At 38.7% G+C, this 64,116-nt stretch overlaps 1 protein-coding gene across 6 annotated transcripts; it reads left to right on the plus strand.

The window, feature by feature from the left end:
* Nucleotides 1–18,058: 18,058 nt before the first annotated feature.
* Nucleotides 18,059–51,279, plus strand: gabra1 (gamma-aminobutyric acid type A receptor subunit alpha1). Of its 6 annotated transcripts, none has more exons than XM_051877816.1 (10): nt 18,059–18,635; nt 20,581–20,681; nt 23,594–23,700; nt 30,993–31,060; nt 34,795–35,015; nt 36,026–36,108; nt 36,571–36,714; nt 39,510–39,662; nt 42,528–42,730; nt 47,614–51,279. In XM_051877816.1, exons 2-10 carry the CDS (start codon nt 20,602–20,604, stop codon nt 47,929–47,931), a joined length of 1,377 nt encoding a protein of 458 aa, XP_051733776.1. In that variant the 5' UTR covers nt 18,059–18,635; nt 20,581–20,601; the 3' UTR covers nt 47,932–51,279. The 6 variants fall into 6 exon arrangements, with proteins under 6 accessions (XP_051733776.1, XP_051733777.1, XP_051733778.1 ...); XM_051877817.1 differs by lacking the exon at nt 18,059–18,635 and adding an exon at nt 18,761–19,419; XM_051877818.1 differs by lacking the exon at nt 18,059–18,635 and adding an exon at nt 18,761–19,283.
* Nucleotides 51,280–64,116: the final 12,837 nt, after the last annotated feature.

Consider the following 64,116-nt stretch of genomic DNA (forward strand, 5'->3'; position numbering starts at 1 on the left):
GTACAGAGATATTTATACTGTATGCACAACAGTTTACAACAGTCTCGGTTATCTCTTATCTGTGCATATCTGTCTAAAATGATGGATATGGACATCATAAAGAATCACACTTTTTTACTATGCCAAATTGTTGAAGATATAAAACTGATAACAAACTCTTTGCTGTTATAATCTGAATTACAATATTTATATCGAGCGCAGCGTTAGTTCAGTCAGGCCACGTAGGCATAGTGCTGCCACCAGCTGTCGCAGTCAGCTCCAATCACTACCATTCTCCTATTAGACCGGGGACATACAGTTGCAAGAAAAAGTATGTGAACCATTTGCAGAATCTGTGAAAATGTTAATAATTTTAACAAAATAAGGGAGATAATACAAAATGCATGTTATTTTTTATTTAGTACTGTCCTAAGTAAGATATTTTACATAAAAGATGTTTACATATAATCCACAAGACAAAAAAAATAGCTGAATTTATTAAAATAACCCCATTCATGAGTATGTGAACCATTGAGTCTTAATACTGTGTGTGGTTACCTGGATGATCTACGACTGTTTGTTTGTTTTGTGATGGTTGTTCATGAGTCTCTTGTTTGTTCTGAGCAGTTAAACTGAGCTCTGTTCTTCAGAAAAATCTCCAGGTCCCAAAAATTCTTCAGTTTTCCAGCATTTTTTGCATATTTGAACCCTTTACAGCAGTGACTGGATGATTTTGAGATCCGTCTTTTCACACTGAGGACAACTGAGGGACTCAAACACAACTATTAAAAAAGGTTCAAACATTCACTGATGCTCCAGAAGGAAACACAATGCATTAATAGATGGGGGGTGAAAACATTTGGAATTTGAAGATCAAGGTAAATTGTATTTAATTTGTCTTCTGGGAAACATGCAAGTATTTTCTGTTGCTTCCGAAGTACTAAATGAAAAAAAAAAAAGTGATATTCAAGCAAAATAAGAAAAATTTGGACCTCTTCATCCTGTTCAAAAGTTTTCACCCCCCGACTCTTAATGCATCGTATTTCCTTCTGAAGCATCAGTGAATGTTTGAACCTTTTTTAATAGTTGTGTTTGAGTCCCTCAGTTGTCCTCCATGTGAAAAGACGGATCTCAAAATCATTTAGTCACTGCTGTAAAGGGTTCAAATATGCAAAACATGCTGGAAAACTGAAGAATTTTTGGAACCTGGAGATTTTTTCTGAAGAACAGAGCTCAGTTTAACTGCTCAGAACAAACAAGAGACTCATGAACAACCATCACACAACAAAAAAAAAAAACAGTCGTAGATCATCCAGGTAACCACACACAGTATTAAGAATCAATGGTTCACAAACTTTTGAACTGGGTCCTTTTAATAAATTCAGCTATTTTTTTTGTCATATGGATTATATGTAAACATCTTTTATGTAAAATATCTTACTCAGGACAGTACTAAATAAAAATAACATGCATTTTGTATGATCTCTCTTATTTTGTTAAAATTTTGCACATTTTCACAGATTCTGCAAGTGGTTCACATACTTTTTCTTGCAACTGTACGTGGCATTACTGCTCGGTAAGTATGCTCAAACTGCTCGCAACCCTCCCTCCCTCCCCATTATAAGCATGAGCATATTACTGTGCACTTTCTGGTTGTCGTCTTCTTTTGTTTCAGATTACTAAGGCTTTCAAGTCCTTGCTGGCATGGACCTCTCTGCTGAGAGACATTCATCCTCATAACCAAGCTACAGTATAGACATCCCACTGCCACATCTACACGATTACCACTGTTCGCTTTTAAAGACATTGCTAAAGTGTCTTAATTGTCTATGTAAAGAACCATACCGCCCAAGGTAACTTGCGTTTCAATAAACTCAAAGTAACTTGCCAAAGTGGTCCTGTCTGAACTATCTATAACTACCCATAGATCAAAGGTAGCCACTGCCTCTGATGTTCCTTATTTTCCCTATATGCAAACATTTCCATATTTCTGATTGGTGATTGAAGGCACCTTGAGTATGCTGGACAGAAGCTATGCTAATGTAGATGAACATACCCTTGGGTTATTTGTGTAAGTGTGACACAAAGACACATTTAGCTCAAGCCTGTGAGAGCAAGTGTGATTTGTTTGTGTTGCGAAGGAAATGAGAAACATTACACGAAAACAAGGTTAATTTCACATTACCATGGAAACACACTGGTGCCGAGCTGGTTCCATGTGCACAAGCTAACTTTCTGTAAAATCTCTACCACCTGTCACCAGCTGTTATCTCTATATAAACCTCTGCTAGAGCCACAGGGAAAATTAAGTATGGTCAAATGTTTATTAAAATAAAACAGTATATTACTATATTTTCATTAATTCAGACATTATTGCATGCATCACGGAATGTGAAATGGTAATGAAAAATCTTTAATCTATTGTGAAACAGCCTCCAGTCGTTATATGCTGTTGATGGTAATGACCTAGACAGTGATCCCATGGGTGATTGCCAGTTTGGCAGAAGAAACTTACTGTAGTACATGTTGCACTCAACCCTGTTGCTGCATAATTTTCCCAATTATAAAAAAGTAACATTCCTTGAATTTGTGACACCCAGGATGTGACAACTCTTTCTACGTCGTTGTAGAATGAGTAAATTAAAAGTCTCATTTTTTACACACATTGAAGAATTGACTGTATTCTTCAAATTCACCAAACTGAAGATTCAACCAAACTTTTGTTGTTGTTTTGTTTGTTTGTTTGTTTCCTCATTTGTGGGAATACATTTTAATTGTGTGTGTGTACAGGTACATTGTGGGGACCAGCCAGAAGTTCCCATGAGGGAAATGGATTAATAAACATATTCTAATAAATTATGTCTAATCTTAAAATGTAAAAATGCAAAAATAAATTAAAATGTTTCTGTGAGGGTTACAGGTTTAGGGTTAGGGGGTGGAAAATATTGTTAGAAACAATAAATGTAAAATGTTGTAAAAAACAATAGAAGTATATGGCAAGTCTCCACAAAGATACAAACATGAAGTGTGTTTAATTTTAATGTTTACTACTAGAAAAATTAAACTTTAATACATATTAATGTTTTAAGAGTTTCAAGCCCTATTATATACCCTTTCTATAAAGGCACTTACACTGCTATCATCTTACAACAGATTTTGATCAATTAGTGATTATAGGTTCGGCAAATGATGGTGTTAATGCTCTCTCTGGTTGATATAGTTGGGCTCCTTGCTTTTCAGTCTGAATGAGCCTTTGTCTAACCTGCTAAACTTTTGGCCTTCATCAATTTCCTCCCTCTGAAGACTTAGCCTATAGTGGCAGACTGGCAGAGGAGGCTTAAACTTGATTATAGTCCTTGTTTGAGAGGGTAGCAATTACTATGTCTTTAAAGCATCTTTTCCCATTGAAAGCTGTTTTTTTTTTTTCTTTGCTTCATAATGTTGTTCTTGTATTAAACATATTTTGTATTTTTTCCCAATGTAATCTATCCATCTACGGTATGTATCTATAAATCAGTGTTATATGCATTAAAAAAACTTTTTTTTTCTTTAAAAAAGAAAAATATATTTAAAAAAAAAAAAAATAATAATAATAATTATAAGATCTTTGCATAGTGAAAATGAAAAAAAAAAAAGCCAGGCAAAGAGTACAACCACATAACACTGACGGTACTGGACAAATGAGGATTCAAACACAGGAACTTAAATACACAGGTTAACAAGGTGAAGACAGCTGAACAGGATAATACAATCAAATCAGAAACCATAGCAACAGTAACACTTTATTTTAGGGTCTTTTAACTAGTTGCTTATTAGCATGCATATTACTAGAATATTGGCTATTTATTAGTACTTATTAAGCACATATTAATGACTTATTCTGCATGACCTTATTCTACATTCCAAATCCTACCCAATATCTAAACTTAACAAGTACCTTACTAACTATTAATAAGCAGTAAATTAGGAGTTTATTGAGGGAAAAGTCATAGTTAGTAGTTAATATGTGTTCCCTATACTAAAGTGTTACCATAGCAACAAATCAAACATGCAGACAGGAAATCACAGAAAGGAAAGAAAACCAAACTAAACTGAATATAATTGTGACAGTACACCGCAGTGACAGTACGGAGCCACAGTGATGACTCACCGAGGTGGAAGCAGGGTACCTGAGGGCTAAGGTGGAATCGGAGCGACTGAGGACTGAGGTGGAGTCTGAGGGAGGATGGAGCCAGACAGAGACGTAGGGGTGGAGGAGCAAAGCGCAGCAGACAGCCTGCAAGTCCGTGGCGATGGAATGGTGACATCTGACCCAGGCGGAGCCGATGTTCCAAGGGAGCTTGGTGGAGCCGAAAGCCCAATGGTCCCTGGTGGAGCCGAGGGAGGGAGGAGCGAAGGTGGAGGAGTCAGGGCGACGGACCGAGGTGGAGTAACGGGATCAGTGGAGTCAGAGTCAGGGGATCGCCAATCCACGCCACAGAGAGGATGCTGTGGATGAACAGAGGGACAGACAGGAGACATTGGAGACTGGGTTGAACTTGGAAGAGGAGGAGGGAGAGGGAGTCTGGGTGGGACCAGTGGAACTGACGATGAGACGGGTGATATTAACAGAGGCAGGGAATTATCCTCTTCAAGTCCCAGTATATAGTCTATGGAATTCAACATTGTTTCACTCACTGCGGAAAAGGTGTGTGCAGGGAACTCCTCCATCCCATAGCAACATATCAGACATGCAGACAGGAAATGAACATAAGGACAGAAAACCAAACTAAGCTGAATATAATTGTGACAGTCACAACATTCAAGGGGAGGCCAGTCAAGGTTCATGTTGATTAACAGCCAGGTAGGAGACCACTGTCTGTCTATCATGAGAAATTATTTTTTGTGTACTTTCATCCTATTCAAAACACAATTAGTATAATGTGAAAATTATTAGAGATGCAGGACTTTGTTGAATTCAACCAATTCCCTTTAAAAAAAATATTTTACTAAAAATTATAATTATATACAACTAGTACACTTGTTAATGTGTTTATTCTTGCTTGCCATTTTTAATAATATTTAATAATTATGAACATAAATTAAGCTTGACAAACCAAAATAATATTTATTATATTAATATATACAATTGATTAAACCACAATGCTGGCACAGAAGGATGTATAATTACAATATAAAGCCATTATGATTGTTATTGTTAATAATATTATTTTCTGAAGTAAGTTACATCTAAGATAAAAATAGTTTCTGCGACAGCTCCAGCTTTCTGACTCACAGTGTATACATCTGCATCCGAATTCACTCACTTCATTTTGTTCACTCCTTGCTGATATAGTGCACTCAAAGGTCATTGGGATTAGTGAATGAGTGAACGAGTGAGCAATTTCAGACAGTTTTCACAGCAACAGTGTTCTCCCTTACCCGATTACTGAATCACCTGCCCCTGCCCCTCATCAGCACCGCAATCACCACTCTCCATATAAGCACACACCAAGGCTGCATCCGAAAACTTAAAAATGCTGCCCTCTGAGGATGCATTCCAAGGTAGGAAGGCATCATGGCACATCCGAATCCAATGTTAGCTTCACTTCCTGTCTCCTGAGATACCTTCATCTAATCGATACTTGAAGGCAGCATGTATCCTTCGCTGCTGTCACAGATCAGCCAGGCTCTCACTTCCACCACACAGCAATCATTGTCACCGGACTACTAATCACCAGCACCTGTTATCAATAACACCCTTATCAGCACACTATATAAAACACACACCTCAGCCTTAATTAAACATCTGGCCTTAAACAAAGAAAGACTTAAAGACTCTGCCTGTTCTCTGCGTTTTCCCAGAGTGTGTTTTTGGCAGTCTAGTGGGGGATTCATCTGTCTGCAAGCAGCTCTATCATCTCCTGCAAGGTACCAGCTCAATTACAGATTACTCCCTGAGATTTAGAATGCTGACGGCTGTGAGTGGATGGAATGTTACTTACCACCTATCGTCAAGGGTTAAATCCAGCTCTTCGCTTGCAACTCGCAATCTATGATGATACTATCGGACTGGAAAAATTTATCCAACACTCCATCCGTGTTGCGCGTTGTGCACAGAATTGTTGATGATGATGATCCAACGTTGCAGTCCTCCTTCCATCAATTCCAACCAGAGAGATCGCCCACTCCAGAGCCAGAGGCTATGCAAGTGGATAACAAATTCCTATAGTCTACGTAAAGAATCTGCTGGCTGACCCACAACCTGTGTTTGTATTGTAGGGTTTGTAGCAGTCATTATATTGGCACGTGTCCCATTCACCCTCCACGCCTCTTGGTGAGTTCTGTGTCTAGTAATTCCTTAACTTCTACTCCACTGTCCACCACTGTGACATTGATTGCTGCTGAATTTTACAGTCACTGCCCTCATCGACTCCAGGTCAGCCGGCAACTTTATCTCTGGCGACCTCTGCAGGCAGCTCAAGCTCCAGAAGACTCGCACCACGACCCCGTACAAGGTCTAATCAGTGACAGGGAAAGCATTGAACCAAGGATGTGTGAAATTTCAAGTAAAACCTGAAAAAAAGCCTCTAGATTACCACCACACCGACCATGGGACTGTGCCATTGACCTGGACCTACAGCATCCTGACCTCTCCATTCACCTCACTATTGAAAGGCAGGCCCAAGTCTCTGTCCTGGACCCCGAAGCCAACAAAGCTATGCAAGCCCTGAAAACTGCATTGATCACTGCACCACTCCTATGCCATCCCGACCCTGACAAAGCCTTCCTGGTGGAGGTCGATGAGTTGGTGCAGTTCTATCTCAGCACCAGGAGAAGTCAGCCAAACCTCTTCCATGTGCCTTCTTTTCCAAGAAGCTGTCCCCTGCAGAGTAAATTGCGACATAGGTAACCGTGAGCTACTGGCCATCAAGCTTGTGCTAGAGGAGTGGAGGCACTGGCTAGAGGGAGCTCGACACCTTTTTGTGGTATTTACCAACCATAAAAACCTGCAATATCTGAAAGAAGCAAAGAGATGAAACCCCCGACAAACTCGGTCGGCTTTGTTTTTCACTCCAATTTCACGAGTTCACACTTACAAATAATCAGAGCGTCAGACGTGTAATAGTATTTGGCGTGCTGTCCGAGGAGAGGGCTCCGAGCTTGGTATTTGGCCCAAACCCACGTATTTCTGGTTAGGAAGTAACCAGGCAAGTGTGAGGAGATGGGATGGCGGAGGGATGCTGAAAAAACTGTCGAGGAATATGGGTGAGTTGACTGTGTTTATATATAGGCCTTCACTCATGCTGATTGGGTAGATATGTTGATTACTGATTGTTGACAGCTGGCTGAAATGACGTGATGATTAGTCCGATTATTTGAACATTGCTCCTCCCAAACTTTGTTAATCAAATCATCATTGAGTATTTCCTATCATCCTAGTTCAAAGAATACTCATGCTGATGCCCTGTCTAGAGTCCATGCTCCTTCTGAGTTGACTGAAGATCCGGAGCTGTCTGCACCTGCCCTGCCAGAAATTAAGCCCCAGATGCATCAGAGACACCCACCTGTCTCTGCTTCCTCCACAGAGCCTTGCCCTAATGTCGTGCCCCCCCATACCTCAAATCGATGAAGATCCCATCTACACTGTCCGTGAAATCCTGGACTCCCAACGTCGAGGTGGCCGTTTGGAATATCTAGTCGACTGGGAGGGTTACAGCCCAAGACCAGGTCTTGGGTACCCAGGGATGACATCCTCGACCCTGCCCTTCTCACAGAATTCCCTCAACAACATCCATAGCACCCAGCTCCTCGACCCTGTGGCAGGCCACCACAACGTTGGGGTATTCTGTCCGCTGTAGCGGACCATGGAGAGGGGGGTAATGTCACAGTGATCACACAGTGATCACAGTGATCATTGTCATCGGACTACTAATCACCAGCACCTGTTATCAATAACACCTTTATCAGCACACTATATAAACACACACCTCAGCCTCAGTTGTCTGGCCTTGAACGAGGAAAGACTCATTTACCTGTTCGCTGCGTTTTGTGCATTTGAGCCACTGAAGGCACGGTGGATTAATTTAATTTATGAAGGAATTGTGCCCAGGGAATTAGATAAAGTCCTATATGTTTGTGCAAATCATTTTACACAGGACTGCTTCGCAAATGAGGGTCAGTTCAATGCTGGATTTGCACAAAAGTTGATACCAAAATATTACTACAACATGCTAATCGATAAGTGGAATAAAGTTAACTCCACAAGAACTTTACAAATTCATCAACTAACCATTCAGAAATGTCCTGTTGCATTCTAAAAGCTGTAACTTTTTTTAACAGCTATAAAGTCTCTCCATCTGTTTCCGACTCTGGTTTGAACATATAAGGCTGAGCATGCCACTATTGACAATTTCTAACATTTTGGCTGCATGAGATCCTCTAGTTTTGTTGTTGCAAAGGCTCTGCTCTTATCTGGAAAGGGGGCCGGGAGCAGCCGCTCATATGCACACATGAAAACGGTTTTTACTCACAACCAAATAGGGGCAAATTGGACATGCTATAATAAATTATAAATTATATTTTGAGCTGAAACTTTACAGACATATTCTGGGGACACCAGAGACTTATATTACATTTTGTGAAAAAGAGCATTATAGATGCCCTTTAACTTGATTATAATGTGATTATTGTAATTATAATGTCTTTGCAGATTTGTCAGCATCTGGCAACTAAGGAGCACACAAGAAATATAGTGAGAAAGACACAACAATAGACATACAGCGTAGGAGACATAATTAAGTACTCACAGGTAAATTCATTACTTACACCAATACAACAGTAAGTAATGAAGAGAGACCACAGTGTGCTGCGTGCCTCAGAATATTAGCTTCTGACAGTCTGAAGCCAAAGAAGTTAAGACACTTAGAGATTCACATTACAAACACAAAGAGAAGCCCGTTGAAGTTAAGAAGTTGTGGTGCTGTATTGATTATAAATTTCAAATAAATCCAATAGGATTTTGAAAGCAAGGTCATATCTGAGAGTGTCTTTATGTGGGTGCAAGAAAATATCTTTCTCTCTACAAAAGGGGGGCCCAGTAGAAAGTAGCCTGGGAACCACTGAATTGGACTATATTTAATATAATACGTAAAATATAGATAAATATAGATGTAGTGATTTTTACTTTTGCCCATCCAAGGATGCGAAGTAAAATAGGGATTGGTACTCACGTCACCACTGACGTTGTAATTTTTGGATCACACGTCTCTTAAGGTGTGGTTATGAGTACATCAGATGACCACTTCCCCCCTTTTCCTAGTTCAGGGCACCAGTCAAGGTCTTTTACCTTGGCAGTATGAGAAACAGGGGCTTTTCATTCATTTAGAATTAATGTAAAGTGGTCAGCTGATTTATCTGAAAGATTGGTGAGATTGCTAACTTGTAGAGCCCTTTCTGTATTGTCAGCACAAGGAAGACACAAGTGTAATAAAATACATTTTATTAACAAAAGATAAACAAGAATAAATAACACAACTACTAAATGAATACCATGAATGATAAAGGAATAAAGTGCATAAGATACATAAAATACAAGTGGAATTATGGAAAGATAAACTGTTTCTCTGAAAAATAATAAGGTGGAGAACCTTATTATGCACTAAACAAATAAACGAAAGATTATTTGTTATTAACTAACATCAGCTATATTACATCTAATGGGAATTAGGAAATTATATACTGATAATATACAACAATGCCAAGGTCTCTGGAAAGAGGTTTGGTTAAGTGATATTTACGTTCCACGTGGTTGAGTCCGATGACGGTGACGTCTTCCACTGGTTGTGCTGGGTGACAATGCAGTGGGGAGAGGAGCCAGAATCTGTTTCAACAGTCTTGAACACAAAGCTCTGCGGGATGCTGATCTCCGGAAGCACCAAAGGGTCCTAAAATCTGGAACACGCAGATGAGGCCCTGGCGTAGGTGCAGAAGGTCCTTAACAATCTGGAACACGCAGACGAAGGTACCTTGGAAGTGAAGGTTTGCTCTCCTGAGCTTGACCTTGTTGCAGATGTCGTTACTGTCTCGCTGGACGGAAACTCTGAACGTAGTGTTTGTTAATGTCTCTTTCCTCACAGGCTGGAGGCTCAGAACGTGGTCGTCTCTGTTGCTGCCTCGCCAGCTGCAGACTCAGATCATGGGATCTGTTGTTGTCTCTCTGGATGAACCAGAGGCTCAGAACGAGAATGTATCTGTCAATGTCTATCCCCGTGCAGGACAGACTCAGAACGGTGTATCTGTTAATGTCTATCCCCATGCAGGACAGACTCAGAACAAGGAATGTCTGTTGAAAGGGTACCTTTATCCCTTTCTGATGAGGAGGAGATTGCAATTTGGCGCTTCTCCATTCGAGTGCTGTGATTGGCTGCTGGCATCAGAGGGGACACACACAGTGTGGTCCACCCTTCTTTCCCCTGTGGAACTCATTTGCATAAAGCACAAAGTTGGAAGTCTTTACAGTTTCTTTAAAGTTTACCAATGCATTTCTCACTTTCCAAACCACCACCAGAATACCTTTGGCAATATTCTAAACAAATAGAGACTAAACATGATGGAAGAAGATTGAACCGTCATGCTTTCATTCAATTGTACATTAACAGCTGAATCTGTGTCAGATGTTGCACTACAAATAGCCTGTCACTGAGAATACTTATTCCTGTGAATAAGTATGAAATGGATGTGTAGTTTGCATCAGTTCTAAGGTTTTCAAACATAGTTTTGAATGGCTTTGGATGGATCTTTGTGATCTCTCTTTGCTTCACTCATTGCTGCTGAGGTCCCAAGGAATTTTTATGGCAGTCTCTGGCCAACCTTAGGAAGTAGTCTCTAGTTGGGTGAAGGGCAGAAACTGCATGTGGACCAATGAGAAGTCCTGTCCTTCCCAGGCTTGGTACAAGAGGTCTTCTTCTTGCCCTCTAAGAGAGGTCTGGATGTTGTCCTTACATCTTTATCTGATGGCGTTGGACAGTATGTTTGTGTTAGTCCACCAAGATCCGATCAAAATGTAGCAAACCTTTGTCCGCTGTTACGGACAGAGAGGGGCCTGGCCATAAACTGGGCCCCTGGAATGTGCTGTTCACTACATAGATAAATATGTTTAATATCTTGTGAAATACGTAAACTAATAGCATATGCTTTGTGGTGAAGGAAATCCCTCAAAATAATTATGCTACCTATTTTATTTATTTATTTAATTTTTTAGCAGATTTTTAAGAGCTCCAAACCAGTATTATCTCTATCTAGTAGGGATTGCAAAACATTTCAGCGCTGAAGCTCTTCACACTTTCCACTGTAACTTTCTCATTATAATGATTATTACTCATTATAATGATTATACAATAGCATCACAGTCATAGAATAACGTTCATTGCCAAATATGTATAATATAGGGGCTGTCAGCCTATCAATTGAATTTCATTGTCCATATATCTTCTTTGGAAAGTAAAAAAAAAAAAAAAAAAAACAATAGTGCAAGAAAGACTCTATAGATTCTATATTTTCTTCTTTTTCTCTATCTTGTCTCAGAATAAATTCCATGTGTTGGTCCTGACTGATGACATTCACACATGGTTCGGCAGGCAAATCTTATGAGTACCTGCTGACGCTTTTTCAACCTGTCATGTGATTAACTGCACAGCTCATTGTATCTCGCGCTTCAAAAACCAGGAAGCCTAGTGGCTGGTTCTCCCAAAATAGTGACAAATCTGGCAGCCTTGAACGGTTGAAGCGCATAGGTGTTGATTATGTCACCTCTTCCAGCGTTTCATTTACAGGCGTGAATAATCTGATATTCGCCCTTCTCTACCCATTTTAAGCGTGGGTTGACAGTTACTGTCATAACCTCAGGCCAGTACTGATGACACAATCATAACTCAGAATTGGAAATCAGTGATTACTTTTTTTACTGAAACATTTTGAAACTTTGCTATTCCGTGATAAATAGTGTTATTTTAACTTAATAGTAAGTTTACCTATTTAGAACAATGCTGAAAACTGTTTAATGTATATTAAAGAATACTAAACATTAAAGAAGGCAAGCAAGAGGCGAAACAGATGGCCAGAGATGTATTAATATGTGCAGTGGTTTACTAAATCCCGAGCTTGTAATCACTGTTACATAAACTGCTCACTGTCTGCTCCCCCATAGATGCACAGCCTGACAGTTAAGAGTTAGCGTCACCCCTGCACCAAGGGTTTCCCAGCCTTCTTTATGTTTTCCTCATTCTTCATAGGTCTTTAAAGACAAAGGTGGTTATGGTGGTTGTAAGAAGGAAGAATGTGTTAAAATGTATGGAAATATGTTGATTTTGATCATATGCACATTATGCATATTGTTAAAATAGCACTTAGGAGGCACATTGCTTTTCATTTGTGAGACATTCATTAGAAATATTTCAAAACTTTAGCTTCAACAGTGATTTGAAGCCATTAAGACCATGTAAAAGAAGAAGATTATAATGCATCCAGTCAAAGATCATGTAGAATGAGATCTCAAGAATGCATGTTTCAGAATATGACACTGACAGGTATGATCAGTGACATTAGGCACAGGTCAACAGCTTTTTTTCTTAATATCCACTTCAGCTGAAGATTAGTTTTTATCTTAAATTGCCCAAACAATGGTTATTCTGGATAATATTATGTACAGATGTCTGCAAAATGTCAAAATATTGAAAATGTGTTAAAGACATGAATGAGATTATTAAATTACTGTCCAAAATTACTAAAATTAATTGTAATTAAGAAAAAGTGCATTTGTCAGAATATTTATACACTTTTATACACTGAACAAAATTATAAACGCAACACTTTTGTTTCTGCCCCCATTTTTCATGTGCTGAACTCAAAGATCTAAGACTTTTTCTATGTACACAAAAGGCCTATTTCTCTCAAATATTGTTCACAAATCTGTCTAAATCTGTGTTAGTGAGCACTTCTCCTTTGCCGAGATAATCCATCCACCTCACAGGTGTGGCATATCAAGATGCTGATTAGACAGCATGATTATTGCACAGGTGTGCCTGAGGCTGGCCACAATAAAAGGCCACTCTAAAATGTGCAGTTTTACTGTATTGGGGGGGTCCGAAAACCAGTCAGTCAAAACCAGAGGCAAATGGTTTGTGTGAGTCAAACCATTTGCCTCATGCAGTGCAACACATCTCCTTCGCATAGAGTTGATCAGGTCGGTGATTGTGGCCTGTGGAATGCTGGTCCACTCCTCTTCAATGGCTGTGCGAAGTTGCTGGTATTTGGCAGGAACTGGAACACGCTGTCATATACGCCGATCCAGAGCATCCCAAACATGCTCAGTGGGTGACATGTCCGGTGATTATGCTGGCCATGCAAGAACTGGGATGTTTTCAGCTTCCAGGAATTGTGTACAGATCCTTGCAACATGGGGCCGTGCATTATCATGCTGCAACATGAGGTGATGGTCGTGGATGAATGGCACAACAATGGGCCTCAGGATCTCATCACGGTATCTCCGTGCATTCAAAATGCCATCAATAAAATGCGCCTGTGCCACTCGATCCACAATGTTGACATTAGCAAACCGCTCACCCACACGACACCATACACGCTGTCTGCCATCTGCCCTGTACAGTGAAAACCGGGATTCATCCATGAAGAGAACACCTCACCAAAATGCCAGACGCCATCGAATGTGAGCATTTGCCCACTCAAGTCGGTTACGATGACGAACTGCAGTCAGGTCGAGACCCCGATGAGGATGACGAGCATGCAGATGAGCTTCCCTGAGATGGTTTCTGCAGAAATTCTTTGGCAAACCGATTGTTGCAGCAGCTGTCCGGGTGGCTGGTCTCAGACGATCTTGGAGGTGAAGATGCTGAATGTGGAGGTCCTGGGCTGGTGTGGTTACACGTGGTCTGCGGTTGTAAGGCCAGTTGGATGTACTGCTAAAATTCCAAACGCCTTTGGAGACGGCTTATGGTAGAGAAATGAACATTCAATTCATGGGCAACAGCTCTGGTGGACATTCCTGCAGTCAGCATGCCAATTGCACGCTCCCTCAAAACTTGCGACATCTGCGGCATTGTGCTGTGTGATAAAATTACACATTTTAGAGTGGCCTTTTATTGTGGCCAGCCTAAGGCACACCTGTGCAATAATCACGCTGTCTAATCAGCATCTTGATATGCCACACCTGTGAGGTGGATGGATTATCTCGGCAAAGGAGAAGTGCTCACTAACACAGATTTAGTCAGATTTGTGAACAATATTTGAGAGAAATAGGCCTTTTGTGTACATAGAAAAAGTCTTAGATCTTTGAGTTCAGCTCATGAAAAATGGGGGCAAAAACAAAAGTGTTGCATTTATAATTTTGTTCAGTGTGTATCTTAGTTGGGGACACTTAATATTTAACAATATTATTGATCTGACTGCACCGACATGGTCACTGTGATTTTGTCATGTCAAGTAAGACATGTTCCTGGATCAACATATTTTGTTGATCCTGGAACAACATTCCTATCCGAAAATTTAGTCCTAACATTTTCCCAACCCCAAAACCTAACCGTACCCATAACTTATCCCTACATTCAGAGGGAAATGATAGTTGAATAACACTGTTGTGGAAGTACCTAACACAGGTTGTAAGCCTAAACTTGACATAAATGGTAAACTTGTCCCTCAAATCTGATTGGTTGATTGGAATGTTGTTCCAGGATCAACAAAGATGTTGATCCAGGAACATGTTGTACTTGGTGAAATCACGCTCACCGTACTGTACTGACACCACTGTATGAGAACTGAACTGAGCTGGACAATGACATCACTATTTTCTCTAGAGCTGCAATAGATATATGAACTAAGTTAATAACATTTTTTTACAACAGACATGAATCAGCACTGAACATACTATTTCATGTATTCTGACTTATTTACATTGTTAAAGAGTTGGATTCTCATGCTAAACATGGCCAAAGTTTCAAAACACGAGTTGGACGAATGATGGAGCATTTCTGTGCCAAAAATACTTTTCCAAATCCTCATAAACTTTGCTGTCTTTTTTCGAGTATGGGGCTGTGTGACGTCATAATGGTTGGAATTCCTTGTACGGCCACTTCTCCCGGAAGAGCGCGCGCACACACGTCGACCGGAGCGAGAGAGCAAGAGCACGCCCAACAACGCGTGTTCAGGCTTACAGAAGTCGTCGGCAGTGCTGCACAGGTCACAGGACTTCACGAAATCAACAATGTCACGAAATAAGTGTGTTTTTAGCTGTGAGGGAAAGATAACCTTGCTTCCCAATGAACCCAGCGTTCAGTGGAGCTGAGAGTTTTGTGCTCACGCATTACATTGATGCGCTCTCGATATTTGTTATTAAAATAACCATAGAAACTGATAGTTGCAATCACCTTTTTATAGGTTAAAATGAATGAAGAATATCTCGTGGCTGCTTGAGCCCTCAGGATCTGCGTTTATGGTTTCATAAACAAGGCCCAGTTCTACGCTGGATTTACAGATCGTTTGAAACTGAAAGATGGAGCGGTCACAGCGATAATGATCCCGGTCATGAGTCGGAACCACAGGTGGTCAGTAAAACTGCATCAAATGTCTGTTTTGTTGGCATTAAGTGGATATAATGTAAACAACACGAGCGTAGTGAATTCATAAATTCATTATTCATCATTCACTATACGCTATATTCATTATAGTGATCCAAAAGTTATCCAGGGATAATGCGATGGTGTATTGTGTGTGTTTAAATACAGTTGTTTAGCTGACCATTGATAGCTTGCAGACGATCTCTACGCAAAAGCTGCGTGTGCTATTGACTCTTTAGCTCCGCTCACACAGCACGCCTCCAGGAGCTCGGCTGTTTTCGGAAAGACTCAGTACAGCGTATGTATCTTTTATAAATATGATAAAACTAAAGACGTTTTGGAGATATGAAGGATGCACTACTACTCTATAGGTACTCAAGATTAATATGAGATTGGCAGAAACTGTGTGTGATTTTAATCACTATGTTAATAGAATAGCAATTATGTCAATATATTTTACTTATGGTGAATACCGTATCTGTGGAGCATTTTTACCAAAATATTGACCTTGCACAGAAAATGAAGCACATGCAACTAGTGTTATAGTACTCGAGACCGGTCTAGTCAAGTCAAGTCAAGTCAGTTACGTCACCTTTATTTATATAGCGCTTTTTACAATGCAGATTGTGTCAAAGCAGCTTTACAGTGATAACTGGTATATAATTTTGGCTGCACAGCAGCTCTTAAAGAGGTCTCGAGACCATTTTTTGAAAATCTTGGTCTTGTCTCGGCCTCAACCGCATTTGTACTCAGTCTTGACTCTGGACTTGGGATTTTATTTCAAAGACCGGTCAAGACCACAACTGTGGGATATCATTAAATTGCCAGTGCATTGTCTGATCTATTTGTTAGCATTATTAATGTGACTGGATATAAATCTTCCTGTTCCAAACGCAATCAATAATTTATTTCTAGTTTGGTTTCTTTTGTGCAGGTTCAGAAATTAATGGGGGATTGTGTCAAAAATGTCACCAAAATTAATACAAATGGCCACAAAATTCAAGATATGATTGCAAAAAAGTATTTGTACGAGATCTTGTTTTTTATATAACTGTATAACATATGATATAATTAAAGGATTAGTTCACTTTAAAATGAAAATTACCCCAAGCTTTACTCACCCTCAAGCCATCCTAGGTGTATATGACTTTCTTCTTTCTGATGAACACAATCAGAGATATATTAATAAATATCCTGATGCATCCGAGCTTTATAATGGCAGTGAACAGGGATCAACGAGTATGAAGCTGAAGAAAGTGCATCCATCCAATCCATCCAGACCGCATTCCGTATTCAACTTATGAAGAAAGTGTAATACCTCTCACAGTTCAAAACACTTACGCTACGTTCTATGCCTTCCGTATTCAACTTACGAAAAAACGTAACTGACGCAACGTCATTTACGCTTTCTTCTTAAGTTGAATATGGAAGGCGGTCTGGCGGAATCTAGATATTTTACTTCATAACGTGTTACACAAACGCATCGTTTCACTTCAGAAGGCCTTTATTAACCCCCCGGAGCCGTGTGGAGTATGTTAATGATGGAAGGATGCACTTTCTTCAGCTCATACTCGTTGATCCCTGTTCACTGCCATTATAAAGCTCGGATGTGTCAGGATATTTATTAATATATCTCTGATTGTGTTCATCAGAAAGAAGAAAGTCATATACACCTAGGATGGCTTGAAGGTGAGTAAAGCTTGGGCTTTTTTATTTTAAAGTGAACTAATCCTTTAAGCAATATCAAGAGCAAGAGAGCTGTTTTAAATGAGCAAGAATGCAAACATGATTGATTTTATACAAACTTTCAATAAAACAAAAATTTTATTTTTAAAACATTAATCTGAACATTATTTATGCGGTTGTAATTTTACCAATTCAAATGCAACTTCTGTGCGGCAGGCAAAACTGGATTTTGTCATCTGAAAGATGAATTTGAGGAGTGCTGGTCTGGTCTTGGTCTTGACTTGGTCTCGCCCTGCCTTGGACGTGGTCTTGTCTTGTTCTGAACACACTGTTTAGGTGGTCTTGACTACAACATTACATGCAACCATGGTCAGTAATATTAATAAAGTTATTAAAATGTTTATTTTTATTTATTTGCAAACAACATGATGACTTCTGTCTAATATCATGCTTAATCATGCAGAGGTTTCATCAAATAGACCTCTGCTGTACGTAACCCTCCAGTGCACGTGCTTGCTGTAAGAAAGCTCAGCTGGAGAGCTTTTTAAAGCTGTCTGCAGTCTCGTGGCTGTCCGTGGTGCTGAAGCGAAACGGGCAAAGTCATACGGATCGTGCATTAGAATTAATGTCACTCTCTAAATGTGAATCATTTATGAGTTCCTGATTAGATGAAGGGTACGCTCGGCAAATAAAAACTTTCCTGATGCACATGACGCCGTCTGCACAGTCACGTGCGAAACGTGCAGTGATACGCGAGATCCCACTCCTTTGCTCAGGTAGTCCCCAGGATGGAAACACGGTGAATTTAAGATACAAGACATTACAGACTAACATTGTCTTTAAAACTTTAAAACTAGAAGTATTTGTGTTGCGGCTGTTGCTCGCATTGCATCAGGTTAAAGTTGAACTAGTAATGACAGCGAGCGCGAGAGACAAATAGGCTACAACTCATCATCGTTTATTGAGATAAATCCTGTCTCGTGCACATGTACATAAACGTCAAGACGCTGTGGAGTTTGTATGAATGCTTTCTTAATGTTTCATTTCGTACCATCAGCGCTCTCTAACACTCAGCAGACTGAAATCGAAGCTCGCGACGTGGCCTCTAATAAGATGCGCTATTTTCCTCGTTAATGTCACGTTTAAAACACCCTCCGGCTTTTAGTTTGTGTCCTCACTACGCAAATTATCAGAAAAGCTCCTCTGCAGATGCGCTGTAAGGACTGCGGATCTTCCTTAAGCATTTGTTTGAAAATATTTGTGCAATATCTCAGGCGGCGGGTGAGTCAGTGAGAAGAGGGTTTGTAGAGACTGCTTCAAGGTGCTTTTTTGGGAAAAGATTCGAGTCATCGGGATTTTTCGGTGAGAAATGCATGCATTCCACTTTATTCGGGGTGTATGCATGTGCATGCACTGCGGTTTGGCATGCATGTTTTTGCATGCATGTCTGACATGCCTTTTACGTGGCAGTGCTCAGTATCGTTGGTGTAATAATTAATAGCATGCTAATTGTGATGGAGATGATGCGCTTTGTCTTATTGTTCCAACGCAATGGAAGAGAGCGAGAAAGCGGCGAAATCCGGGTAAAATGTAAGAGGATTTGATTCCCGACCACTGAAAGAGATTAAGTCGACAGCAGTGCAAGTGAAATTGTGCTGCATATAAAAATAGGACGGATTGGTCTTTCGATGTGAGATTGGTACCACCTTCTATTCTGTAACACAATCGCCATGTACTCAAGTGATCTCATTTTTTAGGAACATAGCACAATTATTCTGCTATAGTAAAGCTTTATTCTTGTGGATTTGGGCTGGTAGATGACTAATTTGCTGTAAACCGGGAAGAGTTTCGATGAAGAGTGCGCGAGAGCTGCGCGCGCTCAGCAGCAGCATCATCATCATCAGCAGTAGCAGCAGCAGCCTCGAGCTCAAATTCAGCACAGCTCACATCTCAGAGCATCATCTCCTCGCATCCAGACATAAAAGACGTTTGCAAAAGTTTGACGATAAGGTGCGATCGATTTAACGTAAGTGCATAAGACTTGATGGTTGTGTCTTGCTGGAAATTGTAAAAACCGATGGTTGGGGGATCACAACGGCATTGAAAGGTAGTGCCATATTCCTGGAAATCTAAAATTGATTATGAGGTACTTTTATATGTATGATGTTTGTCGTGTGCATGTTTGATGTGAACTTGGCTATAGTCTGAAATGATAGTGCACTGTTTGCTTAATTACTCCGATTTAATTACTACGCGTTTAGGAACAACCCCGTGGCGCACTCCCAATACTAATTCAAGAGACATGCTTCTGATGATGCGCTCTCGCGACAGAACTCAAAAAGTGTGAATGTTATGGACTGTGTACGCATTATAATCCATGTGAAGTCAGGGAATTTTGCCCAGATAGATCACGTACGATTTGGATGTGGGCATCACGGAGAGTGATCAAGGTTTTTGCATAAAGCTGTAAATCGTTTCGTATGATGTTTATGAAGGATTAGAGCACCGATTGTGCGTGTAATGTTTTGCGTTAATGCGTAGCGCCAACCATCGGAATGAAAGCACACTGCTCTAGCCTATATTTATATATGTGTAGAACTCTGTTCATATGATGCACAGCCTTATATGTGTATGAGCACAAAATAATATTCGAAAAGGGGTAAGTGCGTTTAAAAACATTTCGTATTTACACGAGGGCTTTTTCGTAAACGGAATGACTGCCGTATTTTGCCATGCACAACTGTGGTATTTATTTCATCTTAATCCTGATAATGCACAGAATCGCTGTAGTATTAATCTACACTATACATAAGCTATAAAGGGGCTTGGACCACCACAGAGCTCCAATTCACATGAACGCGCAGTATTCATGAATATGCTCAGGCTTTAAATTAGATCTTGAGGGTTCAAAAGAGGAAATATGAACATTTTGTTCAGTACTTGTTAAACTACCATGGGGTATTGTGCATTTTAATGATTTGTATTTAAATAATCAAATGTTGTATGCAGCATCACAAATTACTTTATTGTGAATCAACAAATCACATAACAAAATTGCGTATCCCACAGGCTGACTTTGATTGTTAACTGTGAGTTTGATTATGGAAAAAAAAAAAAAAAAAAAAAAACGTTTTTGTTTGTCTCAAACAATAATAAAAAAAAAATTAAAAAAACAACCTTCAAGTTCTATCAGATTTTTCAATTATGTTCCAAATGAAAATTGATGCATATACTCCATATAATCGCAAAGCTATGCTTTTCATTAAGCAGATTATTGCCTTAACCTTTGTATTTTCTCTTCTTTTAGTGAGGATTCATCCTTTGGAGAATGATGTGGGGTGGAAGAGGAGCAGCTTGGCTTTGGATTTGGGCCTGTTTACTGGTGACCAGTGTTCTGGCTGGAAAAAGGTATGTTTATGCACCTGATTTTTACTTATATCTTGGAATGATTAACACATTCTCTACTTTTGATGAACACTCTCTTCGCTGTAGTTACAGTAATGTCTTATTTTTAATATGTAAGGACTTTGATCTAAACCTAGGTCTTTGATCTAAACATACGATGTTAACTTAGACCAAGATCAGAACCTCAGACTTCAAAGAGGATGTTATGCAAATGAGGCTTTCATTAATATTTTCATTCAGCTGTATCTTGCTTTTACTCTTGCTTTTATGCATGGTTTATGGTGTGTTATTCATTTATACGTGATTTTTTTCTGACACACATTGTGAAGTAAGAAAACAAAAAAATTATGCGTGTGTCCATCGTCCATAAACAACATCAGTTTCTTTAGTTGGAACGAGACAAAAAAAAAAAACATTTAATAAGATATTTCTATAAAGCTAGGCAAGTGCTACTTTAAATCTTGAGGATAAAAGCAGAGGTTTGTAACCAAACAGTTTTTTCCCCCTCTGGAAAGATGTGTCCTGCTCAATCTGAGTTTTTATTTTGAATTTAATATTTGAAGTGTGATATTAACTGATGACTGTTACATTTTTATTTGTAACACTTTAGTATGGGGAACACTTATTCACTATTAACTATGACTTTTGCCTCAATAAACTCTTAATTTACTGCTTATTAGTAGTTAGTAAGGTAGTTGTTGTAGCGTTTAAGTTTAGGTATTGGGTAGGATTTAGGGATGTAGAATAAGGTCATGCAGAATAAGGCATTAATATGTGCTTTATAAGTACTAATAAACAGCCAATATGCAAGCTAATAAGCAACTGTGAGAATTGTTCCCATATACTAAAGTGTTACCGTTTTATTAATGCAGCTTGGATTTATGTGTGCTATTAGCAGAGAATTATGCTGCTGTTTTAATGGTGCATATAATTCCATTTTCAAACTGATTGGTAGTCATGGTTGCAAAATAATCACTGTAAAGTGATTACAAATGTCATGCCACGTTTTGCTTGCTTTAGACGTATTTCATACGTTAAGACAGGTGAGAGTCACAGTAATGTTTTCATTCCTATGAATATTTTATAACATGGCTTTAAAATGCCATAGGCATACAATGTCTTATTTGTAAGCTGTGCTGTGTGAGAGCAGACACCCCATAGCACCGTGGCACTGGGCAGCATGCATTCTACACTGTTGCTGTCTATATGACCTGTAGATGGGGTTGCTGTACAATGTTTAATGGGGATCTGTATTCTGCTCATAAGCACATGGATTTTCCAATGTGTTATTCATCTCTGTATGGTTTCTCATTCACCTTATTACCACCAAATGTACCAATACATATATATTAGTCTGCTGCGATTTTTCTCTAACTCTGAATTTGTGTGCATTCTATTATTATTATTATTATTATCTGAGATAACAGCGAATATGTAATTTTGGGTCAGGCTGACATTACCAGCATGCTGTGAGTGTTGTACTGGCATGCATGCGTAAAATATGAGACTACATTTTCCTCTCATGACCCCTTTTCAGTGTCGCTCATAGGGTCTGTGTGCATGTGCGTGTATATCTCTCTGCGCCGATGGGGGAAGGGTGGAAGTATTCTCGTTTTATTTTTCTCGTTGTATTTGTGGCAGTCTGTTGTTGAATCCAGCGAGGTCCAAAGGTGTGAGACCACTTGTGAAAATGTCTCTATTTTGCATTTTTATAATGCAATAAAATGAAAACATGAAAAAAGATTCAGAATTTCCATTCAGAAAATGGAAAGAATACTGCTCATGATTTTGAAATGTTCGCTGTGACTGAAGCAGTATATATGACCTTTTGTAGAAAGTAATTAAAATGGTCAGTATCGACCAGTCATAACCAGTCATACCTTTTTTTTTTTTCTTTTTTTTTTGGGGGGGTTTCAGACTTTTGGACCCCATAAACCTCATTACATATGTTTTTTCTGATAAAGGAAATTCTGCCAGGATACACTAAGACTAAGTTTGAAATGAGTACATAAAATAAGTACACAATATGTGCACTCTTCTTCTCAGCTAATTTGATTTAACTGCTTTGAATCAATAATTGTCATGTTGATTTGGTGAAATATTAATAAATTCTTAATGGAATTACATGCAATAACAGATATGAAACAACGGGATACAAGCATAACTTGCATTTCAGTGTGTTTGAAGTCTCTCTTTTTGGGGGTCTCTGTTTCTTTCTTTTTATCGTGCTCTATCTCTTTCTATCTTTGCCATTTCAAAACACTCCATCCGTGGTCTTTGCTAACTAATCATGATGACCTTCCATGCCAAGCGTATTTCTGAAAAACCAAACAGTGTGATTGAGTCTGCAGCCGCACTTATCGTCCAGTACCTTTTAGGTGGAAAATAATGTCAATGCTTACCAAAAAAAGCAAGCAATTATGTACAAACAGCCACCGGTGATGGTTTTTAGAGAAGGACAAATTAGTCACCATCCTCACAAGCTCTTAATCATAAAATACTATTTTACACTATATGATTAAACTGCATTTTGCTCATAATCATTTGTCTGAAATACTTATTAACACAGTTCGTTATTTTTGCACTCATAAGTGTGTATTTTAACATTTGGCTTCATGTTGCCAGAACTCAGAATATCCACATGGTTATTTGCATATAAAAGAGTATTTTAGCTAATTAATAATGCATTGTTCCTCTGCTTATACCCTTTTGCTCCTAAGATGGAAAGAGACTTGTTGTTTGTCTTCAGGCAAATACATTGCAAATTCTCTTTAAACAGGCTGAATGTTTCAGAATTACTCCGAGGAGGGTGTTGCATTGATTTTACACATCAGGGTGTGTTCTAGCCACCCTTTGCTGTTGATTATTGCTTTTGTTGGGTTTTGAATAAAACATCTGCTGTTTTGCATTGTCAGCTCCAATCAGAATACAGATGAGCAGAAAGACAACACCACAGTTTTCACCAGGATTCTGGACAGCCTCCTCGATGGCTATGACAACCGTCTTAGGCCTGGTCTTGGAGGTAGGTGCACAAGTTTCACTAATGATTTGCTTTATACATTTGTGTCCCGGTTTTCAGCCTTGTGGGAGTTATTTGGTTTTAACGGTAAAAAGAAAATGGCTTTCCAGATAAACTCCTGGTGGTAAATGTAGTCCAGAGGAAAAAGTTTCCACAAACACATCCCATTCACCTTTTATGTCTATGCTGTTTGTATCTCTCTGATTTGATGCACTCATGTCAGCGAGGGTGTCGTAATCTTGTCTTGTTTAGTTTAATAGTTTCATTAGCCAAGTTTCCATCTAGTTTTTGTTATCGACAAAGCAAATATGCACAAAAAAATATTTGCGAAATTTGCTGTCTCGAGGCTGTTTCCATCCAGTTGGCCTTTTAATGATAAAATGGTGTGCGTGATGACGTCATCCCTAAAAAACTGCATTGTCGCATAAGTTTTGCTCTATCGCTAAAAAATCTGCCCTTGAGCCATTTCCATACATAATTTTGCATATATCACGAATTCTTATCATTTGCATCCCAAATATTTGTAAAAAGTAATGAGACAATTGAAATTCGCCAGTAGGCTACTGCTTATTTTCACATATAATGTTATTAAATAGGAAACAGAAGAAGATGACGGTAAAGTAGAGCAGCTCATCTGACAGGACTTAACTGCCTTTATTTGAAGAAGTGCAGAGTTGGACACAGAGCAGCTCATTTGTCCTGTATGCAAACATTTTTTAGGCTCCATAAAAAGACTGATGCAGTGAAATATTCAGTCTTTGCATATTGCAACAATCTTTAACGCATTGAACATGCAGTCAAGCCAGTCACGGAAACGCATGCAAAGCAAAAGAGTTATTCGTTCTGGTTTCAGAGTTCAACAACATCAAATCGATTAAAAACATTAAATCGTTGTTGATTTTTTTTTTTTTTTTTTTTTTCAGAGACAGATGCAGCTGTGACCTAAAACATTTTATTTGTGTATTTAACCTTTTTTTTTTTTTTTAAATGGTCTGCATTAGCTAAACTGAGGCTTTTTGTCACATAACAGTTCTAAAATTCTACTACAGCTTTAGAAGTCAACCACTTTATTTTCCTAATTTCCTAATAAATTGCACATCTAAAAATATTTCATTTACAAGTGTCATGTTTGTTATTTTCATTTGTCATGTAGCCTATAACCGCTTCTGATCATGAAATCGAAACAGAATCATGATTTTATGACAGTAAGCTACTTTTATATACTCAGATACAGAAGTAACATTTCTGTATTTTATTTTACCTTTCATTTTTCTGAGTTGCAGACTCCAACAGTCCTCCTTAATTCGACAGACACCCGCTTATTTTCTCGAGCTGCAGAGATTTTCAAGATACTACTCATCCTTGTGATGCACCTTTGAACTACAGAGAAACGGTGCTTTAACTGGAGCAACACCACGAGCGTGGACGCTGCATGTAGTCTATAGGCTAATTCTGTCATGTGAAATCACATTTATTTGCATTAAAGCCCTTTTTCTCGACAAAAAGTGTTTCCAAAACAATGTTTCAATTATCGACATAGAATTTATGCACTAAAGATAAACAGAAAAAGATTGTGTCGACATTTGAGAAATCTTATCGTCAGCTATACCGCTGAACATTTTGAAGCGATAAACCTTTTTTTTTTTGCAAAAGAATCCTTGGATGGAAACCTGGCTATTGTCATGTTCTGTTTAATTTCATTTTCATGGTTTTCCCTGTTCCTGTTTGCCTGAGTTCTCATTTCTAGTTTTTTTCCATAGTTTCTAATTAGTTACACACCTGTTCCCTGTTTCTTTAATGATCTATTCTAGTGTATTTAAGCCTTCTGTTTTCTTTGATCTCTGCTCCAGAGTTGATGTTAGATGTGTAGTGTGCTACTATTCTCCGCGTTTATTAAAGTTTCTTGTTTCATTGTCATTCTCATTCATCATCTCATCTCAGTATTTAGCTACATGCTAACCATGACAAAAAGTTCAGGCTGTTATTATATTAATGGGATTTAAACTATGTAAGTTGTTCTAAGTTATCTATAGTTATTTATTTACTTGCCAAATGTTTTTTTTTTAAATCATGGAAATATAAAACACTTTTAAAGTTGGGAAATATTTCCTTTATGCTAGGGGTTTGCAGCAGAACCAATATCAGTAACAATCTCAAAATTATTTGTATCTATATCTATATTAGAATAAAACCTGGACGTAGGCTTGGCTTTAACCAGATGTTAGTAAAATTGCTTGAGAAGACCATTTAAAAAAAAAAAAAAAAAAACACAACCTCTAATAAGAGAATTTGGACTCTATATAAAATACCTTATTGAAGAACACGAAAGTTGAAAGAAAATATTCAGTAGTTGAATATTGCTAAAACAAATTTTACTCTTCATACAAAATGCAAATCTGAACAAATTATAGGCCTTAAGAATACATAAATGCTTGCTGTTTCTAGTAGAGAGTGAGACAAGGAAACATTTAAAATGTTTAAATAGACATATCGAGTAGTAGAAAATGTGTATGATGTAGTATTTTAGTTGATATTACTAAAGGCTATTATCTTCGATCGTGCTGTGCAGTTTACACTCATTCACTTCACACACTCATTATTGTGTAGTGATGTTAGATGTTTATGTAGTATCGTGCTATCCCCTGACTCAGCTGTTATCCAGCAAAAATGAGGACTTACTGTGTCTGCCGAATATTTTTCCTATTATTTGGTAGAATTCTTTATATGTTTTGAAGCCATTATCCATGCCTTTCCGAATAAGGTATTCGGCTTCGGTCACATCCGTACATCATACTATGGTCATTTTCAAATGGTACATTTTCAAAACTCGTAGTATTAATCTTACAAAATATCATCAATAATGCAGTTTTTTCCAAGCATTTCAATATATTTTCAGTTATATTAGTATGATATACAAAATCACAAAGTATCCTTTTCATTACACATAAGTGTTTCATCCATGTAAACTTTTCATTTACAGTAACTGCCTGTCATAAGGCCATTACTACCAAATGTTTAATTTGCATGTCTTCTTGTTTAGTTTAATACTGTTATAATACTGTTATTGTACTATTAACAAATTATCAAAAGATTTCTATAGATATACATTCTGGTAACTGGTAATCTTCTGATAACTGGTTTGAAATTTCTGAAACAGAAAACCAAATATAATGAATTATAAATATAAATGGTATGAGCAATTTATCTCAGATGATAACCACAAAGTTCCCTTTGGAAGAGGAACTTTGACGCTGCATCATGGTGTTGACAATATGGGAACGCTCCATGTGAACCGGTGTCTGAAGCATGTGTGAATACATGCCAATTTTGATTGATTACAGCAGTTTGGTGACATCAAATGCACGCCAACAGGCTATAAGAGGGCGCCTGAAGAAAACTTCATCGGCTCTTTTGTCTTCAGGAAGCCGTTTATGAGTGCGTACATGTGAAATCTAAACCCGAGTGTCTATCTGTGTTTGAAAAGTATCATGCAGCATGGAAAGAAAAAATGGGTTAGAAAATGTATCACGCCCTGACCTCGTTTTATTACGAGTATTGATACACACAAGCTCTCAAAGGGGGCTGGCTGTGTTCACTGTGACTGTTTTACAGTGATGAAACTCTACTTCCACCTGGATTTCTTTAAGGGCGATGGGAGCCAGGTGTCTGTTCCCCGTGGTTCCGGTTCTGTGGCTGTCAAGATGGCACAGAGACTTAGAACATGGGGTTCGCAGATGAAGCTGGTGGAGGAGTTAGGGACGGGTCTATCATTTTCTCACCTGCTGATCCGGAAGCTCTCTCGGCAGCCTCTTCCGATCTGGCAGAGAGCATGTTATTGGCCCGGTCTAGTTCTGAGGAGTTGACGGGAGTTGAGATGGATGTTTTAAGTGAGCCCGTTGTCTACCTTGCCTACACAGAAAAAAGGAATCTGCTCCAGGCAGACTAGAAGAGAGATTCTTCACAGGTTACAAATGCACCCCTCCCATGAGCCTTCTGTTTCTTTGCAATCTTTATGATGAGGTATTGAGATTGTGGGAGAAACCCCCCCACACACACCCCCCAGTCGACTTACTGAAATGTGAAGTGGACAGCTAAACACGAGTATGTGAGGATGCCCCAGGTTGAGGTAGATGATTGCAAACTATCTTTCTCCTGGTGTGGCATCCTCCTGGAATGCTTGTGCCTTGCCATCTAAGCCCTAACAAACAATGCTGCGACTCATAAGCAAGCATATGAGGCGGTGGGCCAGGCTGGTGTCACTTTGCACACCATGGTGGGTGTTGCAAGCCTACCAAGTCAACTTACTGAAGGACATCAATTAAGGTGAAGGGGTGTCTCCAGATGCAGCGCTGGAGATCGGCCGCACCACAGACCTTGCCTTCTGGGCTTTCTTGTATTGCCCCACTTTTGTCATTTGTTGCCCTCCTCAGGAGTACATCAATAGAGATTATGTTCCTCCTTTTTAATCACATCTCATAACAATATACCATAGGCTTTTAATGAAAAGAAAGTGCCTGCATTTGCATCAGTGCCCCACTTTTCTTATCTGTTGACTTCTCCATTCATATGATGGAAATAGTATAAATGTGTTCACAGATGACAAAATGGATTTTATCACTATGAGTGTTCCGTTCCCTCATCTCTCCAGTACTAGAAATATGGAGTTGTTATAGTGCTTCCCTTCAACCACATATTTATGCCAGGTACAGATGAAAAGGGTGGGCAGTGCCACAACTTGCGTCCCACTTTTTTATTTGTCACGCTCTCCAGTACACAAGGTATGGAGGCAGTATCAGTATACTCCCTAATTTTCTATAGTGAATAGGTGGGCAAAAACAAAGAAGGAGAGTGGGCAGTTCCGCCACTCCTTTCCTTCTCTTTTGTCTGTCGCCCTCTCCGGTATTGGGAGTATGGAGGTAATAGTGATGTGCTCCCTCTGTAAACACATATAAATGGCTGATACTGAAGAGGAGAGTGGGCAATACCACCACTCGTGTCTCACTCCCTCCTTGGTTGCCCCCTTCAGTACTTGCAGTTCAGAGGTGGTAGCTTTATGGGAATACATTGGCTCATTTCCTTAGGAGACCTGACAAACAGGTAGAGTGCTTCCCAAAGGGTTTGGTGGGGACAGTCTTTCGGTAATAGGGCACTTCAGAGAAAGAAGTGGTTCTTATTGTAATGGGTGTCTCTCTTTCTGTGTGGCCCTCTCTAGCTGCGGAGGTAGCAGGTGTCGACTAGCTTTGTCAACACACTTCTTTGATGATTAGCAATGGAGAGCATGAAAGTGTAGAGCTGGTGAAGGTGTTCCACTCTCTGTGCTCTCTCACCAGATCTTCCAAAAGTACTTTTGCTATTTCTCCTTGAGGAGACTTAAGGTAGAGCAAACAGTTGAGATAAGATAACAGTTGAGCCTCTTCTAATCCTTAAGGACGAGATGCTTAATTATATGTTCCCTTCGGTAAGGTTGCCCTTTAGAGCTTATAGCCGAGGTATAGCGGAGTATGGTCGGAGTAGCAGTACTTTACTCTGCCCTCTTCCAATTAGGAGTTGCTGGTGGACGCAGTGAAGCTGCGGCCTCCCTAGCTAGCTCAGCTCCCGGGACAGTTATACAGGTAAGTAGGGAAGGGAGAATATTGAGCAGTGGACCACAGACCTAAGCTCTTGGTAACTCAATGCGCTGTATGGTAGCCTTTGGCCTCAGCCTAGTTCGTATATATATATATATATATATATATATATATATATATATATATATAGTCCATTTAAAAAGAAATGTAAATAAAGGTTTATGTATAAAGTGAAATGACAAACATTTACATTTAATGTATTAATAAACACTTTAAGAACACTTACTATTAATGTCTAATAAAGATAAAGCACTTAATTAATGGCAATTTAGTTTACATTATCTAATCTAAAGTAAGGACTATGTACTCTTAATAATCATCAACAAATCTTTTACTACAGGTGTAAAATATAACTGTACATCAGATAAGAATGATTAACAAGTTGTAGGATTAAAAAAGGGATTTAAAAAACATGATGAACTCTATACATATGAGCTAATTAAACAAAAATACTTTGTTAATTACAGTGACAATCAATGAAGAACTCACTATTTTAATATAGGCTGTTATTATAATAGCAATGTAGAGACTACAATTTAAAACTATCAATTAACTATAAAAAAATTGTTTCCAAATTATTTATAAGTGCTTTGTTACTGTATTTTTATTGTAAAGTGTCGCCAAACCTTTTGATAACACACTGGATAGATAATTTAACAAACATTATAGATTTTATGTCAGTCATGACACTTATTAAATGAATGTAAGTGTATTGTCTAATGTGACAACTGTAGGCTCTAGTACTGTAACATCCTTAATTCACAAACAAGGTCATTTGAAACATGTATCTTGCATTGTTTGCAATTGAATGAACTGATTGTTAAAGGTACTAAATTGAAAGAAGATCATACTGTTGTGTTTTGGTGATTAAATGAAATGTTCTCATTGCATATTACAATAATATTGGTTTGAAACAATGATTATATGTAGCAAAGATATGTATAACTGTAATGAAAGCATGGAATCAGGTTTTGAAAGAATGACTAGCTGTGTTATAGCTGTGATCAGCTTAGATATTTGTACTAAAAGTTTTGAAAATGTACAACTTGTGAAAACAGATTAAAGACATTAGATATTGAATGCAGGCAAATGCACATCAAGTGAACATGGTTTATATATCATTTATCACCTGAGAAAAATTATCTTTGAACTGAACTGATTAATTCATTGAGTTGGTAAGAAACTCTTCACACGTGGCGTATAATTTTTAATTTTCAATGTGTTTGTTTGACCTTATTCACATTACCTGTGTGATGTTGACTAACACCTTCCATCAACATCAGTCATCATTCCATGACACATAGACACTGTGTTTTTCTTGGAGGCAAGAAAGTAAGGTTTATTTATTTATAAACAACACCAAACTATTTATGCAGAACATTATAGTGAGGTTTACTTGATGTGATTTTAAATTTGAATGCTTTTGTGAAAAGTAAAGAATAGAAAAGAAAGAAAAGAAAAAGAAAACTGGACCAAAATATCCCAGGAATTATTAGAAGCATGTTGTTAGAGAGAGATATTGTAGAACCCATGTAATTTGAGTGTGGAGAGTTTGCTGAACCCCGATTAGATCAAAGACAGGCAGGTTGAACCTCTGGATTAAAGGGTTGTTTAAACTAATGACCAACACTGATTGACACTCAAACTCCTAATTTCTTGCTTCAACAGAGCGTGTAACCGAAGTCAAGACTGACATTTTCGTGACGAGTATTGGGCCAGTCTCAGACCATGACATGGTAAAACCTTTTCTTTTTTTCTTTTTTCTTTAAATGTCACACATTTTCTGTGTTGCCATTGATCCGAGGAATCATTTACATGGTTAAATGTATTTTTGAGGCTACTGTCTATACTTTAACATGTTTGGCCAAAGCCACAGGCCTGATCATGTTTTATTTCAAATCTGAAGATGATGACTCTAAAACTAAATATTTGTTAAGACCATGCCTTGCGAATTTTAATTTATTTAGAGAAGACTTTAATATGCTAACTGATGTTTATTCACATGTTCTAAGCATTCATTCAGTCTATTGTCTCTGTTGTTTTGTGGTGCAAACTGCCTCATTCAGATTCAGTCTCTCTGCACATGTTTACCCCTCCAGTTGGGATATGGTTCTAATTGTTATTCTTTTGTCTTTATTATAATTACTGATAACTTTCTATTCATGCTGTTTTAATCCCTCATTTCTTTGATCAAACTTGTCACTTTACCTTCTTTGAATTGTATCAAATGCCCTACTTAAAAAAAAAAAAAAAAGAATAAAAAGAAAAACATTCCAATGGTCTTTACTTTTCAAAATTAGTCATAAAACATAATCGCTCCTGGTAACAGGTGCATAAGGGCTAGCTAGCATGTTAACTTAGCACAGCATCAAAGATGACAATTTATGACATTAAAAACACGTTTTTTGCTCCAAACTCACTTTATAACATTAGTCTAGTGTTTTAAAAAACCTTGTGTAATCACATGTGGCTTCTCACCACAAAATGAGGCAGAAAATATATTATTTTATAGTATTCTACACTATGATAAAGGCTATGCCAATGTAATTTTCATAACGTCTGACACAAATTAACAAATTACTGTCACTAAATGATGTTTAGAGTAAAGGAACCGAAGGAGGGAGGATCCATGGTGTAGCCAGCATGGAACATGGAGCCAATGTGGAGCTGATGGGTTGACAGGGCAAGGTAGAGTCCAGAGTCCTTCCAAGCTGCAAGGTGGAACCTGTAGAGGAGGAGACAAAGGGCTAAAGGGAGCCAGTGTAGATGGGGCTGAAGAACTAGATGGCATAGGCAGAGGAGGTGGGACAGGGAGGCTGGGTGGGAGCATCAAAAATGACACAGACTCAGTGCTAGATGACAAAACAGACTTAGTGCTCAGCGAAGAAACAGACTTGGTGCCGGGCGAAGAAAAAGACTTGGTTCTGGGCAGCAGCATCAGTGACGAAGGAGACCTGGAACTGGACGATGAAGGAGACTTGGACCTGGATGATGTCTTTAAGTTTTGAACTGGAAAACGAAGGGCTGAAAAGAGCCAGCGGAGACAGGGCCAAAGAACTATATGGCATCAGCAGAGGAGGTGGAACTGGGAGGCTGGGTGGGAGCATCAACAACGACACAGTCTTAGTGCTGGATGACGAAACAAACTTAGTGCTGAGCAGTAGCATCAGTGAAGAAGATACTTGGAACTGGACGACGGAGACTTGAAACTGGACAATGAAGGAGACTTAGAACTAGATGATATAGGAGACTGGACGGCGAAGGAAGCTTGGAACTGGACAATGAAGGAAGCTTGGAACTGAACGACGAAGGAGACTTGGAAGTGACCCTTTCACATTCTTCAATTATAACACTAGTGTTCAGCACACTCACTTCAGCCTTTGGAGTATGTGCGGGGCTCCATTCCATGCCCCCATTTTACCACAGGAACAGGCAGGGGACCGGCTCACACACCTGATCAGACTCCAAAAAAGGCTTGAGCTCAGGGACGATCGTGGCCTCAGGGTTTAGCTTCATTAAGGAAAGGATTGCTGGCTCACAAACCTGGTCAGACTTGGCTCTGTTAGGTTCTGGGTCTGCGATGGGCTCTAGCTTTACATCCCCTCTGTGATTCGGCTTTGTTGTCATGGCAGGCTCTGGCTCGTGCTCCGTTGAGGGTGCGGCTACTGGTGCAGCGTGCACTGAGTCAACTGCGGGTACAGGCGAAGAATGATCCTCCTCACTCTCACAATGATGTAGGGCAGGGGTGCCCAACCTTGTTCCTGGAGATCTACCTTCCTGCAGAGTTCAGCTCCAGTCCTGTTTAACACACCTGTCTGTAATTATCAAGTGCTCCTGGAGATTTTAATTAGCTGATTTAGGTGTGTTTTATCAGGGCTGGAGCTAAACTTTGCAGGTAGGTGGATCTCCAGGAACAGGGTTGGGCACCCCTGGTGATGGGGGAATCCACACTCTAAAAGCACTCAATCGACGAATGCCTGGAACATCCTTTGATGGCTGTCTCCAGGTAGGTCTGAATCAGCAGACTAAAGTGCGGCTGCCCGGTGATGGCCCTCCTTAAGGAGAGGGGCATTCCAAGATTTCACGCAGAGGCTGTCGTCATCGTAGTGTATGAGATGGAGCAGATCTAAAAACCTCTGTTTGTGCTCTGTGAGGGAAAGATCCCTCTAGGAGAGGAGGAGGATCTCAACTCCTGCTAGATCCATTCATTCGGTCTGATCGTCTGTCACGCTAGGGTTGCTCTAATCGCAAGAAGTTGATTTTTAATGAAAACAAACCCAAAATAACACTTCTCAGATTCTCAGAATACTAAAACATGGCAAACAGAACAACAACATACAGATGAGATCAGACAAAGAACACTATAAACACAGGGCTAACAAAGGATAAACAAAGGGAGGAAACAAGAAAGGCAACTTAATCAAACAATGAACAACCATAGCAACAAATGCAAATGCAGAAAACAGAACAGGAAACGGTGGAAAACCAACTCAGAATACAACTCAAACTAAACTCAAACTCAAAGAAAACATGACATTATGGAAACATACTGTTTTTTTTTTTTTTAATTCTACATAATATATTTTGGATAATGAAATATCCTGCAGACATACAGTGTCAGATATTAACTTCAAATCACATTTCTCCTGTCAAACATAAGTTCCTTCATAAGGCAACTGTAAATAAGGTCTATTTCGTAAAGTTTTTTTTTTTTTTTTTTTGTTACATTTTATTCATCCAGTTATGTAAGTTTACCTAGAATAATCGGCTGTATCAGTGTCAGTGTTGGGTGTAATGCATTACAAAGTATTAATTACAGTTTCTTCTGATGTAATTGCATTAAATACTATATAGACTATAGAACTATTCTATAAGCAATAGTGGATTTTACATCAGAATTTAACGTCTAATGTTAAAATGTATGTTTTTAATGTAACCTTCACCTCTTCATTAAAAGAGGTGTCTATCCTTGTTCAGCTGGTCAAAGTAGTAATGCAATACTTTTTAGACAGAGTAGCTAGTTATAAATTACTTTTTTAGAGTAACTTATCCAACACTCATTAGTGTCATAATGGATGATCATTTAAAAATGAAAATAAAAAAATAAAAAAAATGCTCACAGCTATGAAAATCAGTAGTTAGAATGATTCATGCCACTAATTATAGCCACCAATGCTTCAGAAAGCTCATGGCTCCTCCTATGACTGCAGTTTTACTGAAATTACTGCACAACAGCTACTCTACAAGTATCAATTAGAATCCTTAAAGTATTTGAGGATAAATGAAGAAAAAGCTTGTTTTGTCACATTCTGAGCTTACCTGGTGGCTATGAACTATAATTGAATGTAACATTTTTTAAAGAAAATATACTGTAACTAACAAATTCTTTACTGAAACTAAAACTACTCATGCATTTAAGCTACATTTGAAAATATTATAAAAATGAAACTGAAAATATGTTGTCTTGCAGGAGTACACCATAGATGTGTTCTTCAGGCAGAGCTGGAAGGATGAGAGGCTGAAATTCAAAGGTCCCATGGCAGTGCTCCGTCTCAACAATCTCATGGCTAGCAAAATCTGGACCCCTGACACATTTTTCCACAATGGCAAGAAGTCAGTCGCCCATAATATGACCATGCCTAACAAACTTCTTCGGATCACAGAAGAAGGAACTCTGCTTTACACCATGAGGTGAAGCTGCTACTTGTTTTTCATCTGCTTAGCAAGAACAGAAGCATTTGATGACCTTTTTATGCTATTTCCTTTTAATATTGGTGTTTTATCCCAAGTGATTGACCTTGCCCAGATCAGCTGAATAACTTGGTTACCATCTGTTTTTATATAGAAGTATTCAAATATATAAAATGTATTTCAAAATATGACAGTTGAATTTGTAAATGTATATTACACATTTCTAGTGTAAGTTTGGGTTTGGTCGTACCATAAATCACATGGATCTCTGCCTCCTGTGTAACTAACGTACAGGTCAGGTCAAAACATGCATTAGGCATCCTTTAGTCTGCTTAATTAGGAGATTGGGGCGAAGATGGAAGGTCATATTTGTGTCAACAAAGTGTGAGGAACGAAAAAATGTGCGGAACGTACCCTAGGATATGAGTAAAAGAACTGATTATTTACCATTTACCGTTTTATCATCCTGTCAAGCCGTATCGGGATTGTTTACGTGTGTGTGACTATGTATGTGTGGGGAGAACCGAGCAGTAGTAATTTCTATCTATAGGGTGGGTGATCTGACTGTCCAGGGTGTTTACCTGCCTGTGGCCTGAGATGCTAGGATAGGCTCCAGCGTCCCTGCAACCACAGAAGAGAAGCTTGGAGAAGCTGTTTGGAGATGGATAGGATAGATGGATGGATATAAATATTTGTTTATATTTAAAAATATAAATTAAATATATATTAAAACAATGACAGAAAAGGTGTGCATATTAAATAACATTGTGGTAATGCCTATATTTGGATAATCTTGTGAATTAAATATATTAAACACAAAAACACAACAAAAAGTGAAATGTATTGATGTATACATTTCTAAATTCAGAATGGATAAGCAGTGACTGCATATCAGGTGAATTCCATATCAATGCATCACTTCACATTGCTTAATATATCAGTTTTGAAAAAGGATGTTGTTACTGGTTAATAAATAAATATTGTATCCCACCTTCTCTCTTGTCTCTTAGGCTTACAGTCAGAGCTGAATGTCCGATGCACTTAGAGGACTTCCCAATGGATGCCCATGCTTGCCCTCTCAAGTTCGGCAGCTGTAAGTGCTGGGCTGTTTTTTTTTTTTTTGTTGTTGTTGTTTTGTTTTTTTCTGTAGAAAGTTCAGATCCTACTCAAATGCTCTAAACTTAGTAGCTGTGAGCAAATGGGACTTTCTCTTAGGTCCACAGAGTGTAGAGATCATCTCTGACATAGCACCTCACATACCTGAGTTCACACAACCAGCTGGACAGATTTAGCAAACTCTACCCTGACCCAACTAATCCTTGAAAAGAAAGAACAGATGTGTCTGTGCCAGAGGAAGAATGAGGAAGAAAAGACACATGAATAAAAAAAAAAGCTTGAGACTCAAAGCCACAAGGCTCTAAATATTTCAGCGTCTGCTGCGTCTCTGCTGTGCTTGAGAAACCACTGCAGTATATGACCCCAGGAAGCACTGACAGCTGACAAGTGACTTCTTCACTTTAAACAGTTTGTTTTGTGTTTTGTTTGTTTGCACCAGATGCCTACACAAAGGCTGAAGTGGTGTATGTATGGACACGAGGGGCAGCACAATCTGTGGTTGTGGCTGACGACGGCTCCCGCCTCAACCAGTATGACTTGATGGGACAGACTGTCGACTCGGGTGTGGTGCAATCCAGCACTGGTGCGTTTTTCTACCATTAAATTGAGCTAAATAGTATTACTTTTTCATACTGTGGTTATATTTTAGTAACTTTACCCCAAAGTATCATGCCCATAATTTCTCTAGTTGATGTTTAAATTATTATTCTGTTCCCCTTTTTACTGGCCAGATCAGACTTTTCCTCTATTTTATGTCCTTCTAAATTCTTCAGATGGCAATTCTACTTTGCTTTTCAGTAAGCACAATACTGGAATGTGAAAAAGAGCATTATCTGGAAAGATCATGTTCTATTTTAGGAACCATATTTGCATACAAATCATCTGATAAACCTCCTACTAAGATCAGATTCATATACATTCTAAATCATTCATATACATGCTGCATCATGGTACTGACACTATGGGAAGTTGAATACCAACTCCACCATGCCCTGGGTGGGCACAAAGAGCCTGTACAAAAGGTTTTGCTGAGCACCGACTTGGACTTGGATCAACCCTGAAGGACTCAAGAACCTGGGGTTGAATCCAAACTGTAAAACCTGATGAATGTTTGTGGAGAGGACCAGCCTGCTGGAGCACATACATCATGAAGTGATGCACCCTCAGCAAAGGCCTTGGAAGAGGCTATACTCCTAGTGGAGTGACCCCTACAGGTGAAGTCATATCTTGTAGGAGATGGTGATATCATCAGTGATTTAATGCAAGATGCACTGCTTGGTGACTGTATTTCCTCTATTGTGACCACCAAAAGAGACCAGAAGGTGAGGGGATCTATGCCACTGGCCTAAGCGGTGGTCATAGATCCTCAAAACACAGACCAGACATAACAGATGCAGACTTTCTTGCTCTTAGGAAGAAAGCCTTCAAGACAACTGACTGACCAGCCATAGAAAGAACGTTTGGAATATAGTCTGATCTAGGGTGTAGTATAGCTCTGACATCACCTGGAGCAAAGTCTAAGCAGGAGGAGGCTACTGAAAGGGCTTCCTACTCTCCAGAATTGTGTCAAAGCTAACAATAAGGCTATTTTGAGAGTCAACATCTTGTCTGGGGCTGATTCCAAGGCCTCAAATAATCTCTGTTTTGGAGAAAGCACACTCTTTTTGAGGTTCAGCCTGAGCCCCAAATGCTTCATATGAGCAAGCACAAGTTCTCGATGTTGTGCTTCTAGCTCTTCCAACTGGGCTAATATCAACCAGTCATCGATATAATTGAATACATGGATTCCCTAGAGTCGCAGCAGTGCCAGAGCAGCATCCATGCACTTGGTGAACATGAGTGGGAACAGAGCTAGGCTGAATGGAAGCGCTCAATTTTGAAAAGCCTCCCAAGGCCTCAAATGGGGCCCCTCTTAAGGCTCACAGGACCAATACTAGGTACCAGGATATAACTAGTGACCGGCAGATAGGCCGTAGCTGGCAGGAACTGAGACCTCCCCCTGTGGTGCCCCCACCCCCACAGAAGATCCATCCAGGAACTTGTTCTCTGCCCAGAGCAGGATCTGCTGCGCCTGCTTGAAAATGGGGCGTGAATGCAGCCAACCCTGGTGATTGACATAAGAGACCACTGAGGTGTTGTCTGTGTGGCCCAACATGTGGTCTCCCCTCAACTGTGGGAGGAAGTGTTTCAAAGATAGAAACACTGCACCTAATCTCAAGACAGTTTATGTGCCACAAGGTTTGAGACCTCTGCCAAAGGCCACAGGCTGGTCAGCCATCGAGAACTGCACCCCAGCCCGTGAGAGTGGTGTCCACTGTGAAAGATCTCTTGGCCTAGCTTGATGTCTCTCACAGTAAGGATTGAATCTACATATCCCGGGGACAAATGTGCCTGCATTGTGGTCGAATCCCACGCTATACCTAGAAAAGTGGATCTCTGTTTGGGAGAAAGCAAACTCTTCTTGAGGTTCAGCCTGAGCCCCAAACGCTTCATATGAGCAAGCACAAGTTCTTGATTTTGTGCTGCTAGCTCTTCCAACTGGGCTAACATCAACCAGTCATCGATATAACTGATTGCATGAATGCCCTGGAGTCTCAGCGGTGACAATATATTTCAAATATATTGTTTTAGAAGATGAGTAAATCATTGAATAGTCATAGAACTGCATTTGAAGTAAACAGATTGTTTGGTTGCATTTTATTTTACAGTGCCGTAGTTACATTGTTATTTCTCAAATAAGTACTGAGTACTATTAATTAACTACATGTACTTACTATAGAGTTACAGTTAGGGTTAGGGTTTGGTTTAGGGTTAATTACTTGTAATTATGCATAATTTACTGTTAATACTATAGTAAGTACATGTAGTAATGTGTAAATACGGCACTGTAAAATAAAGTGTTACCGATTGTTTTGTTAGTTTTTTCCCCCCTCTTTCTTTTTCCTATAATTAAACATAAGTCTACTGCTGGGCTGCAGTCCACATATTTCCATCTTACAGTTGAGTTTATCAGTCTGTTAGTCTAAAAATTACATAAATTCACAATTTTAAGTCATCTTGGAAATTTTCTGAGCCCCCCCTAGTGGGCCACAGCCCCCTAATTGAGAACCACTGGTGAAATTTGATTAGACTTGAAGACTCAAACATGAAAGTAACTCTTCAAGCTTGATTTATTCAGAGGTTAGGGAAATCCCTTATTACGGATTTATGTATGGATCAGGGGGCATGATTAATTGCATTAATTTCATGTTCATTTCTTTATAATAAATCATGGTACATTAACATGTTAAATTGACTGTCCTAATATACACACTAATTAATGTTTATAGTACTTCTTTCAAAACTTTCTCACTTCAATCTCATTCTCTACACTTTCAGGAGAGTATGTTGTCATGAAAACACATTTCCATCTCAAAAGGAAGATTGGTTACTTTGTCATCCAGACGTATTTGCCATGTATCATGACCGTGATCCTGTCCCAGGTGTCCTTCTGGCTAAACAGGGAATCTGTCCCTGCCAGAACTGTGTTTGGTGAGTGTCCAAATTGTTCAAGTTAACCATTCAATGTTAGTGTCACTCTACAGCAGCCTCCAACTCTTCAACATCTTTTTTCCAAAATCTTCAAATCTAGTGAGCTGTTTTACTGTCTAGGTAGCTACTTTCTAAATCGGCATCCTACATGAAATTGAATCTCATTAATTATTGATTTGGAATAATCTACCCAGGCAGCAGCTCCTTGCACTACAAAAACATTGTTCCTCATGAGACATAAAGAACACAAAAAACTCAACTTACAATTGATTCCAAAGAGTTTGATGTTAGCATGTTGCCAAGACCTCATCCATGATTATTAAGCTCATTACAGTGAGTTCTGGGATTTCCGTCTCAGCGACGTATACCAGTGATGCTGCCTTAGATTAGATTTGGCCAAGACAAAGTATCTTAGAAGGCAGCATTATGGAAAGTACAAGCTGACAAGAATAATTATTAAGGGTGTACAACAAAGTACTGTTGTATCTGTATATGTAGCAATGGCAAAATTATTTAAAACTTCATATAATTATTATTATTTTTTTAACAATAATACTAAATGGTAAATAAAAGGGGGAAAAAGTTCTTTAGTAGAGTACTTAGGTTTCATTTGCATGTGGGGTGGGTGGGACATGTCCCCACCATTGTTTGATTCAATATTGTCTCTATCACTTTTTGAAAGCCATTAATAGCTTGCACCCATGTACAGCACACAGAAATAGCACCAATCCCACATTACCCATAATTTAATTCATACATGTTACACAAAATACATTTGCACCAAAGTCATTCAGTGGTCATATGGTCGGCCAGTTTGAACAGATGGAACAGGGTTTGGGGTTCTTGCTCTAATTTTGCATTTATTTTTAATAGTACATTATAGTCAAATTTTTTTGTAGTCATTAAGTCAAGAAGTCCCTAATAAGTCAATAAGTTTTTTTTTTTTCTCAGTGGTTTTCAATACTTTATTAAAAGGTTGCATGCATTGATTATTAGTTCTTTTAGAAGAAGCCTGCAAACTGGCAATCATAAATACTTAATTTGGCAGTGTAATGTATTATATAATACATATCAGAGAGGACATATTTTGTTCCTCTGTCAGCTTGTTGGGCTACCCTTGCATTAAGTCTCCTGACAGGGCACTCCGAATTCCCAAGTGTTTGCATCTTAGACCAAAAGAAAAAAAAAAAGTTGCATCTGAGAGCTGTCTATGCCTTAGTTCTTGCTGGTTAGCTTTACAGCAGCCTTGCAAAACTATATTTGTTTTCTCAGTTTTGTGAACTTGTATTCTACAAATGCACTTTTGATTGAAAAATGACTAATGGGTCAAAGATGTGATGCTCATTTTTGTGTCTTGACCTATTTAAAAATAAATAAATAAATAAATAAATAAAAATAGCCTATTTTGTTGACAAAAACTATTTACACTAACTTTGACTGCCATTGACTGGTTGAGCCATCCATTAAAAGGTATTTAAATAATAATAAAAAAAAATTAAAAAAATCATAAAAAAAATGTAGTTTGGCATAATCTTTCATTATTATTTTCTATAAAAAAGAAGTATTTTGTTTTAAAATATTCTTATTTGAAAAAAAAAAAAAAAAATGTGTTTGTTTAATGTTTAAAAAAGAATATGTATTAGGCTATATCCAACAAACAGGAAGCTATTGTTTTCAGATAATGACACAATGGAAACCAGTGTGACCAAATTATAATAATGCCAAATTATTGTTTAATGATGCTAGAAACACCCTCTGAGGTGCTGTCACCAGTGCCTCAAAAGGATGCGTCTCCACCATCACTCCCTATATTTCTACAAAGGAAATCATTGCAGTAACGGAGGATAACAGTTATGCAGCATCTCATTCCCTAATCAGTGAAACAGGGTTACATAAGTTTCCTAAGAAGTATTTCCTACTAAAGCAAGGCAGTATTTGACTCTAGTTAAGCGTATCCATATCAGACTGGTAGGAGTGGCCTTGGACAGTAAAATGCCTAGTGCATTATGGGTGTTGAAGTTTTCCTACCTATTTGGCAAAAGGGAAGATGGCAGCCTTTTTTCTCTGTTTTCTCTAGTCAGGCAGCACCGATTTAAAAAATTTATCACTGATTAAAAAAATTTAAATGTCACACTTCTACTGCATAGGCAGCCAAGTTTATTGAAAGCCCATTTTGCCAGCGGTGAAGTACCCCTTTAAGTAATGTTAACACATATCATGAACCTTGAATGTTTAGGAAAGGTAAATTTATAAAGTGACAAACTAAGATTAATTAATGTTGTAAAGCGGTTTTATTTGGCCAGTGAAAACATTGGACATTTTTTCTTTGTACTTTTGTCAGTTAAATAAATGTTCAAGAGAATGAACACATCACAGATTTTTGATTTTACTATAAATAAATACATGTTTTATGTGCTGTTTAGGGATGTGTAAATCTGAAATATATATCAAAAGAGCATATCACAATCTTGTAATAGATATCACAATAATAGACTGGTGTGAAAATATATCAAAATATGAAATATGGCAGTCTTTGTGGATCATTGTACAGAAAATACTAAAGAAATTAACATAAATATGTAGAGATTTTGTAAGCAGAATTCCATCCAAAAGTAATAAGAACAGATTATATCATAATTTAGAAAGCAAAGTGCATATACAATTCTCAAAGTAGATATTGAATTTGCTTACTACTCTGCTTCAAACACAAATCTAAATCTCTTTTAAAGAAGGTATTAACCTAGCAAACAAATCAAGCAATCAATCTAATAGCATTTAAACACTATTTTGTTTTCTGGCAGACTGATAAAACCTTGACATATACTTGCTTAATGCAGGCGCTTTCCATATGCTTTCTCCTTGCAGGAGTGACCACTGTCCTTACCATGACTACCCTAAGTATCAGCGCGAGAAACTCTCTCCCCAAGGTGGCCTATGCCACAGCCATGGACTGGTTCATTGCTGTTTGTTACGCCTTTGTCTTCTCGGCTCTCATAGAGTTTGCCACGGTTAACTACTTCACAAAGAGGGGTTACGCCTGGGATGGGAAAAGTGTGGTGCCAGAAAAGGTAAAGTCATTTCAGTTTTCAAATAAAAGAAAAAAGAAAAAACTTTTACACAAATGGAGATAAATGTCATTAAAAGATTAGTTTATTGAAAAAAAAAAAAAGAAGAAAATGAAAATTCTGTCATAATTTTCTCACTCACGTTATTGTGTTTCTTATGATATTTTGAAGTTGTTGTTCCATACACTGAAAGTAAAAAAAAAAATATATATATATATATATATATATATATATATATTTATAATTATGGTATTTTGGGAAAGTTAAAAAAATAATTATATGTTATGTTATATTCTATTTACTAACAGCTTAACCCATTTTGTACTTGACATGGCTGTGATAATTGCTGTTAAGAGGAGGCATCGCAGAGAACAGAGAGCAAGTGGTAGAAGGGAGAAAATTTTCTCTACTTGTGTTCATTTATTTGGAATGCCAGATGAAGACGTTATCCAAACATATTGTTTGCCAAGCCACATTATTTTTAATTTGCTGTGCCTGAGTTGTTAGTAGATCACCCGCACCTGATTATCATCGGCTCCGTTTGTTTGCGACCCTATGCTAATTTGTGCTGCTCTTGATAGATTGCTTTGCTCATATTGGAAATGAGCTGGCTGTGTTTGTTCTTTAATTTGCGAATGGTCACTAGGTCACCCGCAGAACTTTCCACTCCCACTGGCACTTTTATGGAATTGCAGTCTAACGTTAATTTGTCCTGTTTAGTAAATTTAGCCGGTAACACTTTAGTATAGGGAACATGTATTCACTATTAACTACGACTTTTCCCTCAATATACTCCTAATTTACTGCTTATTAATAGTAAGTTAGTTGTTAAGTTTAGGTATTGGGTAGGATTAAGAATGTAGAATAAGGTCATGCAGATTAAGGCATTAATATGTTCTTATTAATTACTAATAAGCATCTAATATTCTAGTAATATGCATGCTAATAAGCAACTAGTTAAAATACCCTAAAATAAAGTGTTACCATTTAGCCCTTTGTCCTTGTGAAGCCATACAATAGATTTGTTTGAGTAATAGATGGAAATGTGTCATCGCAAAAATTATCGCAATATTTGCTTGTGCATATTAAAACATGGCACTTTTACTTGTGTTGCATCCAAAGGGGATCAAAGTTTGGTTGTTTTGCATGGTCCAGTTAGCTCAGTTATCTGCTAGATTTCATAACTACACCTTTTGGTTGCGAAAAGTCTTTCTCTGTTTACAGGCATTCACAAATATGCTCAGATAATTGATAGTGAATAGTCTAGCACTGTTCATGTTCTTGTTGTTTACTCAGCTAATCAGCATTTTCATGACGTCATTTGTCAGATGGCATTTAGATTCAAGTTAAAAAAGAAACGGCTGCAAAAGTGGTCATGATCAAACTTAGGAATGTCTTGGTTACTGTTGTAACCTCCATTCTCTGATGGAGGGAATGAGACGTGGTGTCAATGTGATGACACTAGGGGTTGTACCTGAGGAGCCAACAGTATTTCCCTGACATTTCAGCAGGTACTTCAGCGTTGTGGCAGGAGGGACACCACGTCCCATCAGGGAACGGAGGTTACAACAGTAACCGAGACATTCCCTATCTGTTAGTCACTTCGATCCTGGTGTCGATGACAGCCTTCTTCTTCTGCAGTCCCCCAAAAACAAAGAGAACAAAAGACAAAGAGCTGCTTAGAGCTTCTGAAGCTCTGCATGTGGTCGGAATAAATGCGCAGAGAGTGTACTGGACACAGGCTGGGTCTGCCTTGTTTCTTGCCAGCACTTGCAAGATCCGCACTTGGTCCCTAAAAGGGGTAGTGGGAACTTTGGGCACATAGCCCGGCCGGGGTCTCATGATCACGTGAGAGTATGCCGGCCTGATCTCAAGGCACGTTGCAATGACAAAGAATGCCTGCAGGTTCCCAATCCTCTCGAAGCACGGTCAGGAGTACCATCTTCAGTGAGAAGGCATCCAGCTAAACTGACTCTAGTGGCTCAAAGGGGGCTCTCTGTAGGCCCAGCAAGACTACAGAGAGATCTCATGAGGTAATAAGGCATGGCCTAGGAGGATTCAACCTCCTGGCACCTCTAAGGAACCTGCTGATCAAGTCATGCTTCCCTACTGACCTAACATTTACTGCATCGTGATGTGCTGCTATGGCAGCCACATACACTTTTAAAGGTGGAAGGGGACAGCTGACCCTCCAGCCTCTCCTGCAGGAAGGAAAGTCCTGACCCAACTATGCATCTCTGTGGGTCTTCCCCTCGGGAAGCACACCAGTTAGCAAACAGACTCTACTTCAGGGCATAGGCCCGCCTTGTAGAGGGGGCTCTACCACTGGTGATAGCCCACTTAAGTCTTCAGCATCCCATCCAAGGGCCAGACGTGGAGTGGAATAGTGGGAAGATTCTTAGGAAGCAAACAGGTCTACCTGTGCTTTGCTAAATCGACTCGAGATCAGCTGGACCACTTGGGGGTGGAGTTTCCACCCTCTTTGGGGCGACACCTGTCGTGACAGCATGTCCGCTGCGCAGTTGAGTTTGCCTGGAATATGAGTGGCTCACAGTGATTTTAGTTGCAGCTGACTCCAGAGGAGATGGTGGGCGAGTTGCGACATGCGACATGAGCATAAACTGCCCTGATGGTTTATATATGCTATAGTCGATGTGTTGTTCATCCGGACCAATACATGCTTGCCTTGGATCAACAGCCTAAACCTCTGCAGGGTCAGCAAAACTGCCAGCAACTTGACTCAACTGATGTGCCAGAGCAGTCAAGGGCCCATCCAGGAGCCCAAGGCTGCGCACACATTGCATACAGCGCCCCAGCCTGACTTGGAGACAACTGCTGTGACAACAACGTACCTGGACACTTGTTCTAGGGGAACCTCAGCCCATAGAAATGAAAGGTCTGTCCAAGGGCTGAATGTATGCATTAGGATTAGCCAGTTGTCAATATGGGGCAAGGGCAGCCTCTGCGACTTTCATGAAGATGCAAGTTGACAGGGACAGCCTGAAAGGGAGGACCTTGTACTGATATGCCTGACCCTCAAAAGAAAACCAAAGAAACGGTCTGTGTTGAGGTAGAATCGAGACAAGGAAGTATGCGTCCTTTAGGTCTATCGCTGTGAACCAGTCCTGTCGGTGAACGCATGTCAGAATCTGTTTCTGCGTCAATGTCTTGAACGGGATTCAGTGTATGGCCTGATTTAGAGCACATACTTCTACATTGGTCTCAACCCACCGCTTTCCTTTGGTACAATGAAGTAAGGGTTGTAGAAACACTTCAATCTTGGCTGGAGGGACAGGATCTATTATAATCTTCGCCAAGAGGACTGCAATTTCTGCACACAGGACACAAGCTTCTTTCTCTGCCACAGAGTTAAATAGGACGTCACTGAACCTAGGTAGGTGCCTGGCAAACTGAATTGCATAGCTGAGTCTGATTGTCCAGATGAGCCAGCGCGATGGGTTAGGAAGTGTCAACCATGCCACTAGACTTCTGAAGCGGAGCATTGACCACCATATCAGAAGGCATAGCGTACCAGATCTGTGACTGTGAGTGCATATAGACCCCTACCTTGCTCCGTGTATCCTGACTGCAACTGGGCTGAGACGGGCGAGGAACCTGTGCATCCCCGTGACACGTTGTACTGGCCAGAGTAGGGATTTGTGTAGGTCACGGTTGAACATGAGGAGGCAAGGTACTTGTGTCCGGCATGCTCATATCGCAAACTGTGTAACCCAGGGAAGGAGGAAACTGCTACACACCACTCCCTGGAAAAGAACAGCCTCTGCCATCCCTGGGTTGCCCATCTCAGGGACGTTTCGAAGCCTCCCTCAGGTTCTTGGTGGTCGTCTGATAGATGGGAGGCTCTACACTGCAGCTGGGCTGTGGGTTCAGGCTGTGGCAGAGTTGGTGTGGCAGCCACAGGCAGATGCCCTCAGTGACGGGCAGATGGGTTGCATGCTCTCAGCAGCCTGTAGGTGGCTCTGGAGTCGTGCCAAGGCAGGATGTGTTTAATAGACTTTGTCTGCTTCTTGCCTACCAAGAACTGCTGGGCAAAGTCCTCGACAGTGTCGCTGAAGAGGCCACCCTGTGAGATGGAGGTACAGAGAAAGTTAACTTTGTCAGTGACCCTCATTTCAGCAAGATTTAACCAGAGATGGACCACCATGGTGGACATCACCTGGCCTTATCTAGAGTCCCAAATGAAAACTCAGCCAAATACAACTTTAAAAAGACACTCTCCGCCATTGTTTTGCTCTTTTAGAGCTCTGAAACTTCTCTTTTGCTGAAGTGCCCAAGGGAAGCGTTTGTCTTCTGAGCGTTTGTCTGCTCTGCTCCAAAGAATAAATCTGAATGAGTGGATGCACACTGCCTCCTTTATACCTGTATGTCTGGGGGAGCCATGCATGCAAATTCCACTCGCCAATTCTCATTGGCCTTTTCTGAAGTATCAGAGGTGTTTGGGCCTCCCAAGTGCGACCCCTAGTGTCATCACATCGACGCCACGTCAAAGTGACTGACAGATAGGGAAGCCTGTTTCCGAGTGGAAAAATATGATTATTTCTGAAACTTTCTAATACTTATAACTTAGTATCTCATAATATTGAGAAACTTCCTCATAATTATGAGAAAGATGTCTGTTCTTCACATAAAATCACTGACTTGGAATATACGGCACAAGAATTGACTTTTAGGGTGTTTTGTTGTTTTTACTTTGTGCGCTAAGAAGTTCATTCTATTGATGACAGAATTTACCTTTTTTTTTTTTTTTTTTAACTGCTTTAAAAAAGGGTGTGAAGAAGAATCTTAAATACTCTATAGTTAGGTTTACAGCAGTACCCAGTGGTAGTAACAGCTGATGACATACTTCCTGTTGACCTCCTTTACAGCAAAAGAAGAAGAAGGAGTCATTGCTGAAAAAGAACAACACCTACACTGCTGCAACAGCAACAGCTTTTGCTCCGAACATTGCCAGAGACCCTGGTTTGGCAACTATTGCTAAAAGTGCCCCCCCTCCTCCAACCGAGCCCAAGGAAGAGCCAAAACCCAAACCTCCCGAGGCAAAAAAGACCTTCAACAGTGTGAGCAAGATCGATAGGATTGCCAGAATAGCCTTCCCGTTGCTCTTCGGAACCTTTAACTTAGTGTATTGGGCCACTTACTTGAATAAAAAACCCAAATTACAGGGTGCCCTGCAACCACACTAAGTCTATCTACTCTGTCTTTTTTCCCCATATGTTTCTAAACAATTACGAAAAAAGTGAAAAGAAACAATTTGTCTCAAATTTGTTTCGATGTTAGTCAAGTTCCCACTTTCAAATTTGTGTCAACATATGTAACATACTGTATCTTCCTATATGATAAAGAGAGGGACTGCATTATGTACAAACCACTGCATTGGAATGGAACTAGACACTAGTAGAGTGTCTAAAGTGGACCATCGAAATAGTGTAATAAAAATAGTTTAAAACTCATTTCCTTAAGGAATAGTTCACCCATAAATACATTTTCTGTCATTATATACTCTTCTTCATGTTATTCCAATCCTGTCTGATCTTGTAGAACACAAAATGAGACACTTTGCTCTTTTTGTTACAATGGCAGTTTAGTGACTATGTCTGTCCAGACCTGAAAAGGACAAACACACCAACAAGCACCATAAAAGTAAAAATATACCGTACACTTCATTCCAAGTCTTCTAAAGTCCCGTTCCTCACAAGAAGCTACCACATGGCTTTAGAAGATTTACAGTATAAATTTTGTATAGAATATTTTTATGGTGCTTTCATTGTCTTTTTTATGTGGTGACTATGTAGGTGTATGTGCAAAATTAAAAAAAATAAAAAAATAAATAACTTCTACTTCTGTGTTCCAGAAAAAAACAAAACAAAATAAAAAACAGCCTACAGTTTGAGTAAATGGGGGAACTATTCTAAGATGTTTATTTCGACATTTAAATATGTTTTTGCATTACATTAGCAATGTACATGGAATAAGTTTGCATGGGTGAAGCTTTTCTATACCCAATCAACAGCTTGATTTAAACTGTCATGTGTTTCTCTGTTTTCTTTAGCCTGTGTTTTAGATCTTATGTTATTTGACATATTCTACTAGGGTTCCATTAACAGCAATAAAACATGTCTCAGTGGAGAAAAAAAAAATACTCATGGATATGAAAATTGAAGAGAACTTAAAAAAGATTAAAGTGTATATCATAGAGCATACTATTTATTTAGTTTTCATGTAAATATAAAGTGTTAGAGATGTCAATATTAATTTTGAGCTTTGCTAAATGTAACTACAAGGTACAAACTCAGTGCTTGCCAGAAAGAGTGATTTTGTGTTTCGATTTGTGCAGATCATTGAGAAAATTTGGGTATGTAATTTTTTTTTTTTTTCAGAGATCTACTAGACACTAGTTTGGATTCACCTTTACATGATTATAATACATAAATGAAAACCAAGTATACATGTGCAGTTGTACATTTTATAAAGAGTTTAAGAGGAGGGACTACAGTAGATATTTAGAAAAAAATGTAAACTTCTGTCTTGATGTCAGAATGCAATTTTATATTTAGCATTGAAAATAGTCTTTAGTCTTTATTTTGGTAGATGGTTTTTGAAACATTGTGGCTGGTGCACAATTATGGCATTAGGGTTTTCACTTATGTGCTGTTACTCGCTAGCATCACTTTAGTGTGATCAAGTCAGAGTGGATCAAGAGTAGTGCCTTGTATATATTTGCAAGTTGAAAGGGTACTTTCTTAGAAGGTGCTCTACTTTAGTTTGTTTTAATTTTATGGGCAACCTTTTAAAAACGTCACTGAAAGAAAGTATCAGCCACACTGCCTTTTGTCTCACAAGTCATAGTGAACATATAAACATAATCCATTACAGACATGTTTGTCCCTGCTTGTTAATGCAAACTAAAAGAAAACATATCTAGGTATTATCCATGTATGTGAATACACTGTTCTACATATAAATATGTCTTGTAATGCTATAACAATGCCAATTTTTTTTTTATGTTTGTGGCATGTCAGTTGCTCAAGCACCTATTAAAAAACAACTTATAAAGGAGTATCCTCTCTATTTTTGGATTGAGAGAGAGAGAGAGAGAAAAAAAGTTCTTTTAAATGAAGAACTTTGACATAATCATACTTTACTTTGATGTAGCAATATAGATTAGTAAGGGCTTTTTTTGTGATTGAAGTGATAAAAGGCACACCATTATGATCAATTTGAGTTGCTATTCTTGGTATGTTAATGTATGCCTAAGTTGGCAGTGCTCCTCTGTTTTTGTCAATTTGTTACTTTCTTTATTTAAAAATACACTTTTTTTTTTTTTTTTTTTCAAAATTTTGGAATGGATGTTTTTGGGGTAGGTCACTGGATAAGGATATTTCTGGCACATTATCTGGACTTTGTGATGCAGATAAATGTCATGTTACCCCACTTTATTATATACTTCGATCTTCACAAGAACCTCTTTGATAGTACCTGGGAATTTGCTGAGTTTGTGCCAGATCGAGCAAAGACTGGAAGTTTACTCTGGGATATGTGTGAAAACAGTATGCACATGCACAGTCATGGAGTCCTTTGGAGCCAGACTTTTGTGAATGCGATAAAATTTTGAGTTAATTGTGGTTTAAACTCAATATCTTATCTTGTATTGAAACAGTGTGTGTGTGTATATATATATATATATATATATATATATATATATATATATATTTATATATATATATATATATATTTATTATCCATGATGATACTTGTTCTAAAGATGCAGCATTTTATTTGTACCAACCTGTTGTTATGCATTTTGCACATTAGAGGCATATTTGATATTTATGTAGTCAGCTTTGTGCTATGCAAGGATAGCTTTAAATCATATTAATTAGCTTCGCACCCCTCATCACTGTCGTTTTCAATATATATTGTAAAAATTCAGTTACAAACTGTGCACCCTATTTAGCTGTGGGACTGTTTGTCATTCAGAAAATCTAAAAAAAAAATGGGTTGTTCAGTTTTGGAATAATCCATTTCAAAGATATGGTAATGTGGCAATAAAAAAGACAGATTGAAAATAATTCAGTTAGTGTAATATAATATGTACGTACACATCAATTAATAGATAAATTTAGATTGTTTTGTTGCATCTAATAATATTTTTTTGATTGTGTTATGAATTAAGAATTTGTATTTTTTTTATGGGAGATTATAGCATTTCATATGCATACCAGATTGTGAAAGTGGTTTTATTTTTTGATTTTGCAGTGTACTGGATAAACCCAACACATGCTGTAATTAAAAAAACTACATTTGTGCTTTGCAAAAGTTGAAGTAACTACTAACTTTAAAGGATGAACATGCGCATACATGGCCATTGGCACAAACAGCTATGTGCACAAGTCCAGAGTGAAAGAATGATTTATTCTGTACTGTATACTGGGAAATGGCTATTGTCTTTGTAAAGGTTTGCTTTCTTAATGTTATAGCCCTGTATAATTTGATTATGTTCATTAGTCATACAATAAAAGGAAAAAAAGAAATCTGCCGATTTTTGTCATTTCTGTTGCTGTCATTTGCTTAATCCATATATAAAAATATATAAACATCCTTATTGGAGACTTTTTCTGCCTACTTATAAGGCTGTGGAAGCATGGTTGTAGGTTTGTTTGTTTGTCACGCACTTCAATTTCACACCCGACATTCTTGAAATGCTTCTTTATTAAAGGGCACCTATTATGCCCATTTTTACAAGATGTAATTTAAGTCTCAGGAGTCCTCAGCATGTGTCTAAGTTTTAGCTTAAAATACCTCACAGATAATTTATAAATCCATGTTGTAAATACCCATTTCTGGCTTCAGTGAAGAACAGGCTGTTTTCGTACATGTGCCTTTAAATGCAAATGAGCTGCTGTGCCCCGCCCCCTCTCTACGATCACAGCTCTTGCCTCAATCGGATTCTCTACCATATGCAAACAAGACATCTGCTTTGTTTTGATTATCAACTATATCGCGATCACTCTCACGGATAGCATAGTTCTTCTTTCATCATTGATTATTATTTCCACACGTTTTAAAGCTATATCTGTTTAAACTTCTAATGGATCGTTTTCTGAGTGCACTTATCTGAAGCACACACACACAGACAGCTGGATATCAGACGTCAAGTCTCGTGAGTAACTTCTCTTTCACATTTTTTTGTTGTTTAAACTGTCAAATACACACAAGCTTCTGTCAAAAACACAGTTCATATCTGTGAACGTAAACAGCAGGTAACGTTACAGATATCGTATATGTATTAGATCTGTGGTGCATTCCCTTAAAAAATAAAACTAATCCAGTGCATTCAGCGGCTCAGATGTCAGGAGTAAATGAAGACTGTTATGTTCACTCTTACATCCAACAACAAAACATCTCAATTACTTACCAGACATAATAATTCTAGGTGAACAACAATCATAATACACTTCAATTGAAGCTCATAGACCACTGTATTTTATTACCTTTTACAGTCCATGCAAAAGGCCATAAGATAAAATGCAAAAGTTCATTTAAAGTCCATACATTCTTTCTTCTCTTAAAAGGCAAGAAAGATGTGTGAGTGTATGTGGCGAATATGAACAAAACAAGATATTCTTTTACCCATCTTTTCCTAAAAAGTTTATTATGTATTGCACCTATTTCCAGCATATACCAATGTAGAGGTCTTCCCTTGGGAAGAGTCACAGAGGTAAAACAGGATTGGCTCTCTTAGCTCAGGGATGTGGTTTAAGGTTCAATGCCTTGAGGTTGGGTCATCTGAAGATGGGGTAATTGGATGGTCATTCAAAATGGCCTCAACTTTACAGAATGGCCAATCAGAACCGTTTAGGAGGCCACTGCCAAAAGTAGGCTGTAAGAGGGATAAATACTTATCCATTAGGAAAAGGTAAGTGACTGCCTTGGGCCCCTAAAAAGCCAAGGACCCCCTAAAATGCTTTTTATATACGAGATGTGCATTCAGCTCAGACACTCAAGCAGTTGCTGTGATGTTTGTTACCACAACAACCATCTGCTTGTCCAAGTTGAACATGCTTCTTGTGCATCCTGCTTGTAGCAAATTAAAATATCATGCATCTGAATCTAAATATTGAGCAACAGGGTGTATTATATTCTTATTGTTTTAAAATGACGCTTTCTCGTTTCTGTGAAGGAGAGGACGCATGCGCAGTTACTTTCCACACAGGCTGTCAACTCTGACACCCCATAATATGTACTTAATTTTTGCTTGAAATAATCCTTAAGTGTGTAAATGTATAATTTCCTTTTCACTATTTTTATTTTTTCAGTTATATTTAAATTTGTAGTTAAAATAAATAAAAATAAATGTGTTTTAAAGTTTAGAATTTCAGTGAAAATCACCCCAAAGCGCCACCTAGTGTCCAACCTACTCTAATACTGTTATAACTTGTTTTAACATGAATACCGTAACTAATACCGTACTGGGGTGAAAATTATATGGCAATTCTAAGCCACCCCTTGGATAGTTTAATGTGTGATTTCACCATATAGCCTACAGCTGCTATTTTAGGGTCTAAAAGAAGGCGTCTACAACATGAAAGCAAGCCATTATAACACGTACATGAAAAATGTATAAAAATTGGACACAACTTTGGGACACGGTCATGCAGCAGCAAGCATCACAACAGAGAAAGGAACCTCATGGTTGATCCAGATAAATGTGTGCAATTGTATAGGGCCCCATTCCTATATTTTGCCTGGAGCCCCCAAATCACTAAATCCACCCCTGGATGATGGGGAACAGGGTCATGGGCCATTCCTCATAACATGGGCTGCAAGTGGATGAATAGGCTGTTCATCCCCATGTTTTTTTATTAAATCCAGTGATAAGTTAAAATAATAATATAGCCGCAAGCGGCAATCATCAGGGTCCAAGCTTAAATGGCCCATGTGGACCATAGTTTGGGTTTGATGAAGCAAGTTAGCAATACATACTGGTGTCAAAAGGGACAACTGACTTCCAAAGGAAATCACTTATTTTGACCTGAGAAAAAATAAAATAAATAAATAATAATAATAATAATAATATAATATATTTCTGTCTGTGGCCCGAGATATTGGGATGGACTCCAGCAACACCATGCTACTATAGAGGCTAAATCGTTTGAAGAATAGATGAATGGATCTATGGATATAACAAATAAAATGGTCTTTTAAATTGACAGCAATATAATTAATCATGTCTGTTTACTTGACATTTTCGATATTGTTAGGATATATAAATGTCATGGGTCAGTGACAGAAGAGAGGAAGTCATGATGCTTGAATAAAAATGCAGCAGTCCTTCTTTTACTCAACACAATAAAAAAAAAAAAAAATCTCTGGCACAGGAAGGCCCAGGAAAAACCACAGCAGCACCACACACCAATCTATACTGGGTATAAATACAAAATGAGGCACTAAACTAGACACAGGTGAAACTAATCAATTAACTAATTAGAAACCATGTTGACAAACAAGGGCATACTCAGAATATGTGACAACCAAGTAAACATGAACTTCACACAGGGGAAAGTAGGAACAAAAACAAAGATGAATCTTGACAATAAAAGTTATTTTAACATTCAATGATCTGTAAGCATTACACAGTTTTTTGTAAGCTGGATATATAAGTCAATCTATCGAACCATTTACACAGACTTTAAACTGTGAGATCTAAAAGCATTTGTTATCCTGTAGCTCCCTCTGGTGGACAATATTAGTATTATGGCCTTCATCTCTGAATTCCATTAATATAAACAGCTAATATTTAAAAAAAAAAAAAAAAAAATGCTAATTTATCAAACTGCATGTTTACTCAAAATGTCTTGTTGTCCATTTGTATGAAGTAGGAACAAAAACAAGCGATGCTGAGGAAGCGATGAAAGGGCCCCTGCTCCCATGCCACCGCCACCCGGTGGCTTTCGGAAAACAGCACAGTGGGCAAAATGCATTTAAGTATATAAATATAGGAGGACTACGTCAGTCATTTGTATTTGCCACACTTTCTGCTACCAGCTGGTGGTGCTATGACTATAACTAAATTTTGTAGATGTCTTCAGGCCAGGGCACTTATCAAACATGTGAAGTTTGAGGTAGATTGGACATTGTATGCTTGAGTTACAACAACTTCCTGTTTCATGATGATAATAGCATGCCTCATCACATTCAGCTAAGTGTTGCTAGCATGTTTTAGAATGTTTTTAGCATGTTTAATACTCAATTGCATACTTTAGTATGTTGATAGTAGAGCATCACAGTGTTAAACATGTCACTTCCTGTTGCCAGAGAGTGGCGCTATTGTTTTGGACAACTTCCTGTTGTTGTAAGTTACAACAACTTCCTGTTTTGTGGCATTAATCGCAGAGCCTACATTAGCACTTAGCCAAGTGTTGCATGATTTAATGTGTTTCTAGCATGTTTGGTACTTCATGGCATATTTAAATATATTTCAAGGAGTGAATTACAGTGTAAAGCATGTCATTTCCCAGGTGCCAACAGGTGGCGCTATGACTAACTGCATATTTGCATGTAGATGTCTTCAGGCCGGGACTCTTATCAAACATGTGAAGTTTGGGGCAGGCTGAACATTGTATGCCTGACTTACAACACTTGTATATAATCTGTAAGCATTACACAGTTTTGTGCAAGCTGGTTATATAAATCAATCTATTGAACCATTTACACAGACTTTAAACTATGAGATCTAAAAGGATTTGTTATCCTGTGGCTCCCTCTGGTGGACAATATTAGTATTACGGCCTTCATTTCTGAATCCCATTGATATAAATGGCTAATATTTAAAAAATACCGATCCCATTCAATAAATTGCGAATGGACACCAATCCCAAGTTCCTTTCATGATAAAAACTACTTTACTGCACTCAGCAGGCACCCCTGTGTCTGTAGCACTAAGTTTCATCACAAAATTCCACTGTCCACAAACCCTGTATTTTGTACAATCGGATAAATTGCATGTGGGATCTCCATATTTCAGCTCTGGAGAGGTCTAGAGAGCCAGGAGCTTTAAAGTCATATTTTATTATGGTGGTCAATGAAAACTCAAATTTTAACCAACACAAATATTTATTAAATACAATACAAAAGCACATGAACCACAATGTCAGATAATCAGGAACAAACAGCAAAAACTATTTATTTACGGTGTTCCGCTGACTGTGCAGGGTTTAAATGCAGGGCATAGAACAGTTGGCTGTTGCGGTGTCATGGCACATAAACTGTGACACTTAACGGTCATCTGGGGTGTGGACGTTCTTCGCCTGTGTAGTGATTTTGGATTAGCCTCACATGAGGGCACCACAAATGTAGTTATTTATGGTCTTAAATATTAATAATAATATTTTGTATTAATATTAATATTGAGTCAGATGATTCCTTCCAATGTTTCGGGGCACCAGTCAGGATTCTCACCTTGACAATAAAGAACAATCATGAAAGACTGTTGATTGAATTAGAATTTTATAAATTGGAGGAAGTTTATCATCTGACCTATCTGAAGGATTTAGTGAGATTCGGGCGAGCTTGTAGAGCCTCTGATTATCAACACAAAAATGACACAGTTTGCAATAAAATGAATTTGTTAACAAAAAAGATACACAAGAGTAAAATATCACACTCACTAAATACTACGAAGGAAAATGACTAAACTACTAGGGAAATTGAATCAATAATCAAACAGAAACTACAAACTACAACACAAATGGATGTTAACAAAACTGAATGCCAAGTAGATGAGCAACGGATTGGATGAAGCAATGAATGGGTAATTAGCAGTCTATGAGGGAGTCAATTGTGGTCTTTCTGGATGCTGGTATTAAAAATAGTAAATAAGCATTTACTATGAATACAGATAATGTGTCTAATGTATCTATCTGTATATGCTGACCCTAGATAAACAGTCTCTACACACATAGCAATCTCATTTAACAACAACCTAATGCCAAGGCCTTTGGAAAAGGTTTGGTTAGCTTATATTTACGTTTCACTTGGTCGGGTGATCAGTCCGGGAATGGGAAATGTTGTCCACTGGTATCCTTCCATGTGCAGTGGGAGACTGGGTTGCTTTCCAACAGCTGCAGAGCTTCACTGAGTGCTGGAGGTCTTTGTGTAATCCAGAGAACTGTAGGTCAGATGGTGGTCGATCCGTAGGATCTTCTGTAGGTTGGAGGTACTTGAGTTATGCAGGTCGGGAGTCAAAGTCCTCTGCAGAAGCACTTGAGCTGCTTGAAGATCCGTGCGGTGAAAGGTTTACTCGCAAGAGTCTCACCTTGGTCGTGCTGTTGTTCTTCCCTCGTCAGGTCAGAAACTCAGAACGAGGGTTTGTTCAATTGGGGAAGCTTTTATTCCTCACTGTTGGGGAGGGGATTACAAATCCCCACCTTTCCTGATGTGGTGATGTGATTGGGTCACAGCATTCCAGGTGTCCGTCCCTTAACACGCCCACCTTTCATCCTGTGAAACTTGTTGTTTTGTCCCAAAATACACAGTTAAATAAAACAATGTCTTTAGGACCTTGGAAATGCTTTATTTCTTTTTCAAACCTTTCTCAAAGTCCTTGTGGCAGTGTTCTGAACTCGTAGAGTCCGAACTTGATGTGAATTGGTTGAGGTATCACACTTCTGTCTCAGTGGGTGCAGTTGCATTTGGCTTTTATTCCAGGTGTGGTTTCCACTGTGTATGCACAGTTTCCTGGATGAGTAAAAGGATGTATAGGACATGTTCCTTTTTTGGTGACTTCAAGCCAATATGTTTAGAAAATGTCTTTCTTTCTGAGCATTTCTTTGTTCTTGCTGTGCTCTAGCCGGAACCAGTTTGGCAGCCCTAAGGGTCCATGGTCATTCACACCTTGAACTCAGGCATGGATGGCTGAGGTGAACAAAGGCAGCTCGTGATGAGATTAGCCTATCATCAATGGGCCGTTGATATCATCTTTCCTGTCCTCCACCTTTGGCAGTTCTGATTACAATAGTCATTTAGTTGAGGGCGTTGAGGGTCCTATCAGACTCTTTTGTATTAATCAAAGTGGGACAAAAGAATGTCTGTTGTGAAGCTCTAGTGCCATCACGTCTGTTGTTCGCTACACCTGTACGGAGAAAAGAGTGGAATACAAAAGCGAAGAGTAAGAAACAAACACACACATCAGAATCATGCAGCGGAACTGCTTACGTGGATGGCGATGAAGGTCCTAATGTCTGTAAAGGTGGGCATCCCTGGTTTGGTTTGGACGTAAAGACGAAATAGGTGGCCTTCGTCCCTCCAGGGAGCCCAGACCCCAGGCCAAGAATGTCCGGAACCACCTGTATTCCAGAATTTCAGGGATGGCCTGCCTGTAGGAGAAGTGGCACTGCTGCAAAACCCCTTTCGGGATGAGCCGCCCCTCCTTGGCCTGTTCAGTCCTGACTTCATAGACTACAACCTTCTGCCTCAGGAAGCGGATCATTGACCTCACCGAATTCCCACCAGATTTGAACTGGCAGCAGGTGGGTGGCGGGGTCTCTGCGATGTAGTCCAGGATCTGCACAATATTCTTCAGATAGTGGTGTATGGTAGTCTCCACTATCTTGGCCTGGCTCAATGTTGTGGGCCAGGCCCAAATGCACGCAGTCTGGTCAAGAAAAGTGAGGTTGGCTAGGTCAGAGTGGCCATGTACCCGATGAAGGCCTTTATTCTATATAGTTTCAATGCAACATTATTCTTTAACTTCGGCGCGAAGTCACTCCCCTCTTGACCCCGAAACTCCTCCATGAGCTCATCTGCAAAAAGAAGGCACACAGAGAACAGGGTCAGTCAGGGTGAAGGCACAGAGTCAGGGTTAAATTATATATTTTATTTTATTAACCTTAATAACAAAGTCAGACTCATGGAATTCAGTTAGTCTGACCCCACACATTTAAAAAGTGACTGTAGAAAAAATATATTTTTTTATAATTTTTATAATATATATATTTTTTTTTTTTTTTTTTTTTTTTTTAGTTTCTGTGAGGATACATGCATTCCTACCATGCATTCAAAAACGATAAACCATGGTTTACTGGGAAACTCAAACAGCTTTGTCACAGTCCACAAAGCCCAGTCTCACACCCCACACCTGCTCTGATCTGCACTTCACACATACACTAACACCTCTTGCAACTCCTCCTCCCCCACCTGCTATTCAACCTGCGCTTAAGGTCTGTGTGGAGGACGTGAGCCAAGTTTTCAAAAAACAAGACCAGGAAAGCTTCAGGCCCAGACGGTGTTTCACCTGCCTGTTTAAAAGTCTGCGCTGGCCAACTGCCCCCAATCTTCATGCAGATCTTCAACAGATCACTGGAGCAGTGTGAAGTTTCTTGCTGCTTCAAATGCTCCACTATCATTCTGGTCCCCCCCAAAAAAAACAAAATCACTGAACTTAATGACTACAGACCTGTCGCTCTCACATCTGTGGTCATAAAGTCATTTGGGAGACTGGTGCTGGTCTACCTGAAGGACATCACTGGACCCTTTCTGGATCCTCCTCAGTTTGCCTACAGAGCAAACAGGTCTTTGGATGATGCAGTCAACATGGGACTGCATTATATCTTGCAACATCTTGACAGACCTGGGACTTAAGCAAGGATCTTATTTGTGGACTTCAGTTCAGCTTTCAACACCATAAGGCCAGATCTTCTATCATACAAACTGGCTCAGCTTTTCATTCCCACCCCGATCTGTCAGCGATTCACTAGCTTTCTGACAGATAGGCAGCAGCTAGTGAGACTAGGGAAACTCACATCCAGGACTCTCACTATCAGCACTGGTGCTCCTCAGGATTGTGTCCTCTGCCCACTGTTCTTCTCACTGTACACAATTTACTGCACCTCTAAAAACCCCTCAGTCAAGCTTCTAAAGTTTGCAGCCGACACCACAGTCATTGTCCAAATCCAGGATGATGATGAGTCTGCATATGACAAGAGGTTAGGCAACTGGCTGTCTGGTGCAGTCATCACAACAAAATGGAGCTGAACAGGCTCAAAACAGTGGAGATGATAGTGGACTTCAGGAAAAACCGCCCTGCACTCCCCCCACTCACAATTATTTAATTGATTGTTGCATATTTGTTTGTTTTTAGTTGTCTATGGACCTAATAAAGTTACTATTTTTGAAATGTTATTAAAAAACATGCTGTTATTATAATATTATATTATTTTTGGATATAATATTATATTACTTTTGGAAAAATGCATTAACCAAAAATGCAGGTTCCCGACCGCTGCACTAGGACATCTAGGCACAGGAAGAGTTTCTTCCTACAGACTATTTCCCTCTTGAACGGTTAAATGCCTTCCAAGTGCAAAACCCCACTTTTTTTTGTGCAATATCCTTGTAAATTAATTTAGTCCTATTTATTCATATTATTATTTACAATACTGTAAATATATTCATTATCTGTAAATGTTTATTCTGACTAAACCTATATGTGGATTTATACTTTTTTTATATTTCTTATTCCTAAATGTTATTATGTGTCTTGTTATATTTATTTGTGTGTACTAGAAGCTTCAATACCAAGGTAAATTCATTGTGTGTGCAAGCACATGTGGTAATAAAGCTCTTTCTAATTCTGACATATCCAGCAGAGGGCCATAGACATCCATTCCTTTTTCTGGATGTGGCCAACTGCTTCTATCACAACTTTTCTGACATGTTTTGTGAATATATATACAGGTGCTGGTCATATAATTAGAATATCATCAAAAAGTTGATTTATTTCACTAATTCCATTCAAAAAGTGAAACTTGTATATTATATTCATTCATTACACACAGACTGATATATTTCAAATGTTTATTTCTTTTAATTTTGATGATTATAACTGACAACTAAGGAAAATCCCAAATTCAGTATCTCAGAAAATTAGAATATTACTTAAGACCAATACAAAGAAAGGATTTTTAGAAATCTTGGCCAACTGAAAAGTATGAACATGAAAAGTATGAGCATGTACAGCACTCAATAAGTTGGGGCTCCTTTTGCCTGAATTACTGCAGCAATGCGGTGTGGCATGGAGTCGATCAGTCTGTGGCACTGCTCAGGTGTTATAAGAGCCCAGGTTGCTCTGATAGTGGCCTTCAGCTCTTCTGCATTGTTGGGTCTGGCATATCGCATCTTCCTCTTCACAGTACCCCATAGATTTTCTATGGGGTTAAGGTCAGGCGAGTTTGCTGGCCAATTAAGAACAGGGATACCATGGTCCTTAAACCAGGTACTGGTAGCTTTGGCACTGTGTGCAGGTGCCAAGTCCTGTTGGAAAATGAAATCTGCATCTCCATAAAGTTGGTCAGCAGCAGGAAGCATGAAGTGCTCTAAAACGTCCTGGTGTACGGCTGCGTTGACCTTGGACCTCAGAAAACACAGTGGACCAACACCAGCAGATGACATGGCACCCCAAACCATCACTGACTGTGGAAACTTTACACTGGACCTCAAGCAACGTGGATTGTGTGCCTCTCCTCTCTTCCTCCAGACTCTGGGACCCTGATTTCCAAAGGAAATGCAAAATTTACTTTCATCAGAGAACATAACTTTGGACCACTCAGCAACAGTCCAGTCCTTTTTGTCTTTAGCCCAGGCGAGACGCTTCTGACGCTGTCTGTTGTTCAAGAGTGGCTTGACACAAGGAATGTGACAGCTGAAACCCATGTCTTGCATACGTCTGTGCGTAGTGGTTCTTGAAGCACTGACTCCAGCTGCAGTCCACTCTTTGTGAATCTCCCCCACATTTTTGAATGGGTTTTGTTTCACAATCCTCTCCAGGGTGCGGTTATCCCTATTGCTTGTACACTTTTTTCTACCACATCTTTTCCTTCCCTTCACCTCTCTATTAATGTGCTTGGACACAGAGCTCTGTGAACAGCCAGCCTCTTTTGCAATGACCTTTTGTTTCTTGCCCTCCTTGTGCAAGGTGTCAGTGGTCATCTTTTGGACAACTGTCAAGTCAGCAGTCTTCCCCATGATTGTGTAGCCTACAGAACTAGACTGAGAGACCATTTAAAGGCCTTTGCAGGTGTTTTGAGTTAATTAGCTGATTAGAGTGTGTGTGTGTGTATATATATATATATATATATATATAATAAATATATATATATATATGCACTAAAATCAGTATGTTTGCTCAAAGGTTACAATCTGTTGTTGTTTGACATGTCTAGAAGTGTCTATTTTTGCAATATTGCTACATTAATTTGCAAAAATGCTACAAAAGTTGCCACTAAAGACAAGACTTGGAGACAGATTTTAGTCACACAATTCAAATCACTCTATTATTAAAATAATTACTTTTGAATGAAAATTAGTATAATGCATAAAAAATATATAAAATTTGTAATTAGGTTGTCAACTCCACCTTTGAACTGATTGTACAATGTCAATTGTCTTTTATCTTTTTCTTTTCTTACACTTTCATCTGTCTGTTTCTTGCTGTGTGTGTATGTGTGTGTGTGTGTGTGTGTGTGTGTGTGTGTGTTTGAGAGAGAGAGAGAGAGAGAGATTGTGATTTTGAAGAAAAAAAAAAACTTTATTACAAATAACCAGAATACATTATTTTACAAAATTACATCACTTTTTTTTTTTTTTTTTTTGGTTTGTGCTTTTTTTAAATTACAAAATTAAAAACAAAAAAAATTATTCATCACCAACAATTGTACACAAAACATTGCAATTACACCATTTCAAATCAAAGGTAGAAAGATCACACATACTTTTGTTTTAAGTAAAGACTTAAAGACAACAATAACATCATCATTGCTTTTTTGTTCTATTTTGCTCTTCCTACTCATGTAGATTGGCAGTTTAGCTTGCCCAAGAATGAAGTTCAATAATTGAAACTTAACACGCTTTTTTGTACATATTTAAAACCAAAAATAAAAGTTTCAGGATAAAAACATTCATTAAACTTATTACACAATTCTTTCACCATTACAAACAAAGGTTTAAGTCTGAGGCATTGCATAAAAACATGAAACACAGTCTCTTTTTGAAAACAAAAAGGACAACCTGAGTTACTCTTAGAATCCAGAACTGAAACAAAAGAATTCACCGCAATAGCTCCATGAAGGATTCTCCACTGCAAATCCCCTGTTCTTTTTGATAATGGTGGCTTGTACAATACTCTCCATTCAGGTCTTACCTCATCACCTACTTTTAAAACATAACGCCAAGGGGTATCAACTCTCTTATCAAGTGTCTTTTTCTTTTAACTTATTCAGAAAACGAGTAACTGAACGAACAGATCTGATTCCCAGCTTTTCAGTAACAGCTTCTACAGTCTTAAAGGGTTAGTTCACCCAAAAATGAAAATAATGTCATTAATTACTCACGCTCATGTCGTTCCACATCCGTAAGACCTTCGTTAGTCTTCGGAACACAAATTAAGATATTTTTGTTTAAATCCGATGGCTCAGTGAGGCCTACATAGGGAGCAATGACATTTCCTCTCTCAAGATCCATCAATGTACTAAAAACATATTTAAATCAGTTCATGTGAGTACAGTGGTTCAATATTAATATTATAAAGCGACGAGAATATTTTTGGTGCGCCAAAAAAAAAACAAAATAACGACTTATATAGTGATGGCTGATTTCAAAACACTGCTTCATGAAGCTTCGGAGCATAATGAATCAGCGTGTCGAATCATGATTCGGATCGCATGTCAAACCGCTAAACTGCTGAAATCACGTGACTTTGGCGCTCCGAACCGCTGATTCGACACGCTGATTCATAACGCTCCGAAGCTTCATGAAGCAGTGTTTTGAAATCGGCCATCACTAAATAAGTTATTTTGTTGTTTTTTGGTGCACCAAAAATATTCTCGTCGCTTTATAATATTAATATTGAACCACTGTACTCACATGAACTGATTTAAATATATTTTTAGTACCTTTATGGATCTTGAGAGAGGAAATGTCATTGCTCCCTATGCAGGCCTCACGGAGCCATCGGATTTCAACAAAAATATCTCAATTTGCGTTCCGAAGATTAACGAAGGTCTTACGGGTGTGGAACGGCATGAGGGTGAGTAATAAATGACAGAATTTTCATTTTTGGGTGAACTAACCCTTTAAAGTGAGGCCCAGTTAAGCACAGTAATTGATTTGAAACAAAAACTCCTGACTCTTTTAATGTCTTACTGAATCCTGGTTTTACATAAATTCCTCATTTTGCAGTTCAACTGTTTTGCTAATTTTAGCATCTAGCAACTTATTTTTCATTTTTCTCTTTTGAGGAGTCTTGAAAAAATGTTGCCCTTGTTCTGATGTAAGCTGTGCATCTTCACTCACTACACTAAATTGATTATTTTAAC

Source organism: Ctenopharyngodon idella, chromosome 21, assembly GCF_019924925.1.
Source record: "Ctenopharyngodon idella isolate HZGC_01 chromosome 21, HZGC01, whole genome shotgun sequence".
NCBI lineage: Eukaryota > Metazoa > Chordata > Actinopteri > Cypriniformes > Xenocyprididae > Ctenopharyngodon > Ctenopharyngodon idella.

Bases quoted from the DNA above. Each gene is read 5' to 3' on its own strand.
- gabra1 (XM_051877816.1), top strand. From the start codon at position 20,602: ATGATGTGGGGTGGAAGAGGAGCAGCTTGGCTTTGGATTTGGGCCTGT. The intron at 23,701-30,992 runs GTAGGTGCACAA...TTGCTTCAACAG, and splicing joins TCTTAGGCCTGGTCTTGGAG to AGCGTGTAACCGAAGTCAAG. The intron at 36,715-39,509 runs GTGCGTTTTTCT...CTACACTTTCAG, and splicing joins TGTGGTGCAATCCAGCACTG to GAGAGTATGTTGTCATGAAA.